This window comes from Apium graveolens, chromosome 9, assembly GCF_009905375.1.
Source record: "Apium graveolens cultivar Ventura chromosome 9, ASM990537v1, whole genome shotgun sequence".
In the NCBI taxonomy this organism is placed as follows: domain Eukaryota; kingdom Viridiplantae; phylum Streptophyta; class Magnoliopsida; order Apiales; family Apiaceae; genus Apium; species Apium graveolens.
Window position 1 is genome coordinate 282,570,808 of NC_133655.1, and position 56,751 is coordinate 282,627,558.

Sequence of the window (56,751 nt, forward strand, 5' to 3'; positions counted from 1 at the left end):
ACCTTTTGAAGAGTTAAATTAATTCGAGAGTCAAAAAGAGTCGAATTGAATCTAGCCGAGTTTACTGAGCATGCTCAACCGTTAAAAAAATATAAATTAACAGATTTCAATTAAATTCAATTTAGGTATTATAAATACAAAATTTTTAAATATTTTATATATAAATTTGAACGAGTTCGAGCCCAGTCGCACCAGTCAAGTCCAGTCCGTAACTTAGACCGGAAAATTTGGGTTAAATAAGTGAATTTACTTATTTAATTAAACGAGTTCGAAATTCTATTCAAGTCCAGCTCGTATTCAGTTCAAGCTGAGTTAAATGAGTTCGGATTTGATCTTTATGAGTCTATATGCACCCATCACAATTTACGGTACTTGACAAAATTGACGAAATTTGAGAATTTATTTATAAATAATGTTCGATTTCTCCATTTCTTCATAATTTATACCCTTTTTAGATTCATTTGGATAAAAAAAACTTCACATAGTTTATAGCACAAAATAACTGAAATTTATGGAGTATATTTCTAATACTTAAATGAAACTCGTTTGACTGCTTCTTAATAATTGTGGAACAACTTCTTAAGCACTTATTCAATTCTTTTTGGCCATATTTGTTTGGAAGGATTATAATCCAGGGATAATAATCCTTTCACTATAATCCCCTCCTTATTTTTTTAAGGATTATAATCCTTTAAAATAGTCCAATCCCGTGTTTGTTTCTAAACATATCTTAAGAATTATAGTCTTTAACTAGTCATATCCCTTGTTTGTTAGGTAAAAATTTATAGATAGGATTAATCATATTTAAAAAAATAATTTTTAAATTATATTCAGATCATAATCAATTTGGTTTTGTGTAAAAGAATAAATAAACATATTTTTGCAGAAAAATTATATAAATTTTGCATACATTTGAATAAACTAGAAATATTTCATGATCATTAAATATTAACTACAGAAACATAATTCAATAATGTTGCAATAATAAAAGGTTCCAAAATGACTCCATTAAAATAGCTTATACAAAGTTACTGTGATGTCATGTTACTGCACTGAGTTGAGAAATCTAGAAATCAGCATTTTGGAGTAGTCTCACACATGACCAGCTAACTTTAAATGCACGAATTCAGATTGCATTTCTTCTGTGAGGCTTAAAAATAAATCAACATTAGCCAGGTTATCAACTATTTTTGATGCTGCTGACAATTTTTGTTTGCTGTCCAAATTGCTAATCTTGTTAATAATTCCATACACCTCTCGTCGTGACTTACCCAAATCATGCTCATATTCAATTCTTTGACTCATGACACCAAATTGTTCTACGGTTGTTTTCAATAGGCTCTCAACATTTTCTTGCATTTTTTTCATTGATGCCAACAGAGCATCTTGTAACTTTGCTTTTTTCCTTTTTCCTTCATTTGCATGTGAATCACCGGTAGAGCATGAAAATTCAGTAGTTTCACATTACTCTTTATCCATATTTTCAATAATATCCGCAGGGGCCTCTGCATGTTCACCAGTAGCTCTGTCCTTGCCAAAAAAATTCTGCCAATCATCATACCACTCAACGGGCTTGTTACGAAGTTTAGCCAATTCTGAATCTCGCTGCAACAAAACAACATTTAAGTGTCACAATCACATACGTTTTGTTCAATTTAAAAAATAGAAAAAGATGGCATAAAGTATCTCAACTTTAAAGTTCAGATTCAAAATTACACATATGTAATAGTAATAAAATTAAACATTGAGCTATACTAGAGCAGGGCAATATTATAGTCTATAGATAATAAATCCACCACTAGTACTTGTACTAAGCAGACTAGAAATAACTAAAACCGTCGTAGCCTTGAGTTAAATAACTAAAATCAGACTACTACTAATTTATTCTTTTAAAATAAAAAAGTTAGTATTAAATTGATTTGCGGTACTTTATTTATATATATTTCAGGTAAGCCAGCAGATATGCAGCATACATATCTGCAACTTTAATACTAAAACACAAGTCATTGATTGGCTTATAGTATCCATATACTGAACTCAGAACAGAACCAAAGATATGTCAACTAAATTTACTAAAAGATTTGATAAAAACTTTAATTACCTTGCACATTTGAGTCCACACATCTTCATCATCAATACTCAACATTTTATTAGAGTCATTCCAAGCAATACCACTGGTCGCCAAAGCAATAAAAACGGAACCCCGTAATTTTTTCCACGTCTTTATTTTCGACTCTATATGTGGCTTTTCACGCAAATCAGTACATGGAATGAGTTTGATCATATATTTTTCCAACTCGATTAGATAGCCGGTTTTGTATTGCCCATTATTCAACTTGTAGCCATCCGCAATTATTAGATAATAAGAATCTATTAAAGCCCTTTCTTCTACTAATGTCCAAGTCCTCCTATTCCTTCCTTCTCTGGGATGTTTTCCAGTTGATGAGGATGCCATTAGAACTTCTGCAACAGACAACAGGATGCCATTAGATTCTAGTAAAAATCATAACATCAGGGTCAGGGTCACATTCTACTAATGTATGCTTTGATACATTTAGGCATATAGCCAAAGATACACTGGTTCGCTTTCTATCAAACTAACACATTAAGCTGTTTTAAAATGCACAAGTAATATTGGTAAAATTTTGTTTTCAATTCAGTGTTGCAAGCCAAATGCATTTTCACAACATACAAAAAAAATCAGACTCAAACCTAGCAGAATGTAGTATATAGGTTTGTTAAAAATACATTATCCTTAATTTTAATTAATCATGAACACTGTCAACCTGTCATGTTAACATAACTTGATTACTAATAGATATTGCCTACCTGATTTAGTTCAGTGACAATTGGGATATTAATCCTAATTAAATTCTATATATATTAAAATTAAGTATAGCATAAAACAAATCTCAATTCTGGAACTGAAAAGATTAGATGCAAAATTATTTAAAATGCAAAATGCAGCATCATGATTAAATTTAACAGCCTTAAGTGATGATATCTACCTGAAAGCATTTCCACCTAGGATCATTGCAGGATTCGGTAATTGGTTCAGGCTTTTGTAAAAGAACATCGTGCAACTGTAAGACACAATTAAGAACTGTATTGAAATATTTGCTCACGGTTTCACTTGATCTTCGATAAGTATGTTTAATTGACCTATTTTTTTGATGACCAGCTAGTATGTGCAAGAAAAAACAAACTTGTTCTTCAACGTTCACATTTCTTGAGTCGCTTAGACCATAATCCCGAAGCAATTCACACAAGATATCATATGTATTTCTATTCATATGAAGTTGCTCCTTAAGGGTCAAATCTCCATCGTTAATGGTATCATCCAAATAATCAGCCCCCCTTTTTCTACGAAGTAATCTTATATCCCTACTAACTCTCGAACCACTTTCAGAGGTTTGATGCAACAGACGTATTAAATGCATAATATGCACATATAAGGACATTATCATACTCAAATGACGAACTAGTTGATGTAATACCATCAAATCATCCAAGGAGGTCATAATGACATCTATAAAATAGAGTTGCTGTAAATAACTGATTCGCAGAAACAACATAAACTTTAACACATGAACTAAAACTTGAGTCAGACATTCAAACAAACAGTTTGTCTACATTAAAAATTAAAAAAAATAAACTACTAAAAAACAACAGAAACATATCACACAAAATAAAATAACATAACAGATACATAACATTGCATTATATGAAAATTGAACTTGTTTTAAATTAAAAAATTATTCTATAATCAGAATGCATCAACAAGAATTTATCTGATACACAGAAATACAAAAACTGATATCAATGTAAAAGATTCTTACCAGATAATAATAGAGATTGTAGTTATTTAGAACCATAAGGAAAGTTGTAGGTATATATTTGTTTGTACAGAAGCCATGGAGGCGACTATGGAGGCGGCTGAGTAGAAAAAAATGAATGAGAAATGCAGGGTTGTAGATTTACATTGGTATGGCCGTAATTATTGTAACAAAATAAGGGTATTTTTGTCTATAAAATTTTAATACCCTTGTTATACCTTCACCGACGAGGTATTATATTATCCGGTTGGATAGTAGAAAATGTTATCCAGCTCTTATCCTAGGATTATAGTCCATTGCTCTAATTTGTAAAACAAACAAGGGATAACTTTTTTTTAAGGATTATAATCCAATCCCCTCCTTTATCCTATTAAACAAACATGGCCTTTGGGTATTATCGTGGCATTCTTGATACTTTTACGGATGGCTACGGGATCACTTCGAGATCGAGAATTGCTATCTTTGCCCCCGATTTTCAAAGCCTAAATCGATTTCTAAACCCAGCCTGATCTTTTAACGATAATTATTTGACTCCTCAATCCCCGTCTCATATAAGGAACGAGAATTGTTGTGTAAGACATGCATGTATTATAACAAGACTAAGTCAAATTGACAACCCTAAGAATTAGTTGTGTGATAATATAAATTTACATTTTGTATTGTATTACTTGAGTATGTAAAAGTGTCAAAGATTATACTAGAGTATTTTTCTGTAAACAATCTCAAGCCTAAAAATAAATTCTGAAAGAAGATCAAGAAGATCATGCCTCAGAGAAATTGTGAAGAAACTTGGAGTTGAATAAATCTGTTTTGGGAAAAATATTCCAAGTCAAGATATCTACAAGTTACAGATCAAGTCATATAAGAAGTCATTCGAAAACTTCAGAATAACTTATCGAGAAGTCCAAATTGACCTATCGAGAAGTCCCGGAGATATCGACAAGTTAAAATGAAGACATGAAGATTGGAGATATCGACAAGTCAAATCTTGTGTAAACCTGTGTTTACAAATCTATAAAGTAAATACTGGTCCTTTACTTTTATATTGTATCAAAGAGATCTAGTTTTCTTGTAATTTTTTTAAGGAAGAAACTGAGTTCTTTACTTACAAAGAACCCAGAATTTGTAGCAAAACACTAGCTTGATTTAATACAAAATTAAGTGAGTTTTGAAATATTGTGTGCACTGTTTTAATTTCAGTTAACATAATATTACTGCATTTCTAATCTGTTTTGTTCACCAAGTAATAATTATTCAACAAGACTTAAAAATAACCAAAACACATTCACCCCAGTATTGTATTCATTACCTAACAAGGATCTTGCGGGAATCCGGGAAATTTCTTTATTTTTTTCGTTTAATAAAAATTAAATTATAAAAAATATTTTTCAATAAAAATTCACACAGTAAATTATAATATATAATTTTTTTAAAATTTAGTATTAATATTTAAACCTTAATTTTAATTAATATTTGTTTCTAGTATCAATAATAAACAAAAATAATATTATTATAATGAAATAATACCACGATAAGTAAACTTAAATCATTTAGGAGATAAGAAATTAAAAATAATAATATATTGTATTCAATATCCATTTGAGGTATTTATATATATATATATATATTTATATTATTATATTAAAAACGAAATAATGAAAGTTTAGTTGGTAGTCGGTCTCGTCACCGCAATTATTGTAATATTTAAAATAAAACACTCTTATAAATAGATAAATATTCATAAAAAAATTAAAATATGTCTAATGGTTTTCGTTGAAACAAAATAATATATAAAATTCATTCGGTCGGGCTAAATAAAATTATACTATTGATCCAATTTTAAATAAAAAAAATTAAAAATTACATATAGTTAGTTAGATTCGAAGAATCTGGCCAAAATAAAATAATAAATATTATTGATCCCTCTAAAAACATTATATTATTGGACCGGACTATAACAAAATAAAAATTTGAAAGGAAATCCGTGGAGTCGATTTAATGTCATTAAACTAAAAAAAAATACATATTATATATTCGGTCTAAAATAACACAATCATACCCTGCTAAAATAAAATTAAACAAAATAGTAAGTATAATTAGCTAAATTTGATTGATATAACGGAGCTCAAACTAACATAATTTTTTTGCCATTGACACATAAAATTTTACCAGATTCAAGTTTAAACATATTAAACTAATATAAATTCGAATATAGTTAGTTAGATTTGGTCAGTTAACAGACTAATGGCAATTCGTATACTATTGATATCAACTGAAATTTATCTTTTAATTAAATATAATAATTTTTCGTTAACACACCTATAAATATCAATAAAAAAATAAATTTCAATCATTACATATTTTTAAAAATATATTATTACTAACTTATACATCTATGTATATATTAATAAGTATATTGAATCATATAATTAAAATTTTAAATAAATAAGTTTCATAACTTAAATTTTTTACTTCAAATTAAATTAAAAAAAATATGTAATATTAAAAACAATCTCTGCATTGCACGCTTTAGGTTAGTATATATATAATATTATTTTTATTTAAAATACAATTCAGGATCGGGAATTAGGGCAGGAAGACAATAATCCACAACCCCGCCCCGATCCCCAATTTTTCACACATATATCCCCGATTCTTGTCCTGTATCCGAAAAAATACTCGATTCCCCGTTTCGGCTCGGGGTGGGGGCGGGGAAATGCACATATTTTATTTAGGGCCGGAGTATCAGATCGGATCGGATGAGGGTCGTTCGTATTACGTTCATTTTCTTGATTTCAGTCAATTTATTATTGGATCATACCGTCCATTTCAGGTAATGCGCCTATATCTTGGATAAACAGACATTATTTGTCTTGTTTGATACTCAGAAAATGGACATATTATAATTCACTTGACGTTACGTAATAGAATTCTTTACAATCTGCTCTTCTTTTATTTAGCTTGTAATATACAAAGGTTCTATTTACATTTTAGCAGCGAGGGCCGAGGGGTATATTGTAATATATTATTATAAGCAAAATATAGGATAATTTGATTTGTTGATTCACACTTTTCAAAAAGTCTCTTAACACGTTCCAAAATAAAGTTTAAATAATTATAATTTAATTAAAAAAAATAAACCATGTTTCTAATATAATTATATATTCTTATGAATTATTATCTAACTTAATTTCTAATCACACTCAATTTCTATCTTATCTCTTTTATAGGGAACCAAACACTTTCAAAATTAATTTTAGTAATTCAAATTATAATATAATAAAATAATTAATAAATCGAGAAAAAATAAAAAAATCAATATTAAGAAAAACAATACCAAATCATTCAAATACACCAGTGCTAATATTCAAGACTGTCACTTTCATATAGGCACTGCATTCGCACAGTAAAGCGGAAGCCGTAGTAGAAAGACTTATTAAAATTTTAACTATTTAAATTTTGAATCCTTCAATAATATAATACATACAAAATAATATGTAAATATTATAACTTCATTAATCTCAATAATTCATACTTATTATTTTTCTTAAATTATTTTGATATAAAATAATAAAATTACAAATGTTATAATCAGTTCGTGCATCGCACGAGTTACAGGGCTAGTAATAGGTAATATTCAAACACCCCGGACCTGGACCTTAAGTTCGACAAGAATTTATTATTTTATCGAGGGTAAAATTACATTGTCTCGATAAAATTGAAATTAGAATAAATCTATTATTTTTATTGAGATTGTAATTTTATCGGTCATTACTTAATTAAGTTTTGTAATTATCCAATACAAATTTATCCTCTATCGTTACAGATCATGATTTCAATTCTCGCTCAAGACACATACTCATCATTTGTACGGTTATAACCATAATTTTCAAAATTTGTTAACAAGAGTCGACACTCCCCCAGGACATATATTCATTTATAGGGTTATAGATCATATTTTTCAAAAAAAAGTTTTCAATTGTTAACTGAATATTTCGATAGTATTTAATTTTTATTTGAAGTCATACAAGACCAATCTCGAACAAGTTTCAAACGAGTCCATGTAACGGCCCCGTAGTTCCTCGTTGCTGTCGTTTGCGTGGCCCAAATACAGGGGGTTAAGGAAACTTAGGCAAAAACATCTTTTGGTTTAATTTTAGCCGGACTTTTTACCAAATTATTTTGGGCTCCCTCGGGTTATTTTATTGCTTATAAATAAAAAAACTGACTTTTAAATTTTAGGTGTTTTTTTCAAAAATATTTTTTAAAGAAAATAATTCTCAACATACTACTTATTTGAAACTAATTTACAAAAATATGATTTTTAACCTTCATTTTCAAAAATACGATATGCAACCCTTACAATTTCAAATACAACTCTATTATAAAAATTTTAAAAATTATTTTTTCGATCTGCAACTCTTACGACCTCAAACGAACTTTTACTTCAAAAAAAATTCAAAAATATTTTTTCCAATTTGCAACCCCAATACATGCAATGCTACAAAATTATCTAAAAAAAATTATAAGCAACTAATCAACCAAAATTCACAAAAAAAAACTAATATTTACACATAATTAATAAAGTTGCAGAATGCGCAACATGTTGCAATCTATACTAATACTCAATGAATAACTAAAAGTAATTTCACAATCAACCAAAATCAAAACTTAATTTAATTGCAGATCTGTTTGAATATATAGCTATGTATATGTGAGTAACGATTCGTGAGTACATGAATCTCGTCGTTGAAACTAAACATACTGTGTTGTTATCGTGGTCGATTTAATATATATATATAGGGGAATGATCAAATACAAACTAAAATTAAAATTAAAATAAAAACTTAGAACTAATCTAAGCCATTAGATCTACCAAATCTAATGATCCCCCTAAATCACACCACCCAACTACCGTGCACCCTCCCACACCCAATTTCAGCTTTTCCCATCCGTTTTTAATTTGATATTTTCCGTCAAACCGTAACTTTTTTTTTAAAATCCGATTTCACTGTATTTTTCTACATCTCTCAACGATCGATTTGCATACCATATGTGTTATATTTCGAATTAGTTTTTTTTTAAAAAAATATTTGGTTTCTAGTTTCCATTCTAAATTGATTTCTATTGGAATAGCCCCCTATATATATATATATATATGTATTTTACGTGTAGAAAAAAAAGATAAAAAAGAGAACTTAATTTTTTATATTATCTCCGCGGTGACAAATCATTGCGGGGCCGAGTAAAAAGAAAAAAAATAAATTTACAATATTATTCAAGTAGGCCAGACTTAATTTTTTATTGGCAGGGAACTGCTGGTTTCTTTGTCGGTGTCGCTCATCAATTGTTTGTTATTTTACTTTTAGATTATCATTTTTCTCTTATTAAGTATATGACGGGTGTCAACTCACATATTCATTGTTATTTTAAGGAATTTGATAATTGTTCGGATGGTAGTGTCGATGGAAGAAGAATTACACGCGCCTATTTTACTACTCATCTCCGTAAGTACAACTTTGATTCTAATACTCGTTGCATCTTACAAGGAGTTAATTATTAAAGATTGTGAGGCTTTTAATGCAGTAAATGATGTGTTTCGTCAAGTTGACCGGTGACTTTGCGGTGATTGTATGAGTATGTATTCGGTTCGCAAACATTGTAAGGGCATCGACAACCATGACTCTAAAGTCACTACAAGGAAAACAAGCTTCAACAACGGTTTATGTTCGTTGTCTGATACCCTATTTTTCCGTTGACTATTGAGCCGCCGTCTGTTAGTTGGATCAGACAACGGCTGAAAATGATAGACAACAAAAATGAAATTGAGCTCGTAGAACTCTTGTAATAAATTTCTACACACAACAGTATTCTATTTTAATGTATGGCATGATCTGATACATACAACTGTTTATTTGTCTAAACGTATTGCATGAATACCTTTGATACAATATCTTAATATTTTATAAACAATGGTTTACTAGTGTTGTAAGAGTTAATTTTGCACCAAAGTTTTGTGTTCAAAAGCATTGTTTTAGTATTAAAGACATGATATTTTAATAAAGCTTGGTTGTTAAAAGCGTTTTCTTACACAAAATATAACAAGTAATCAAATGAAATTAACTTTGCAACTCTAAACAAAAGTTCTAAAGTTAATCCATGATCGAAAATCACAGCAACATAGTTATACAAAAGCTAAAAGCATATTGATATCACTGCCTTCATGAGTCTAAGATTTCTACTACAAATTAAAGAAAATATAGAGTCTACAAGGATTTGATGTTGGCTACTCAGAGCTCACTTGGCCAAGCTTCTCTTCACGTCTTCCGCAAGAGCTATGTTGTCCTTGCAATATCATTACAGCATGTGATTGACAATTTCCCAATCTGGAGAAAACAATCTTCAAAATAAATCGACAACCACTCTTAAGTTAATATTCTTTTCCTTCCTGCATTATAAGAAAAACAAAGAACTGATAATGTCTAAATCTAGACAGAAGAAGAAACCCTTAATCTAAAAATAAATAAGGTTGTGTAAGCATAACAATATTTTTTAATCTAACGGCTGATACAAAATCTCCTATCAATGAACGTCTCTCATTAGACCATCTCACCAATACAAGTGACACTGGTTTTATGAGCAAAACGCTTGTGTGATGTCGTGAGATACAACGGAAAAAAACACTTGTATGTCAAATGATATTCAGACAACACAATGGAAGAACGTTGTTTGATTGCAGCTTAACTAATCCATTTGAGAAAATACTTGTCTCAATCCAACAACAGTGTTTCACAACATTGTCTCCATTACTTTCAGACAATGCAAAATTAAACTGTTGTACAAACTACCTCATTTGTACAACATCGCTTTAGAAAGGCTTGTCTGTGTCGATTACCTAAACAATAGTTTTTAAAGCATTGTAGTAATGATGAAATCTTTTGATTTAAATAAGATATTATCTCATAAAACGGTTGTATGATACGATATGCTAGACAACAGTTTTAAACCTATTGTAGTGAAGAGTTTCACACAACACCCGTTTTCTGGTTTTTAAAAAACTGTTGTGTAAAATTTCTGGGCAACACTTTTTTGGTCAAGCGTTGTCTGATGGGTGTTGTCTGATGTCATTTTTCTTGTAGTGAGTACACATTACTTTATTTTTTACTTCAAAAATGAAGTTATCTTGCTCCAACCATGTTTAACTCTATCTTCAAATATAAAGATATCCACTGTTCAACTTTAAATTCATTTAAAGTTATTGATTTTTTAATCAAGTCTCACACAACTCTACATCTACATCTATATTTCTATATCTATCTTCATATATTTTATTGTAGCATATGGTGATAAAGTGAGCTTGAAATAAAATTTGAAGGAATTATTGGAGAGTAAATAGTGATATGAAGTGAAAAAGGTGAAAATTTAAAGATAGAGTTGTTTAAAAATAGAGTAGTGATTGGAAATGGCCTAAGCATGTAAATGGTCAATTCTCTTCATCTCCTGCATATGAGTTGGACAGTTCTATTTCCTGATATTCAGGGAATTTCTTCACATGATTATGTCCTTAAAAGAGTTGTTGATTCCAAGGTCCCTGTTCCTATTTCCCAACCTTGTGTTTGGATGTTATTATACTTGACAAAGTGTTCTAATGCTGATTTGGGAAAGTAAAAGCAATTCCTCCTACATGTAGGTTTGCCTTTTCTGGTGCTCTTAAGGCTATTTTGGATATGATTGTCAGCAATTCTTCCTCCTGCGATTATTGGGTACGACCTCTCATTTTATCTGCATGTACTTTAAGGATCTTTACCCCTAGTGATCGTCGGGAAAAAAAGATCCGGTACCAAAAAGGCCATGCAACGAAAACCCATCCTTAATTTTTTGACAACTTGGGGCGAGTTAGATGAGCCTTTTAAGCTTCTTGACAAGTTTTTTGAGGAGACGTCAGTCCCACTTAATCCTAAATTAGATGATCACTCTATGAGGGACAATGTTAAGTAATGTTTGAGGAAAATTTTAGATGATCATTATTCAACTGTCAAGGTTTTGACATCATCTGGTGTTGCTCCAAGCACTCCAAATACCAGGATTTTACTCGAAGGAAAACACCTTTAGAACCTTCTTCTACAATGTCTAGTTCCTTTTATGATGAAAGTCCTCGTTTGGCAAATGTTAAAACTATTCATCGTTGTATCAAATTATTTCCGAAAGGGACTTTATGTGGGTGAGATGGGTTGAGTGATCAACATCTACTAGATTTATGTTGTGGTGATGAGTCACTAAAGAGCTTTTTGCACTCCTTACTCCAGTTGTTAATTTATGGCTGCAAGGTAGTTGCCCAACTTCTCGAGTGGAATTTGTTGCAAGTGGTACATTGACTCCACTTCTTAAGCCTGATAGTGGAGTGAGACATATTGTTGTAGGGACTATATGGAGACGTCTGGTTTCCAAAGTGGTGATGTAGAAGGTGGGTAAGGAAAAGGTTGCTTATTTAGAAGATTTTCTGTTTGGGTTTGGTGTTTCCGGAGGGGCTGAGGCTGTTTTGCATGTTGTTAGTCTATATGTTGAAGCTCACCGGTCAAAAAATAACCTGTCAATGCTTTTGATGAATTTCAAAAATACATTTCATATGATTGATAGGGGGCAGATATTACAAGAGGTTAGACTCAAATGCCCGTCAATCTCTCCTTGGATGGAATTTTTTTATGGGAAACCGTCTAGGCTAATTTTGGGAACTAGATTCATCTAGTCGACCTGTGAAATCCAACAAGGAAACTCTTTGGGTCCTCTTCTCTTTGCCCTTAATTGCAACAATTATTCTTAAGATACGCGATAATTGCGACCTCTCTATTCAGACCTGGTACTTGGATGATGGCACTGTGATTGAGGACTCAATTGAGGTCTCTAAGGTTTTGTCTATCTTTCAATCAGAAGGGCCTCAATTTAGATTGTAGCTGAACATCAGGAAGACAGAGGTTTTATGGCATGTTATTGATCCACGTATTTCTCATGATGTGATTTTTCCTTCTGTTATTGGTCGAACTCAAGATGGTGTCAGACTTCTTGGGGGAGCTATAAGTATGGATGATGGGTTTATTAACAAAATTGCTGATAAAAATGTGTCCTAGTCCGTAGATATTATGGGGGCACTAGGGCAACTTAATGACCCCCAATATGAGTTGATGCTTCTTAGAGCTTGTATAGGGTTAAATAAACTCTATTATGCTTTACACACTTGTCTGCTATAATTTTTTGTGGAGGCTTCTACTCGGTTCGATGCTTCTTTGAGAAAAGCTTTAGATAATATTGTGGCATCTGAAGGATCTGGTTTTGGTACTCTTCAATGGAGGTTAGCTACCTTATCGATTCGTATAGGTGGGTTAGGTGTGTATGATGCATGTGATGCTAGTCTATTTACATGTGTTGCCTCTTGGATCCAGTCTATCAATTTGCAGAATCATATATTGCGGAAATTGGATGAGTTTCCAATTGGGAGACGGTTTGGTTCTGCAAAAGACTCTCCGCAACTTATACTCACAGATGTAGATTTGACAAAATTAACTACTAAAGGGTCCGTCCCCCTAAATACAGTGCACTATTTCGCTGATCGTTACTTCAACGATGTTTGTAAGAATCTACGTACTGTGTTTGACTTTTTAAAGTGCCATGCAGCAGTATTTAAGAGCTTACGAGCTAAACATGCTCAGGACTTTCTACTGGTTACTCCTCTAGAAAGGACAACATATGACGCTAGTTGAGTATTAGATGATTTTGCGCTAGAAACTTATGATTCCCTTATTTCTCGAGGGTGCACATTATCCTTTATACTTATCTCGCATGGATATATTTGGAGAACATGTTGTTCACTATAAAAAACAACCAGGTTTTAAGTATCGTCATGACATGGTCAGAGATGTGTTGTATTATATTCTTTGGAGAGCTGGGATGCCAGCTAAAAAAGAGGCATCAATGAACTTTCTTACCCCTTCAAGGAAAGTTAGATCGACTCTTAGACCCGCTGATATTTTGGTATACAGCTGGAATGCGGAAAAACATACTTGTATTGATTTTACAGGAGTTTCCCCGCTCAGCGATTTTGGTAATGAGGTGTTTATAGTTGGTCAGGCGGCAACTAAGGCAGCTGAAGCAAAGGTTAAGAAGGATGATCAGGCATGTAATAAGCACAGTTTTATACCGTTTGCTTTAGATACATTTGGATTTTTGGCTTCTGATGCAGTTGAATTTCTGAGAAGAGTACGGAAAGTCATGAACAAGAATGTAATGACAGTAGGGGTCGGCTGAATATATAATACGTGTTTTGAAGATTAGGTTTTACGATTTAACGAGGTCTGGCGGCGTAACTTGTTGCCCGTTCAACTCCCACATTTGTAACTTGATTATAATAATGTTAAGTTAAAATAAAAAAACATATTAAATATTGGAAATAAAAAAGAGAGAAGAAAGCAGGACAAGAAAGATGGAAGAAGGATGGGTGGAAGAAGGATGGGTCGTAATTTTGAAAAAAGAACTTACAAAGTAAACAAAATGGAAGTAAAATATCTTGACCTAATTTTTGTAAATAATATAAGAAAAGTAGTATATATAAGGGAGAAATTCCCTATTTTTTATCAATTTAGATAAATTTACAACCCACTGTTATATACTAAAAGTAGAGAATAAGGGGTAAAAATAACCAATAAGATTGATAAATTCACTTTTATATATTAATGTTGATATTAGAGCTCACGGTGTGATAATGGAGCTATGGAGGATACTATGCATTCCTAATGGTGTTTTCCTTGTGCCAGATTTTTGGAAAAATGATGGTTGATAGAATGTTATGAAAGAGGGTGGAAGGGCGGCGCGGCTGCGATATATGTAGTCCATTTTTTAAATAAGATCAAACAAATTTTGGAAAATTGTGATTTTTATTTGTACTGTGTCATTTCCCGGAAAATCTGGTATGTAAGAAACAGTTATGTTCATGGTGGTAGTTGTCCGGAATCTGGTGCTTTGATAGATTGGTGTAATAAGTTTGTAGAAGATTCTAAAAGTGCTAATGTTTTACCTAACAAAGCTATGAATAGGTCCAACTGCAGAGGGAATCCACGCCCTGCGGGTTGTTTGAAAATCAATGCAAGTGGAGAATAGTACCACAGGTTGTGATCTGGGAATTGTTGTACGCCGCAACGATAAAGGTGAGTGTATAGAAGCTAGAAATACATGGCTTAACAGATCTGTATCTCCTTTAACCGCTATACCATTAGATATAAAGGATAAGTTGATAGCGCAACAGAATTGGACTCTTCGAACATCATTCTGCATTCTGATTGTTCTCAAGTTTTGACATTGATAGAGAAGCTTGATAGATGTTGCAGCGTTAATGATGCATATTTGCTAGATTTTAAGTATCTTAGTTCTAATTTTGATTCTTGTGATATGTCTTTCATCTACCAGAACATGTAATATTGTAGCTGATATATAAGTCAACATACAATAAATAACAAATCAAAGTAATTTTGAAATCTTAATTATCAACGAAATTATATGGATGTAGAGACTGACAAAATAATATGAAATGAATTGTTATCTCAAGAATGGAGGAACTACATATGTTCTTATACATCCTTGCCTCTCTAACAATATTATACATAACAAGATCAAATCTTGGTATTTTCAGGAGCAAATTTCATATGCAGATCCTCCGTACAATGATGTTGGTGGCAGGGCAACAAAGGACTGATCACTTCTCGCTATATCACTACAACATCTTAGTTTCCGAGGGCTTCAACCAAACCAAAAGATCAAGAAGTAGGAAATTAAATTGCATCTGAGGGTTTAAAGAATATTGTATACAGAATACAATTGTACATGCTTTCATCTTACTCTTACATGATACGTAGACATGCAAATTATTAATTTGCAATATACAAAATACATGCACACACATCATTATATCGTACATAAAATCACAAGCTATCTACCATTGGACAGGCAACAGACTGAGAGATAATTAAGAAATCAAGGATAGATCATAGATTATACACATAATTAAACAAGACACAGAATAAGGGGCGACAGCTGGGATGACAGATAGAGAGTGAGCACGCAGAGCTTCTGGCATCCATTATGCAAGAAATTACTATGTGTGCTCACTCTCTTCTGTCATCTCCCTTGCCATCGCGAGAGAGACGGGGAGAGGGAGAGGGAGAGGGGGAGGGAGAGAGAGGAGGAGGGAGAGGGGGAAGGAGAGAGAGAGAGAGAGAGAGAGAGAGAGAGAGAGATGGTGGGGATGACAGATAGAGGGTGAGCACGCATAAATTCAAGCATTAACATATGCAAAAAGTTCATGTGTGCTCACTCTCTTCTGTCATCTCCCAATATCTTACCCTCGTAAACTTGTAGTTGTTGCAGCAGACAAAACCCTAGTATGGAATGCTTCCAAGTATATGAGCAGCTAGCTATCTCCGTGTATATGTCTATATATATATATTGAGGGCGGAGAGAGTACCCTTCATCTTTCACTGTATACATAGATAGCCGATAGCTATATTATACATCTTTAGGTATGATTGTTGTGAGAAGAAATGCTAGGGATGCTGTGCTTTATATAGGGATGAAAAGAGAAAAGGAGCTAGCTAGGCTTGCGTACGTATTGAAGAGAGGGAATGGAATAAATGAATATGTATGGGCTCTGCGCCTCTGTTTCACTTTCTCCTTTATCTTAATTAATTAATTTGGTCAATCCTCATGCAATAAGGGGAGTGTATTGTTATTTGGAAAATGCTATAGGTATCAGGTAAAATAATTCACAGATGCTAATTATGTGTAATATGGGTATACACTCAGTCTAATACTTGGACTCAATTATATTTTTGATCGTTTTCGCTCTACTCGATCATAACTTGATTTTTTACTTGACTCGGGTCTCTTTCGATATGCTTAGAAACATAATTAATTATATTGTATATCATTTATAATAATAAAATACTTTAAATTACATAAATATTAAAATTAAAAATTAATATTTTTATTCGAGTTTTTAACGAAATATACGAGGAGTGCCGATTTTATGGACACTAACAAACTCACAGTGAAAATGTAACAATTTGTTAGAAGTTCTTAACTTTATTAATTACATTGCACTTATCGATGCATCTTGTAATTCTAAATTTAATAAGAAGACAATAAATTTTACTGATACATGCAGATCATCCATTACCAGCTTCCAACCACTTATCTGCAACCAAATACTAACAAAGCTCATATTTTCAAAACGCCAAATGTACCAACTTCTATAAACAAGAGGAGATTGACATAAGTCATACATAAGAGGATAAGGTATTTGACTTGAGAGTATACACTCTAGCTAGGGTTTGGAGTTCCAATGACTGGGGTCTGGGTCCTCTGGGAGATGTGAAATTGGAATGCATGGGAAACCAAAATGGAAACTTGCAATACGTATAAAAGTTGCTAGATATGGTTAACAAGGAAAAACAATATTATTATTAGTACTAATCTATACTATCTATAATATAATAATCGGAATGAGGTATAATTGAGTTTAACGGTCTAATTTCGGTTATTAAATAAAATAAATAAATAGTGTTATATATCCGCTAAACTACAAAAGTATTAAATAACTAGATATAGTCTACTTATCCTACTAAACTACGATCACAATGTATTCAATTATTATTTTATTATTAAAAAAATAAATAAATAGTGTTACATATCTGCTAAATTACTAAATTGTTAAACCACTAGATGGAGTCTACTTATTCTACTAAAGTTATCCATTATTTTTATTATAAATTTATAATTATTATATATTTACAAAAATATTTTCAAAATTAGAATATAACGGAATAAATAAAAATTTAAAATATTAACGGGAACCCGTGTATCGCACGGGATTTAAGCTAGTAGTAATAATGTTAAGTACGCGGAATTGGTTCCCAAATTTTCTCTCATATGAGTCGACAATTATTTGACATGTTTTAATTTACGGATACATATATACATCCCGAGTATTATTTTATTAATAAAAATGTTACCATTGGTTAATGTTACACACAATTATTAATTTAGAAATTATTTTTAAAAATAAATTCGGAACATCTAATATTTTTCACATTACAAATAAATGGTGTTATTGATTTGAAAATTAATGCTAGGATCCATACAAATGGGGTGTTTGTAGGAAAAATAATTTGATTCGATATGTTTTTTTAACTGCTGCATTTCTGTGGGAGCACACATGACATTGACATATCAATAATGTGAGTTACAATGATTCGGCATAAATTCACCCACATGAACTTGAGAAGTGACAATATGCGCAAATTAACATTTTTTTTGACAAAAATTTCAAACTCAATCATCTTTATGACTGATAAAGTCGGCATATGTCTGTGTATACAAGTGTTAATTCAAATGTTCCTTGGTCCAAAATACATTTTTACTAGTTGGAGACACTTAAACATTCATCTTGATGTTGACAAGATTCGACATCTTGATCATGTAAAGTAAGATATCACAATTTTTGAAATAAAAATATTTCATTTTTGTGTAATGTGTTCAAGATATTTTTTTTTAAATTGTGTTTGAAAACAAATATTTTATTTTAAATAATATTTCAAATTCTTATATTTAGATTAATAGTTCAATATATATATTGAATCCTAAATGAAATTTAAATTCAAATTTTTTAACTCATTAAAATATGTTATTTATTCAAATTCACAATTTTAAATGAGACCCATATTTTCAAACGAGTAGTTAATAATTTTTATGATGGATACAGTAGAAATCTGGAAGATTATCATAATTATTATACACACCCACCCAAAACATAATAGTTCATGAAATTATTAGTCAGAGTGGATCAACATATTTTACCAAATAACTCATATTCCCGTATTTTAGAACACCCGGGATATTGCATATATATAAAATAATAAAGTGTAAATACGGTTAATCGTGGTTCAAGTGATTTGCAGGATATTGTACGAGCCTGTACGGTTTACCCAGTGTCCACCGAAGGATAGCGGTTACGGGTTAAGTATAATAAAAAAAAATATATATAAAATAAAGTGGATGGAGCTAGTACCTAAAATAGGTTCTACTACTTTTTATCCCCCGCATCTATTTCCCTTTTTCTAGAACAAGAAGAATATATCTTAAAAAATTGCAATTCAAGAAGATGTTCGAAAGCCCTAGCCGTTGGATCAAGATCATGCCGCTTTCTCATCTTCCCACCCTAACTTCTGGAATATCTGTCTTTCTTTTATGTATATATTCGAGTGCCCCATACTTTATAATCTTGTGTATTTTCTGATGCATATTTAGTCCTGCACACTGCTAATGACACCGAGAACAGTAGAACACACACACACAATGCCCATTGCCCAGTGTGTAAAGCTGTTGTCAAGAAGAGAAGAACACAACAAGATACAGTTATGAATAATCGACGACACGAATATATTCACTTCAACCAGAGCTTGATTTTTCAAGTTCGAATAGTCTAATCAATAATTAAGTACCTCCGTTGTGAGCTAGAGCACAATTATACTTTTTTCCCCCACTTCAGTGCCACCATTCCGGGAAATAAACTAAGCTTTTAACTTTGATTGCATGAAAAACAAAAGCGAATCCATTCCCCTGGATGAAATAATGGGCTGAACTTTTCTTTTGACACCTTATGCGTGTACCCGCAAATTTGATACTCCCTTTGTTTCTTATTATTTGTCATTGACCATTAAAGAGTTTATTAATGGATGTAATAAGAAACATAGAAAGTATATATACTTGAATTAATTTTATACTTTAATTTTAAAATCTTAATCAAAATCAGTTTACGAGATTTTAAAGTATACTCCCTCCGTTATATTTTGCATGTCTTTTTAAAAAAATTACGTGTATTAAGACTAAAGTTAAATACTTTTATTTAATGTATCGGAAAATGAAAATAGGTTTAAACTTTTGAAAAGTCAAATCTTGAAAATAATAAATATAAGAATGTTTTTGGAAAATATCGCTTAAATTTATATTGAAATAAAAGAAGGACAAATATTTTCGAACAAATTCATTTTTCAAAATAACATGAACAACGGGACAAGAGAGTATACTTGTAACATACTTTATATATAGTACGCCATGATCTTACTCTAATGAGAACCCTTTTATGGTGAGATATCTTCATCACATAAATTTAAATCTACTTTTAATCTGAATCACACATTTTAAATCATCATCATCTCTAATTATCACCTCCTCCATCATCTTCTTTCTACTTACAACCAACCACTACCTCCAACCACCAACAACCACCATTTTCGGCCACCGCCGCCGCCACCACTACCGACGACCACCGACGACCACCACAAGAAAAAATCACCACCGTCAAATCAAAATTCACCGCCGAAAAACCAAAAATTATTATCAGAAATGAATAATCACCACAAGAATACAAAAAATCATCGCTGATAACCGAAGATCACCACATACAACCACTATTACTGCCCTAGATCCGACCACTATATCTACATAATCACCACGATATCATCATTAATCACCCTTTAACTACACAACCTCATATTATCACCAGTCACCTTACCACAACCACCACAAACAAAATCACTCAAGAATCAAAATCAATCATCAAAATTAGAACTGCAATCATCACTAAATTCTGAACCCAGAATTACAAATTAAGATCTATAAAACTTGTCCAACATATCAAATATATAGATCTTGATTTTTTGTGCGATTTGAAGGACACGAAGTTGTCTTACAAGACGTTGACGGTGGCGACGAGAAGACCAGTGGAAGGACATCATCGGAGAGAAAAGGGGTTTGTTTGTCACGAAAAAAATGGAAAAATGAAGAGCAAGCTGAATATTAATGGCGAGTGCGAAAAAACATAAATTTACAAATAAAAGATATGGAAAGTCTGATTGATAACTCGCCCGAAAATTAGATTTCGTTGGAAAAAATGAACTCGAATATGTATGTTATATATATGTGTATGAACAGTCGGGCAAGAAAGTTAAAAGAGGAGGGGAGGTTTTAATAAAAAATAATATATTAAAGTGTGTGGTCCAGATCGTAAGTAGTTAATAAAAAGGTGTGGCTGAGATTGGTTCTCAGTTCTCACTTTAATTTGGGTTCTCAGTTCTCACTTTAATTTGGGTTCTCATTTGAACACTTGCCTAGTACTCCTTTGTAAGAACCTTTTTTTTTATTCATTGGGTGTTGCAGTGTTAGGAACCCTAATTTAACGTATGTTTTATGTGACCTTGGAGGCAGGCATATGTCCACCCTCTACATACTCTATGGATACATATGAACACGTAAATATAGTTTGTAATTAGACCTGACAATTCGTTCGTGCCGTATATTTTTGTGTCATACATTTTCGTGTTTTGTGTACTTCAAGGTCAAACACAAAATCGACATGTTTAGGGTTCATGTACTTTCGTGTTCGTGTACTTTCATGTCATTTCGTGTCGTGTTTTTTCTGTAAAATTGAATATTAATATTAATTAAAATTGATAAATAAAAATATAATATTATTACGTAATTTTTTTACAATATATATTAAAAATATATATTTAGATCACATTTATATAGATAGGGTCTTACTCCAGTGAGAACCATTTTTTGTGAGATATGAGATCTAATATCAACCATAAAAATTTTAATCTATTTTTAATCTAACTCACTCATCTTAAGTATCATCATCATCTCCGACCATCACCTCTTCCACCATCTTCTTTCTACTTACCACCCGCCACCACCTCCAATCACCAGCAACCACCATTTCCGGTCACCACCACCACCGACGACCACCACCACCACCACCAGAGACCACCAAAAAATCATCATCGTCAAATATAAAATCACCACCGTCAAATCAAAAATCACCGCCGAAAAATCAAAAATCACCGCCCGAAAATAAAAAATCACCATCGGCAAACAAAAATCACCACACTCAGCCACTATTTCTCACCACCAAATCAAGCCACCAGCTTCATTCATCAACTCCGACAACCGACATCATAACAACATCATTAAAAACGGAAACAAATCAGTAAAAATTAAAAAAGAATCACCAGACTTTCATAAAAACTAGCAACAATATTAAGCAGCGGATCTGAAAATCGCACATACCGTAGTAGTGGTTTATGTGAGAGAGAGTGAATAAGAGGGCGGCAAAGAGGCGAGGGGGCTGAGGTGGTGACGGCGGGCCTGGTACAACAGCGGCATCAGATCTGAATGTGAAGTGTATATATGTATGTATGTATGTAAATATTTATGAGAGAGAGGGAGAGATAGATTTGGTGGAGATGGGCGGTGGCGGAATAAAGGCACTGATGGGGATAAGACGGCAACGTGGGCATGGGTCTGGTGGGGTGATAGGAGGTTAAGAGAGAGATGAACTAAATTAAAATGTGTGGTTTAGATTAAAAGTAATTATTAAAAAGATGTGGCTGAGATTAAATCTCAGTTCTCACATTAGTGGGGGTTCTCATTTGAGTAACTCCGTATATAGATATTATACAATTTAGTAATTATTTTAAAAATAATATGCATATATCTATTATAAATAAATATATATATATATATACTTTTTATAAATATTAATATTTAATTATAATATTTATTTATATTGTATACTGCGTATCGTATAGTGTACTCGAAGGTAAAACACAAACGACACTAAATCTGGGTCGTGTATTTTCCTGTTCATGTATTTTTGTGTCGTGTACTAATAAAGCAAACATAAATACTATATTTTTGGATTATTTCGTATCGTGTAAATTGTGTCATATTCAAAATTATCGAGTCTAGTTATAATAAATCCATAGAATAATAGGGCATGTAGAGAAGTTTCCCGAAGAACCTATTCGGTATTAGACGTGTGCATGTTTTTTAGATGCATTATAATAAACAACAAATTGTAATGGCATGCCCAAATTTCCTCTTTGTAAAAAGATAAAGTTAATTTTGTTGTATATCTTATTAACCTAACCAATTAAAGATGAACAAACACATATGTAATAAGCCCACGCGAGGATCTTCTACATCTTTTAAAAGCAGTTTAAAGTAAATATATGTGCTTGAAAATTTAACACCAAGAATAAAGCTGTGTGTATAGAATCATTGACATTTGTAGTTGCATTATAATGTACGTGTACGTCATGATCACCCGTTCCCCCATTCAGCGGGATAATTGATTGAACTGACTAACCAGGTGTTTACCAATATTTTAACGTTAATTAATTGACTAATCACAATCAACAAATGAATATATTAAGTTTAACTACTTTCATTATGCATTACAAATGGTGAATGTGTTGTTAGAATTTTAGAATTATATGACATATAGAGATTTCTCTAATGAGTTCAGATATACTACTCATTTAATATGTTCTTTATAAATATTTGCAGATGATGTCAAGTGGTAGGTATATGTTTGATAAATATTAACCTAGCTATATACATTTTCCTTTATGAAAGTGGGAAATTTTTGTCATGGGTTTGGGGCCTTCCCTTTCTGGAGTGGGAGATGAGGGAGCTGCTTACATATACACACATGATTCCAGCTGCCTCCCTTATGGTTGTTGAGAGGGAATGCTTATATTCCAAGGAAGCACCGCTAGGGTTTAAGAAGGTTACTCTAGAATCTAAGGGGTTAGAGAAATACCCATCTTATATTAATACTTTAAAATTAGGTACTTCAATTTTATTTTTTTTACAAATCTATACAATATTGATATGTTTTTTTTATTGGTTTGGTTATCCTCATTTATGTCCGTTGGATCTTTTTAATCTGATCATGTCTGTTAGATTCAAATACTAAAAAATATATACTACTCAAATTCAAACCGATAACAAATATTTATGTTATTATTTAAACACTACTAATCTCCCAGGTTCGAACCCCACCAATACACCAAATATTTATATATTATTATTTATACACTATCCCAGAGATTCAGGTTCGAATCCCGCCAACATTAACAAATATTTATATTATTATTTATAAATATACTAATAAGGTAATGATCTAAAAAAAATTATTATAATTTTAACTAATATAAAATTATTAATGAAGACCCGTGTATCGCATGGATTGTAAAGTTAGTTAGTTATAATATGTATGACATGATAAATACCAAAATTTAATTTGTATACAAATATTTATATGTATGCGGTCTAATACTATTATTAGAAAATTATTAATTATATCACTGTTTAATATATATATATATATAATAATTTTTGGAATTTATTGCATTTTCCTGCTATAGACAGGGAGTATATACAGTAGGTCACTGAGGAACTACTAACTACAGAAGAGAACAAGTTAGGTTGAAGACCGGATGACCTAGTAATATAAATTAAATAAAAAAAGTCAGTCCTAAATTTTCTTAAATTTATTTAATTTTATTCCTATATTTTAATTCCTAAGGCGGAAAAAATGCTTTTGGTTAACGGACGAAATAAGCGTTCAAACGAGCGGACGAAGGCTTTCGATTTACGGTTAAAGAGTAATAGGATTGGTACCGTGAAAAAATATTACTTTAACGAGTTTAGTAAAAATACACTTTGTCCATTATGTTGGAATCCGAGAAATATATTATTTTAACGAGATTATTATTTTATCAATTATTATTTTATCAAGGTTCAATAATAATTGCTTCCCCCTTTTCCTTCGTATGTTAAGATCTTAATTTCGTTACTGTGGAATATAATTACATAATTATCTGGAAGTTACATAATGTGCCTGTTACAAGTAAAGAGGGTTTGAGTTGGGCTCGACTCTAAATTATTCTCAAAAGATATTATATTTGATTTATTTATTATCAATCGAGCATGAATATCATTACAACAAATATTTAAATCATTTATGATGTTTTTTTTTGAACTAAATCGTCGTTGGTTTTGCTCAAGTAATAAGTTTAATTTTTGTCGCAAAATTTAATTTTGTTGTAAGTTAGTGAACATGCGCCCGTTTTATCAATTAAATAATAAATAAACCTATGACGGAAAATAGCGTAATATGCTGGTTACTTAGGACAGAAAACTGGTTATAACATTTCACATTTGACTACAGAGATAAGATCAGCGGCTTGATTAATTAACTGGTTTCGAAATACTGGAGTTTAGTTCACCTCATGCAAAAAAAAACCCAATTTTACTTTGTTCCAGTTAATGGTGAAGGGAAAAAAGATAGGGCAACAGCATCTTCATCTCTGGCAAACAAGGGAAAGCCACTTCCTTTTTATATAGTGGTAGCCCTAATGAGATTGATGGGAGGAAGATAAAAGTCCATTTGATTGCAGTAGGCATTTATTTGCATGTTCTCCTGGCCCTCTGATCATAATTCATCACACACAGACTCATCTTGTATCCAGAAACACACACATATTTTAAGTTATCCGATCCATTTTTATGCTTTCGGCCACTACGAGACATGGGGACGACAGGGGACCTCCCTATCTTCCACATGGCTCCTTGGGGTAAAGCCTTTGGCTTTGAGGTGGTGTCTATAGCCCTTCCACATGTTTCTTATTCTTCCTTCCTCTCTTTGCTTTCTCATTTTTGTGCACTCGATAGTCAAGTTCCTTTTTCATGTTCAGTTTGTTTAGTAGGAGAGAATAGAATGGTCTCGAGTAGATCGTGTCGTGTACATTCGTATACGTGTCTTTTTTACTTGGGTGATACTAATGTGAAAGGAATATTTGCATGTATACATCAAAGTACATGAAAAAACGTTAAAATAAAATTTCATAGAAAATAGAATAGCTAATAAAATATCTTTGTGTATGATAATAATTCCTACTTGTTACTCTTGAATCTAAAAAACTTGTTTTGTTTGTTTTGTTTATTGGAGTTGCTGTGCTGTTATTGAGCGGAAGCCCTTTACCTTTATCCAGTAAATCCAGCCCACAGAGAGCCCAGTGGATGACTTAGCTAGAGAACTTACAAGTTACAGCCAGAGTCCAGACTGTATAGCTGTAGCAGCAACACATTACTAGCAACCAGTACTTCCAAAAAAATCCAGACATGCCCATAAATCATAATTATACTTCCTCCTGAAAAATTGGGCCAGACCCACATGCATATTACAATTTTACATTTATTTCACAACACAACTATGCATCAGACCATCACTATGGCATGTTTGGCGCACAATATAAGTGGCTTATTTATTTATAAGTCCGTAAGAACTTATTGACGAGTGTTTGTCGACCCCGCTTATAACTCAAATTTAGAACTTATAAGCTGATAAGTTGAATGTTAGGAGTGACGTACTTTTTCTCAACTTATTTTTCTTTTTGATTTTTTATTAATTTTTATTTTAAAATTTATGTCTTTACATATATTTCTAATTTAAAATTTACAAATTAAGATAATTGTATTTCAAATTTATTAATTTAATTTATTTAAGTAAAAAAATTTCTGACGTTTAACCAAACACTTGTTTAACTTATAAGTATCTATCGACTTATCACTTATAAGTCCCTCGTTCATTTTAAGTCATAAGTAACTTGGGAACTGTTTGGCTTATTGGCTTATAAGTCCGTAATAACTTATTTACGAGTGTTTGTCGGCCCAACTTATAAGTTGAATTTACAACTTATAAGCTGATAAGTTGAATGTTAGTAACGACGTATTTTTTCTCAACTTATTTTTGATTTTTTGTTTTTTAACAATTTTAGTTTTAAAATATATTTTTTAAATATTAATTTAACTTAAAATATAAGAATTAAGATAAGTATATTTAAAAAAAATTATTTTAGTTCATTTAAATAAACAATTATGACTTATAAGTTAAATTATCCAAACACTTGTATAACTTATAAGCATTTATTAACTTTTCAATTTAAATCATAAATTACTTATTTTAAAATTTCTCAAACAGACACTTAATTTAAGATTTCCCAAACGGCTATGATTAGGGGTAAAAGACAAAAATAACCACATCTGAACAATCATCGGCCGAAATACCCACGGGCGGGATGGGGCTCCCTAAATGCCCACGGGATGCGCCTATGCGTAAAACGCATCTACTGGATACGCCAGAGAACTGATGAAATACAGACATATTGGGCTTTTGAAGGAACACGAAGAAAACAATTAGGGCTTACACTATATATGCCTTCACTATCTCCGTATGAGATTTACACGCCTTGGGCAGTTAGGAAGAATTAACCGCATACGCCTTCCGCCACTCCGTGTAAGTGTCATACGCCTGCGCAAGAGTCAAAACGAAGAGATACGCCAGCTCCTTGTCATATTCCAAGAAAGTGTTCAGAATGGTTTCGTTAAGCCTACAAGACAGTGTATCCCCTTGACACGCCTGTCCGTAACTAGCATCTAGTAGATACGCCTTCCTTTTCCTTAGAGATTAAAAAAGTTTAAAATCGTTACACTGATGTTTATTCTGTATGTAGTGTTCGGTGGATACGCCTCCTGGATCGTGAATTTCTCCTGGATACACTGCAGTGCTAGAAGTATCGAGTGATGCGCCTCCAAAATTGAGAAAATGGAGCTGATAAGCAAACTGATGTAACGCCTATAGGTAATACGTATTACTTTGATACGCCAAAGGTCATGTTGGTTTCACTGGATACGCAGATTTTTCTGTACAACGTAGTATAGATTCGCCTAGATACGCTTCAGTGCTTAGATACGCCGCAATCCATACGCCTTTGGCCACTCCGTATAAGTGTCATACGCCTGTGCAAGAGTGAAAACAAAGAGATAAACCTTGTTTAAATTACGGTCTAAGTGTAAATTAGAGTTTGGTTCTTAGGGTTTAGGCCCTAAACCCTAAACCGTTTACAATATATTATAGTCTTGTAGAAGTTTCTAAAACCCAATTTTGTAATTAGTGAACCCTAAATTATTAAAAACTATTAAATTAGGGTTGAAGTTTAAATTATAGTTTGGTTCCTAGGGTTTAGGGCCTAAAGGCCCTAAACCCTAGATTTAATTAGGGTTTAGGCTCTAGGGTTTAGGGCCTAAAGGCCCTAAACCCTAAATCCTAAACCCTAAACCGTTTACAATATATTATAGTCTTGTAGAAGTTTCTAAAACCCAATTTTGGAATTAGTGAACCCTAAATTATTAAAAACTATTAAATTAGGGTTGAAGTTTAAATTATAGTTTGGTTCCTAGGGTTTAGGGCCACCCTAGATTAAATTAGGGTTTAGGCTCTAGGGTTTAGGGCCTAAAGGCCCTAAACCCTAAATCCTAAACCCTAAACCGTTTACAATATATTATAGTCTTGTAGAAGTTTCTAAAACCCAATTTTGGAATTAGTGAACCCTAAATTATTAAAAACTATTAAATTAGGGTTGAAGTTTAAATTAGAATACTATTATATATTATATTGTTTCTGACATTACATCTGCAAAGTGGGGTCAAAATGAATTCATTTTCTCTTCAATACTTCATCATATTCTGCAACATGTTAAGCCTATAATTTTTCCTGGAAAAATAAAAAGAGGAAACAAAATATTTAGAAACTAAATGTCATAAAACAACAACATAACTAATCACTAATATGCTTATATAAGATAAATCAGCAACAAAACTAATCACTAATATGCTTATAGAATGGTACTGTTACAATTGGGGATTAACACCTTTGCTTGCACAACTTATAGCTTTGGTTTGCTTTTTACGGATGAAGATATTAGACTTATATTGCGCGAATCAGAGTCTGAGGATATTTTGAATCCTATATCTAGAACAAGGACTATGCAGGTAGGCTTCTCTAAATTGTAATTAAATGTCTTTTTGTTTGTAGGTCTCATACATATTTATGTTATACTAATATGCTTCCCCTACTAAATTAGTATTAACTTGCCACTTTCATATTTTCTCAATTTTTTTGAAGAGAATAAATCATTAGGAATGAAGGTTATTTATTTTCCCACATACCATTCTACTAAATTTGTTAGGGTTTATTTTTAGAAGCATAAAATATATCTATTAGTAAAATACGGCTTACAAAACATATATCTAGAGGTGCATCTCTACAATTGTAAAAATATACTTAATTTTATAAAGCCATGCAATGCATAAAGAACTCACCTATCCAACTTTCCAATGTCAAGTGCCAAAAACCAAGAGTTGTTAATCCTTGTTCCTATAAAAATAAGACAAAAACAACATAACTAAAAAAGTTGAAATTCATATACAAATGAATACACATATAAGTAGTATAAGTATGACAACCAAAAGGACTCACCGTCGTTTGTAAGTATCTAACTCTTTTTTACCAGCGGTCCCACATCCTGGAGGTGCATGCTTGCGAGCTCGCAACTTCATATGCAGCTGCTCACGAGGTGCTTCCTGCGGTGCTTGCAACTCTTGTGCTGGTTGTTGCTGCACTTGCACATGTTCTGGTGGTTGCTGATATGTTGCCAGCTGCTTTGCTTGTTGTTTCTGAGGTGGAACCTTTTGTGCTGGAAGTTTTGGCAGTCGCAACTTTTGCATGGGCAGTTTTAGTGCTGGTTGTTGCAACACCGACTGTTGTGTTGGCTGCTGATGGGCTGGTTGTTGTAGCTCTAACTGTTGTTGCACCTCCTGCTGCTGAACTGGTGTCTGTACTGGTAGTTGATGCTGGTGCTCAGGTGTCTGCATAGGTTGTTGTTGATCTTGCAATGAAGCTTGATGTGTTGAGGCCTGTAGTTGATTCACTCCCAAATGAGACTGTGTTGCTAATGGATCTTGGGACTGCGTGAATAAAAAGAATGTAGGATGTGACAATGGAGGACTTTGGTTGCCACCGGCTTGTTCAGTCTGCTCACATGGAGGTGACATATATATGGAGTCATTTGATGGCAACAAATTCCATCTAGGACAGTAAGATAGATCCCTGGCCTCTCTTGCCGCTGCCTCTGCCGCTCTTGTTGCTTTCTCTGCCGCTGCTTCATCCATAACTTCAGCCTCATTATCATCATCCAAATGCACACCGCCTTCATGATCCCCTATATCTTCCTCTATATGAATATCTCTATGAACATTAGGCAGCAATCCTCGCATCCGCGGAGGATTGACCCTTGCACGGTTTCCTTTTGGAATTCGTTTAGGCTTCCCTTTTAGCTCAACTTCCTTAGCACGTCTGTCTTCAATTGGAAAATCTTGATAGTATCCTGAATAGAATGTATCCGATAGAATCTGTTTAGCATTATCAATTATAGTTGGTATATCTCCGACTATATCACCCTTGTACACAGACTCGATGTGATCCAATAAATCCATCTGTGCAAAGAAGCATAAAAAAGTCACTGATCGGTAAAACAAAGCACCAGGTAGCATGAAAAATATTGAATTATAAATACCGTATAACAATGACCACCACCAATACGGGTGATATATCGTAGAGTGATGGATGAATACCAATGGTAATAATCATGCGACACACCATCACCTACATCTGCTACAAATACATGTTGAACTCTACTATCCCAATGTCCTAAATGAACATGATGTATCGTAGCCCAATCAATGTCTATCTTCCCCTTCAAATCAATTTTGTGAAGATCATTTGAGTAAGTACAAGGAGATGGTATAGCCTGAATCATGCCAAACTGACGTAGACATCTCTCAGGAAGATGTGGCTCCACAATATAGAAACAGATCAAAGGACCCTGGTAATGCCATATGGAACTACCTTCTCTACAAGAATCAGGTAGTGCCGCAAGAATCTCATCAGAATACGGCTTCCATGTAAAATGAGAATCTACAAGAACATCCAACGACAAACGGAAATGTGCTAATGCATGTGAACCACTATCAATGAACGATAGACTAGCACACCACCTACGTAACACATGAAAATGTATAAAGCACATTAAAATGATTCTATGAAATTACTAGAAGTGCTCTAATTTAAGCATTAAAAGTACAAAATTACCTTAAACCATATGGTCCAGGAATATCACCCCAAATTTCAGGATTGCTTAAATTTGGGGCACGAGGAACAGGAGACAAGGTGTGCAATCTACTCCATGCCCACAACTGCAATAATATAAGACATCCAGCATTCTCATCTTTCTCTTTCCTACACGACTTGCATAAATCTCTATACAAGAAAGCAAGAACAGCAGAGCCCCAAGATAATTTTGCACATGAATCAAGATCCGCAATCAGTGGAATGTACATGCAATGCACTTGTCCACCAGAATGATCAGTAAACAGGACCCCACCAATCAGCTGTAATATATAGGACTGTGTGTAACGCCTAAGCTGTAAATCGGAAGCATCATCTGGAAGAGAAGGAAATATCAAATTCAACCAACTAAACTTCAACCTACCACCGACAAGAGGTCCACCTGATTTCCCTACTCCCTGTCCCCCTAATTCATCTTCTTTGAAAGGAAATACTCCAAAAACATGTTCAACAAATTTCCCCCATCCACCTTCAACTGCAGTAAAACTTGTAACAGCTGCACCATCAATCCTTAAGCCGAGAAGACAACTAACATCCTGTAATGATATCATACACTCTCCGATAGGAAAATGAAAAGTATGTGTCTCTGGTCGCCATCTCTCTATCAAAGCAGTAATCAAACTCCAATCAATTTGGATGCCCGTCAACCTAGAAACACCATCAAAACTTAAATCACGTAGAATCGGTACCATTCTTTTATGTAAAGGAGGGAACTTGACATTATTAGGATTGCGATGTCGTGACCGCTGACTATCACCACCTCCAACCTCCCTCACAATGGATGACCTATGATCCTTTTGTAAATGCAAGACAAAATTATCTCTAGGCTCGGGATGCATAAAAGGCTTGGTAGGTTCCATAATCTGTTAATTACACAACATATCATAAGAAAAATATGTAACAAAAATCTACAAGCAACATAATAAGTAAAAATTATATATGAAGAAATGTAGTTGTCTTAGCGTATACGTGTGAATTTTCTGCCCATCAACGTTAATTAAAAAAAAGGATAAACAATGATGCTATTTCTTTGGAGATGCATAAAATATTTGCCTAGTAGAACAAATGCAGTTCTAACTTCGAAAGTATTATCTCTCTGGCTAGAAATATATTGAGAGCCCAGGAACCTAAATTAGCTGATTTCTTTGAAGGTATGCAAATTTGGATACTGAAGAGAATGTGGCAATCAGTGGAACACATACTCATGTTGGTCCAGGGGGTTATTTGCAATATGCTGTTTACATATTAACTTCTCTTGGCTTTGTGCCACAATCATTTGAAGCTATTGTAAAAGCAACTGAGTTAAGTATTGTTCAAGCACATGAAAACCTTAAGCCTGGTTCCATTTTCATCAACCAAGGTAACAACTATACATTACCTTATGTTCCTTGAGTAAGCTCAATAGATAAATTTTCAAGCACTTTACTTTAAAAATCTCGATGGTTCTTAAATTGGAACCATGAATTGAGCAGGAGAATTGGATAATGGAGGAGTAAATAGGAGCCCCAGTGCATATTTATTCAACCCGCCAGAGGAGAGAGCAAGGTATACGCATAATTTAGATACACAAATGACGCTTATTCAAGTACTGTATTACATAGAATAATAAAACTTATTCTCTTACGGTCATATCATCAAACACTTGTTGGTCACAATATATGCCCAACTGAAAGAACACTTAATTTATTAATACAAATAACCACTACTTATCTATAACATTAACAATAAATCGGCATCCAATTTTTGAATAAACATTCAACTTAACAAATGACTATACTCTAAACTAGATAGAGATAAGCAAACAAAACCCTAATTTATAAATTTATCAAAGAATAAGGATAAACAAGGATCAAAATTCATCAACTTACATCGAAGAATTAGACAAAGTATGGCAGAATGAACGCTAATGACAGCAGTAATCGCACTAAACAAATTGCAGCTTGAAGAGGATACTTCTGTACTTGGTCGTTATATTTGTAATCCTATATTTTCAAGTAAAAAAGGAGATACGCCGCTGAATGAAGCGTCTGTAGTGGGTATTTAAGTCGGTACTTTTGAGAATGGTTAAATTGGGCAGCTCACCCCTTAAAAATGGGTATTTTAGGCAATTTTTCTATGATTAGCTCACTATATTTAAATAAGTTCTCACACTCGAATAATAACATCAAAAGAAAGAGGAGCGTATATAGCAAGTCATGTGAAAGTCCAGGCATTTGTGTCTGCGTATTCAACTATTAGTAATGATCAAATCTACACTTATTCTCATTCATTTCTATACATTTTTCTTTTTGGTAAATCTCATTCAATTCTATATATTTCAAAATTTATCAAAAATAGTAAAATTTTTATAATATAAAAATTAACTACAGCCACTTACATCCACTACTTTCTTCTACTACACTAACTTTATACATTAAATATTGATTGGTCCCACAACTTTACCCACTTTCTTACCTTTTTTTACAACATTATACTTTTTTCTTAACCTCCATGCTCAAACTAAAAATATACATCACAATGGGAGGGAGGGAGTACTATTCATGAGATTGTAGAATCCGCTCTCATATACATAATGTTGCCCGAACACCTAAACCAAACCAAACATACCCAGTATAACACGCTTTCGCAGGGACTGGGGAGGGTAAGATGTACGCAGCATTCCCCTCATTCATAAGAATGAGGCGGCTGTTTCCAGAAAGACCCCCGGCTTGTGTGTGTATGTGCACAATATATAAAAAGTGTAGAGATTTTAAGTGAAAAATAAAATTTGATGACATAATTTAAAAAAATTGGTACGAGACAAACCTCGCTTATGCCATTATTCACATTGGACTTACCTAATTTTAAATACATTTAACATTTCTCATACGTAGGAAGAAGATAACCCGTTACTGGAGTCACGCTCTTACTATACATCCATGTTTAGTATCCCTTTTCTTCAAACAAACACCGCCCGCAATCTATGGGATCGAGCGCTTTCTATTGCAGGCAATGAGAAGAAGCAGTTCTAAAAACCAAAAACAACTTTAACCAAAGCAGCAGTATGTGTTAGAGAAGAAAACCAATCGAAAGAAACTGATATCTATCTTATTCCTAATAACTTCCTTGTTTTCTTCCGACCATCACCACATTATATATAACTCGAGTAATTGATAATACTTCTTACAAAAATACGAGATTAGACGTGTGCAGGAAAAACTTCAAGAACCAGTTTAGAATACATACAGTTTCCTTTATCCAGATGTATAGGAGTATAATTGCCCGAACACCTATTTATAAAAAAAAATTGTAATCACGGACTAGACGTAACATATACAAGTCATTCTACTACTTTGTGAAGATAAACAATTCTAAGCTGAAGAATGAAATTCCCATATTTTATTGCTAATTTTAGTACATTGAATATATCGACAATTTTTAAAAGGATACACGTGATAATTTTTAAAATATACCGACAAGTCATACAAATTGCTCGAAAATAGGCATAAATAGTTCGATCAGCACATCCCCGGTTAGTATGTGGTCATGATCTGTTGCAGATGGATCATTTTTCAGTTTTCAAACAATGTATGTGAGTCTCTGACTAGTTTAGCTCAACCGACGCAACCATGCTAGTTAAACCCTCAACTGATCATGCCCTATATAAACACCCCTCATAACCCCTTTCAGGGGCGGACGCAGACCGAAGACGTGAGGGGGGACAATTTTTTTTACAAAAAAGAGTTAAAAAAATATATTATCATTAGTATTACTTCAAAATAGAGATCTTTGCTATTTTAAGTCACAAAAATCTTCTATAATTTAATCTACGACAATAGTACAAACAATTTCTTTTCAAGATACAATATTAGAAAATAATTCCAGAAAAAGTTGAGAACTTGGCTTTAGTACTCGGAGTTGGAGACTAGAAGCAAAGAAAAAGAGTTCAATTTTGATATATCATATATACAACTGAGAGACAGAAAGAGGATAATTGTTTTAATGGTATTTTTTTGCTTTTCGATTTCTTTTTTTTTTGGCTTTTACGAGTTAAATTGGATTTATATTGAGGGGGGGGGGCATTCTCATGTTTTACAAGCCATTTCTAAATATAATATATATATTACTCCTTCAAAGCTGCTATAAAAATGGGGGGACCGTGACCAACCATGGCCTTACACTAAGTCCGCCCCAGACCCCTTTCAGTTGCACCACCTCTCCTTAGCATCCCCTAAGCTAATATACATTTTATCTCTTTCAAGTAAGCCATTCTTATAATTTTCTTTATCATTTTCTAATCTTTATTCTTTTTGTACTTGTATGTATAGGTTGATCATGGGTTTGTTGGGAACCACGGACTTAGGGTGTTACTACGTTTTACGATAAAGATTACGAAAAGAGGATTACCTTGTTAATGGTTGATTCCACACTCTTCTATTGTATTCCCAAATTCCCTTGAGCGAAGTGTGGCCTCCGTCTTCTCAAGTTATCATCTCTTCTTGCTCCTTGGTGGCTACAATATATTTTCACACAATCCCAAGCAAGAAGAGAATAAGAATATATATAGGCTACAATAGGGACCATGGATAATTAGGTTGGGCCTTCTAATTACATCTTGAGCCTAGCCCAATGTAATTAAATATTAATTCAATCCACTAAAGAATTAATATTTGCACTACCTTTCCTAATACCGTAATTTAATTAATTCAGTTCAAATATTATTTGCTTATTAAATTCCCCATGTTTAAAATATCATATGTCCATTAATTAAATAAATTACTGATAATTTATTTAATTAATATCTTTTATCCTTGATCATCCACTCAACCTTTATTTAATTATGCCAGAATAAATTCCACCTGCAGGGTTTCACATAATTAAATCTTTTTGAGCTTTCAAGGGGACATCATTAACCCGAATATTATCAGGACATGAATTCCTTCAATAAATAATATCCACCATGTATATAATTCCATCACCCAAAATATAATGATATAATTCAAAAGAATTATTTCATATATAAATCAAAGCATGTAAATAATATACACGTGTCAAAAACTATTTCCGGATTAAGAACCTAAGCATTAATAATAACATAGAATCTTAGTTCTCCTTCTTAATCAGTATTAAGGGAACAATTCTAAATTTGATCATGTTCAATATACACAAAGTATACTAGTATTATTTATTAGTCAATATAAACTAATCTAAATAATACTACAGCCATACCAGTGGATTGTCCAACACCACCTGTGTTGTGAACCTTATTATATTATATAACCGTATTTAACAATCTAATATTCTTTATCCCATTTGATACTAGATTGTTCACAATATATAATATTAGACAACATGTAAACATTCAAATGATTCTCAAATAAACTGGCCAGAAATAAATGTACATACTTCAAATAAATATTTTCAGTATACACTAACAATCTCCCACTTATACTCAAAATATTCTATGTGTACATCAGTGTTTATTTAATCCACTATTACATAAAAATCTATGTGTCCATCCATCTGACTCCTATCGCTTCCACATGCTTGTCAAAAACCTTGATTGGCAAGCTCTTTGTGAAAGGATCTGCTCGGTTGTCGTCTGATGATATGTGAGCCACAACTATATCCCCTCGCTTTACGATTCCTCGTATGAGATGATACTTACGTTCAATATGTTTAGCTGCTTTGTGGTCTCGCGGTTCCTTTGAATTTGCCACAGCACCAGTGTTATCACAATACACCATCAAGCTCCTAGGCAAATTAGGTACCACATCTAAGTCCAAAAGGAAGTTCCTGAACCATACAGCCTCCTTGGCATCCTCAGAGGCCGCCACGTACTCGGCCTCCATGGTGGAATCTGCAATGCATTTCTGCTTTACACTCCTCCATATAACGGCTCCACCTCCCAAAGTAAAAACATATCCCGAGGTTGATTTCCTCTTATCCCTATCTGATTGGAAATCTGAATCAGTATATCCCAAAGGAAATAAATCTGAGGCCTTGTAAATTAACATATACTCCTTAGTCCTTCTCAGATGCTTGAGTATAGTTTTTACTGCACTCCAATATTCCTGACCCGGGTTCGACTGATATCTACTAACCATGCCTACAGCAAAGCAGATGTCAGGCCTCGTACATAACATAGCATACATTAAGCTTCCACATGCTGAAGCATAAGGAACTGCTTTCATGCTCTCTATATCCTTAGGTGTCGAAGGACACTGCTTCTTAGATAAAGCAACTCCATGCTTAAAAGGTAAAAAACCTTTCTTGGAGTTCTGCATGTTAAAACGAGCTAATACTTCATCAATGTAGGGCTCTTGAGATAAAGCCAACATCCTTTTCTTGCGATCCCTTATAACTTTGATCCCAAGGATGTATGCCGCTTCACCTAAGTCCTTCATGTCAAATTGTTTGAACAACCATGCCTTTACTGATGACAACATCTCAACATTGTTTCCAATGAGTAAAATATCATCTACATATAGTACTAGAAAAACCACTGTATTACCTTCACTTCTCTTATACACGCACGATTCGCTTGGACTTTGATCAAATCCATATGACTGGACTGCCTGATCAAAATGAATATTCCAGTCTCTAGAAGCTTGTTTAAGTCCATAAATAGACCTCTTAAGCTTACATACCAGATGCTCTTGGCCTTTCTTAATGAATCCTTTTGGTTGCTGCATATAGATGGTTTCTTCAAGACTTCCATTAAGAAAAACTGTCTTGACATCCATTTGCCAAATCTCATAATCGAGATGAGCTGCTATAGATAAAAGAATACGGATTGACTTAAGCATGACTACCGGTGAAAAGGTTTCCTCATAATCGATACCTTCTTTCTGAGTATACCCTTTCGCAACAAGTCTTGGTTTCCAGGCTTTCACCTTTTTATCTAATCCCCTCTTTTTCTTGTAGATCCACTTACATCCAATAGGTTTTATACCTTTGGGTGGTTCCACGAGCTCCCAGACCTGATTAGAATACATTGATTCTATCTCAGATTCCATCGCCTTTTGCCAAAGATCTGCATCTTTGTCTTGTGTTGCCTCTTCATATGTACGGGGATCATCATCATGTTCACCAGAGACCAAGTCTGAAGACTCTCCCAAAAACATGAATCTATCAGGCTGTTGAACAACCCTCCCACTACGACGAGCCACTGGTGCAGTATTAGTGACAGGTTGTACATTATGTTGTGGTTGTTCTACTTGTACTACAGCTTCATTGGTATTATTTGTCCCTCCCACTAGTTCCTCTAAAATGACACTACTCATGGGTTTGTGATTCATTATATATTCCTCCTCTAAGAATCTTGCATTGGTGCTAACAATGACATCCCGATTCTTCGGACTATAAAATAAATATCCTTTCGTTCCCATGGGGTAGCCTACAAACAACCTTACTTCTGTACGAGATTCTAACTTAGTCGCGTTCTTGTTCAGCACATGTGCTGGACAACCCCATATTCGAATATGTCTTAGACTCGGTTTATCCCCGGTCCACAATTCTAAGGGGGTTTTAGGAACCGACTTAGAAGGTACTAAGTTCAGAAGATAAGCTGCTGTCTCTAAGGCATGTCCCCAAAATGACTTGGGTAAATCCGAATAACTCATCATCGATCTAACACTCTCTAAAAGAGTCCGGTTCCTTCTCTCTGCTACATCGTCCTACTGGGGTGTGCCTGGTGCAGTTAACTTGGATTATATCCCAATTTCTGATAAATATTCCCTAAATTCTCCAAGCAAGTATTCGCCACCACGATCTGATCGTAGTGACTTGATACTTTTATTAAGTCGCTTCTCCATTTTAGCTTTGTACTCTTTGAACTTATCAAAGCACTCAGACATACGGTGCAACAAATAAACGTACCCATATCTAGAATAATCATCAATGAAAGTGACGAAATATTCATAACCAGCTCTTGCTTGGATATTCATGGATCCACATAAATCAGAGTGAACCAAGTCTAACAGTTGTTTGGCTCTATTCCCTTTTGCCTTGAAAGGCCTATTAGTCATTTTACCTTCCAAGCAGGATTCACAAACTGGAAATGGCTCCACTGCCAATGAGCTTAAAGGCCCGTCTACTACCAGTCTTTGAATCCTCCTCAAGTTAATATGACCTAATCTCAAGTGCCAAAGATATGTTTGGTTCAAACTAGAAGGTTCCTTTCTTTTAGTAGAGTTAGAAGATATGTTGTTCAATTCCCTAAATTGCAGTTGCAGTGCAGGTTGACTAGGATTAATTATATACCAATTGTCTTGCAATGTACCAGAACATATAATTCGTTTATTCATCATAATAGAAACATTACGATCCAAACAAACATTATAACCATCCAAAGCAAGTTTAGAAACCGAAATTAAATTCCTTCTAAAAGAAGGTACATAAAGACAATTGTTCAAAACCAAAATCCTATCAGAACCAAAAGATAAATGAATAACTCCTACTGCAACTACTGCTACTTTCGTAGCATCTCCCATGAACACGTATATCTCACCATCTCTAAGCATTCTGGATAGTTGGAACCCCTGCATAGAATTACAAACATGATCAGTGGCTCCTGTATCTACACACCAAGTGCTCGTAGATATAGCCGCTATAAATATTTCTGTAACTAGAGAAAGAGACATACCAATATTGTTTGTCTTCTTAGGAAGAGGACAATCCTGTTTCCAGTGACCTGACTGTTTGCATCTGAAGCACTTTCCCTTAGGTTTTTTCACACCACCCTGAACTCCCACTGCCTTCACAGCTTTCTGTGTCTGAGCCTTTTTCTTCTTCTTAATACCTTTCGGCTTAGAGGAAGAACCTTTCTCAGCCACATTCACTTGAACACTCTGCCGAAATAATCCTTCAGCTGCCTGAAGTTCTGTCAGCAGTTCCGCGAGACTATACTGCCTCTTGTTCATGTTGTAATTCAAGCGGAACTGCTCAAAACTCTTGGACAATCTCATAAGGATAATGTCAATCTGGGTTTCCCCGTCAAGTTCAGCACCAAGGATCTCTATCTCATTCAGATGCGACATCATCTTGAGAACATGATCCCTTACAGGTGTGCCTTCAGCCATCTGAGTGTTCATTAAAGCCTTCATGGCTACTTGCAATCCTCTAGATAAGAAAGAATTTCTTGAAAGTACGGGCTTTCCCCCGCTTCTTCCCCTTCTCTTTCTTTCACTATTCCCACACGCCCCTTTCTTTTTTTGCGGACCGAATAGACGTGAAAATGTCGGCTTTGCCACTTCACAGCTCCGCAATCCCGCCTAGCAGCCCTATTCTGATCTCCAAAAAGTTCCTTGAGATTAAAGAGCATATCCGAAGCAGTGGCCATAGACTGATGCTGATGTTGCAAAACACCCGACATTGCTGCCAGAATGTAACATCGCGACATCTCATCAGCCTTAATCCACCGTTTATAATACTCTTTCTCATCTTCAGGAGCATCAGCAGCAGGCTGTTCAGGCTTGGGTTCATAAGTGCAAAACTTGTACTCCTCAGCAGTCAACACAATGTCCAAATTTCGTTTCCATTCAATATAGTTAGGTCCGGTAAGTTTGTTATCCTTAAGTATGGTGAATAGTGGATTAAAGCCCATTTTATCCTGAGAATCATGCATAAAAACATCACATAAATAAGGGTGCATTAATTATTAAGATCTAAACTATTAAAATTTAATGCACTAACATCTAAACACCATAAGCTTCTGGTACGCCACGATGTGTGACATGTCTACCACCTAATTTTGTTTAAATGTTACTTCGGTCCTATTACTAAACAATATGCCACGTTGGGGTGGACTATATTATTTTTCATAGCTAAGTGTATACCATCATCAAATCTTAAATTATTCGAAATCTATGGAACTTGGTACGCCACGATGGGTGGCGTGTATACCTTCCAATATTCGTAATTTTGCCTTGAATAGAATACTTCAATTCAATATTCATCAATGGTTTGATTTCCAGGTAGTGGAGGAGTCACATCAGTCTCGCTTAAAACCCACAGCCTTACAAGTTCAATGAACCCGTTTTTGACAAAATCGCCCCAAATCAGAAATAAAGAAAATCCGTATTTATTCCTTTCAAAATTTATTAATTTAAGAAGTTTGTTCTAGAAATTTCTATAACATTCTAGACACCATAAATTACATGCCACGATGGGTGACGTATATATAATTTATATTCATCTTTATGTTAAATTACCTACAACCAATAATGGAGACCATGAGATTTAATTTCATATTAATTCCCTCTCCCACTTAGAATTTTTTTTATTAAAATTGAGGAATTTTAAAATTAAATGGGGCCCTATGTTGTTATAATTATGTCTAATCATGTATTCAAAATACACACATAATTTTAGCAACATATAACATTTAATTAAAGCAATAAATAAATTTTATGTCCATGTCGTCCTAATTAAGTTAAACATGCAATTTTAAAAGAATTACACACATAATTAACGACACACATAATCAATAAATTAAAGCAATAATTAAAATTTAATGGAAAAAATTAAAATAAATTTTCCACTATTATGGCCCTTGAAAAAAATTCCAGCTCTAAAAAAAAATCTGCCCCAAGCGCGTCCCGACGCCCCCAGTAGCCCCAGCAGCGCCAGCAGCCCCAGCTGCCGCAGCGGCCGCAGCGCGCGCGCCTGTTGCTTTTCTGTGAGTTTTGTTTTGATTTTGTTCGATCCAAACATCAACAGCAGCCCCTTGTAATCGCACAGCGGAACAAAAAACTACCGGAATTGATTTCCGATCGCACATAACTATTACAAAATTCCCGGAACAATTACAAAAAAATAGATCTAATACAAAACTAATTTTGTAAAATCTATTCTAACACGATCAACCCTCGTGTAAATTACAACCACGATTAAACCACGTGGAAACCAAAACAAAAATTAACCACGATTAAACCACGTGGGATCCAAACACATAATTAAAATATACATGGCCATAATAGTGGATTAACAACCTGCATCAAAACCAATACAAGCAAAACACTATATACACGCATATATAATTACGACATGGACATTATATCATAAAACGTAGAACCCATTACCAGGCTCTGATACCAATTGTTGGGAACCACGGACTTAGGGTGTTACTACGTTTTACGATAAAGATTACGAAAAGAGGATTACCTTGTTAATGGTTGATTCCACGCTCTTCTATTGTATTCCCAAATTCCCTTGAGCGAAGTGTGGCCTCCGTCTTCTCAAGTTATCCTCTCTTCTTGCTCCTTGGTGGCTACAATATGTTTTCACACAATCCCAAGCAAGAAGAGAATAAGAATATATATAGGCTACAATAGGGACCATGGATAATTAGGTTGGGCCTTCTAATTACATCTTGAGCCTAGCCCAATGTAATTAAATATTAATTCAATCCACTAAAGAATTAATATTTGCATTACCTTTCCTAATACCGTAATTTAATTAATTCAGTTCAAATATTATTTGCTTATTAAATTCCCCATGTTTAAAATATCATATGTCCAATAATTAAATAAATTACTGATAATTTATTTAATTAATATCTTTTATCCTTGATCATCCACTCAACCTTTATTTAATTATGCCAGAATAAATTCCACCTGCAGGGTTTCACATAATTAAATCTTTTTGAGCTTTCAAGGGGACATCATTAACCCGAATATTATCAGGACATGGATTCCTTCAATAAATTATATCCATCATGTATATAATTCCATCACCCAAAATATAATGATATAATTCAAAAGAATTATTTCATATATAAATCAAAGCATGTAAATAATATACACGTGTCAAAAACTATTTCCGGATTAAGAACCTAAGCATTAATAATAACATAGAATCTTATTTCTCCTTCTTAATCAGTATTAAGGGAACAATTCTAAATTTGATCCTGTTCAATATGCACAAAGTATACTAGTATTATTTATTAGTCAATATAAACTAATCTAAATAATACTACAGCCATACCAGTGGATTGTCCAACACCACCTGTGCTGTGAACCTTATTATATTATATAACCGTATTTAACAATCTAATATTCTGTATCCCATTTGATACTAGATTGTTCACAATATATAATATTAGACAACATGTAAACATTCAAATGATTCTCAAATAAACTGGCCAGAAATAAATGTACATACTTCAAATAAATATTTTCAGTATACACTAACAGGGTTTGCTTTAAATAGTTTCTTTTTGCTAATTGATGACACGCGCACACGCAGAAATTGAACTCCTGACCTCCCGCAAGGTATATAAGAGCTCAATCACTACCAACACCTTTGTGTATATGTGTGTATAAAAATATATATGGTTTCATAGTTATGTGTTAAATTTATCTTTGTTTAATTTTGCTTATGTTGCCTGTTTGCTTACAACTTGTAAGTCAACTTATAATTTATAAATCCGCAACAGCTTATCGACGAGTGTTTGTCGACCCAACTTATAAGTCGAATTTATAACTTATAAGCTTATAAATTGAATGTAAGTAACGACGTACTTTTTCTCAACTTATTTTATTATTTTTATTAACTTAAGTTTTAAATATATGGTTTTAAATGTGAATCTAATTTAAAATTCACGAATTGAAATAATTAAATTTGAAAAAAAAATATTTTAAATTATTTTAATAAAAAAATAACTTATAAGTAAAATTATCCGAACATTTATATAACTTATAAGTATTCATCAACTTATTACTTACAAGTCACTTATTCATTTTAATTTATAACTTACTTATTTTAATATTTCTCAAACGGACACTTAGAGCAGAGAATGCACTTTGTCAAGTAGCATATGGTACTTGTTAATTTTTAAACAAATATTTGCATATGTATATTTTGCAAAGAAGAGCCACTACGCCATAAATGAACCTCTAGAACTTTTGAAAAATGTTGCAATAGCGAAAAAATAGTTGTTGTAGATGAAAAATGGAAACAATTGTTAGTCCCTTAACAATATAACAAGAATTACAGAAGGGGGGTTGAATGGAATTCTTGAAACTTTTTCTTGATTAAAAATGTTCTAACTTGAATATGTATATAAGTGTGAATTGATTAGCACAATGCGGAATAGTTACTTAAATGTATTAAAACACAAGTAATTAAAAACAAGAGTCTTTAAAAACTTTCTGGTGGATTTGAATGATTCCACCAGAGATATATAATATATATCAAGAGAACTCTGTGTGCAAAAAGCTCACAGCTGCTTACAAATATTGAACAACTAAGAATGCTAAGAAATGCTAAGAATTCTGCTTACAAATGTTTCTCTGCTTGTATCTCAGATAGTTCCTTAGTTGCTACTTCTTGGTTTATATATATCACCAAGATTACAAAGTAATGAGACAGGATAATAAAACAAAAACTATCTAGTCTATTATAATGCTACTTTATTACTCTATTCCAGCATCTTTGAATATCTTCATAATAGCATGGAAATGGCAATGCTTCTTTGTTCTCAAAAACCCAGTTGAATAGGCTACCACATTCCATTTGCATCCACACGACGCATGTGACTGTGTTGTCACTGTCAACAGATATTTGAATTCTTTATCCGTCGGGTTCATGATCATCCGTCGAGTTATTGATCATCCGTCGGGTTGTTGATCATCCGTCGAATTCAATATTGTTTATCCATCGGGTAGCAATCAGGCACTTGACTTCATTTCACTTATGCAGAATTACAAGACATCATATATGTACAATTAATCAACCTATTCTGCATATCTAGCTAAAGTCAACATGACTTAAGTACTACTACAGATTCCAAACAATGTGTATGCAGAAATGTGCTACAGACTTATTGGTACATAAGCTACTCACTCGATGGATAATAAGTCATTATCCGTCGGGACTATATTGAGTCATCCGTCAGGACTATAAACCTTATATGTCGAGTGCTACATTATTTCACTAAGTAAAATCTACCAAGGAGTTTTGTTCATGAAATCATCAAGTACACAACATATACACAACAATCTCTCCCAATTTATGTCTACTGGAATTGTAGCCATAAATTAAGAGATACTTGATGATAACAAAACACCCTAAAAATACAACTCTTAAAAGACTGTTGATAATACTGAAAAGTGCTTCAATTAACAAAATATACAAAGTTTTGGTCACAGTCATTTTCAAGATGCTCCTCTAGCCTGAGCATATTTATCTAATTCCTTGAAGGACTGGATCTCTTTCCAAGCTTTCTGTTGTTTTCCTCAATCTGATTTTGGAGCTGCCTGTGGAATTCCAGTTCATCAGATTCTGAGAGATTTAGCTTTCCTTGCATTTCCAAAAGAGTCTCATTGCTAGAGATACTCAATTGGTCTTCTAATCTGAAAAATCTTCTCATTCCTTTGTCATCCATGAACTCCATCTGCCAGTAGGGCCTTAGATGCACTCTTCTCCCTGTGTAAAGGATGATTAGAGTCTTTGGAAGTGCATCTTTAGCTCTAACACTCCTTAGCTCTTCAATCTTCTTCAGTACCAATCTTCTTGCAGTAATATTGAACCCAAAGTTCTTCTTGAAGGATGAATAAACCTTAATCAGTACAGCTTGGCTTTCTTGAAGGATCCTGTGAAGTGGCCACTGAATTTCCTTTCCTCCTTTGTACTTGAACACTAACCTTTCAGGTAGGTTTCTGTATGCATCAATTCCTCTCACTTCATCTAGTTCATCTAGATAGAGGTTTAGATCAGAAAATTCTTTGATATCACACAAATACATGTAATCTCCCTTATTGTCTTTAGATTGAGCTTTGACTAGAGATTTGGATTTGAGAGGTGACAACTTCACTTTCTTGACTGGTCTTGACTTTGTTCTCTTTGGGTTATTAAGGATTGGCAAATAGAAGTCAGGAATAGGAATGTTCTCCCATTCTACTGGTTCATCCTTAGGCAAAATAGGTTCACCATGGATGTTCCTGTAAGGATCCACCACCTTGATATCTTCAAATACCATAGAGGACTTTGATGCTTGAGTTCTAGTTGGAGTAGATTCCTTGGGAAACTGATTTTCCAATTCCTTATCAACAATGTCCAGTTTCCTTTTAGTTCTTTTATCCAATTCCTTGATTCTTGGAGATTTCTTCTGTTGTTCAACTTGCTTCTTTGATTCAATAACTTCAGATTGCTGAGAAGGAATTTGTTGTGATGAATTTACGGCATGTAGCTTGGCCAATATAGCAATTTGCTCTTTCTTTGGTTAGTCTTTTTAGCATCTAGAGCAGCTTGCTTCTTTTACTGCTTCAATCTAGCCTTTTCTTCTCTCTTTGCTTGGGAAAATTGAGGATGTCCAGCCACCACACAAATTTATTTCCCATTTCTGAAAATTTTAGCAATCCTCCTTTTAGAAGCTGAATCAGCTGGATCTTTATAGAAAGCAATTGATCTTGACAGAAGCTTATTTTCATCAGGCTTAGGTCTCTCATACACAGTATCCAAAGGGTTCTTCAATGATAATTTTGAATAGTTTACCCTTGGTTTCAGAATTTTTTCAGCCTTTGAAGATTTGATGCAGGATGGCTATCCCCTTTCCAGATAGTTCACGCTCATCTCATTTACAGAAATCTTCCTGACTTGAGAGTGATGGATGGCTGACTTTACTGGTTCCTTGACTAGCTCAAACTTCTTTTGTATTTTCTCATCAATCTTCTCCCAGTTTACTAAACTCAACTTCTCCTTATCAGCTGCTCTTACGTTGGTTGCTGCTGCTGTATTGATCAGATCTATACTGTCTGTAACTGGTGGCTTTGAGATAGTAATTGAAGGCACAATTACTTTACTGATTTGAATTTGAAGCTTCTCCCCCTCACTTGGTCATTTCTCCCCCTTTTTGTTATCATCAAGTTGAGTAGAGGAGGAGGTTTGAGCAACCGCCAATTTTTGAAGTAAATTTGTCTGTTGGGCTTGATGAAGATGAATGTTGTTAAAGATGCTTCCACGGCTGACATTCTTGTGTCCAAGGCATCTATCTTGGTTGCAAGATCAGAATTTTTCCTTAATTACCTCTTGATGTCAAGCATTGTAGCTTCTGGATGTTTAGAATCCATCTTGTCTGAAATGGCCTGCTTCATCTCCTCAATATCACCTTTGATGGTGTTTACATCCCTTGCATGTTGGAAGCCTTGAATTTGTTGAAGTTGCAGAGAGGCTAGATGTGCCTGAAGGAGCTTCTTGGTGGTGGCATTTGAAGTGGTTTGAAGAGCAGTATTTGTCTGACTGATTAGTTAGATCAGGGTTGTCTTGAAGTAGTGCTCATCACAGTACTTTGAAAATGCCCATGATGGCATACCTGATCTTGAACTTGAACCTACTTCTCCCCCTATGTCCATTGCTTCATCTTCACTATCCCCACTTTCATCACCAAAGAAATCAGTTGAGCCACCATTCTCATAATCCACATCACCAGCTGTAGAGGGAAAAGCTGTGATGGCATCCTTAGCTCTTATCATAGACTGTGTGGTATGCACCAGATTGAGCATCCTTTCTGCATTGTCATTGCCCTGTTCAGCTAGAAGTTGATATGCTGGAACAGGATGAGTAAATGGCTCAGTATCAAGGGAGGTGGAATCTATAACAGCTTTAGGTTGCTGAGATAGTCCCTCCCTGTCTCCATCCTGGACATTCATTAACTCACTAGTAATGACATCCATCCTTATAGCTCCAGTACCTGCATTTCTCTCGATTTCTCTCTTTTGTTGCATCAGGGTCTCACCCTGGATCCCCACCCTCACCTTCACCTACTAAGGTGGGACTCCTCTCACTTTTTTTTGCCAATCTTGAAGAAATGGATTACATAGTTTCACTCATTTCCTCTCCTTTTTCCTGGGAGCAACCCAGACTCTCACTCAAAACACTCTTCTCTCTCAATCCTAATAGTGACTATACAACCACTAGATCTTCTACACTTGAAATAAATGAAGTTTGAGGCTGTGCAGAGATACTCGACGGATGAGTGATATCCATCGGGTGAGTGGTTTTGCTATCCGACGGATAACTGCTGTTAAGCTTATCCGTCGGGATACAATCACTACTCGACGGATGAGCAATATCCGTCGAGAGAGTAGAAATAAATGAACTAGGAAAAGAAACTATTGTGGACTCTGTGCTGATTGAAGATATTTTGGGCACAGATGATTCAACATTTCCTGAAAGAATTGACAAGTGAGCTAACAAATCATCTAAAAGATGATGCTCACTTGCACTAGATTTTGGCTTCCCCAACAGAGTTAAAGAAGAGGAATCAGGAATTGATTTATTTATCATATCCACATCCAGAGAATTTGTTGGTGAGTTTGGTGTTTGAGGTGCTTCTATTACTAGAGATTTTGGCTGTGACAGACTCCACATTTATTGGAGCCACATCAAACTGAATTTGTGAAGGTGCAGTGACTGTGTCTTTAGCACCAGTTTACACAGTGTGTGTACCCTGTGCATCCCCAAGGGTTATAGACTTCTTCTTTCTGGCATAAGTTTGGGGGTGAGGTTGTGTCCCTAACCCTTTTGGCCTGTGCTCTTGGTTGAGAGTTTTGTTCAATAACTACATCCTTTTGGGAGGATGCAACTAGAAATGAGCTTTTATCCTCTTTAAGCACTGCAGTTTATTGGGAAACTACAGTGTGTCTAGGCTGGGATCCACTCAACTCTCCATCCTTATCCTTAGGGTTTCTTTTATGTTCACCCCTTCCCTCACCTATCTTGCCCTCCTTCACACTCCCCTATTTGGTTTTAGTGGATTTTACAACTGGCATCTTTTGAGAGATACCAGAGGGGGCTTTCTTTGATTTGGATTTTGATATATTTGCAGGTTTGGTAGCTTGGGTAGACAACTGTTTGGTCATTGGCACAGTTGCCATAGCTACACTGGAACTCAAATAAATTAGTGACGTTGGAATAGTGGTAGGAATAGATGAACTTACCTCACTTACATGAGGTGCTTCCATTACAGGGAAATAGAACAATGGCACATCCTTGTGATGATTGGCCTGTTCAAATCTGCAATGAGCCTTCTCTCTTGAACCCAACAATCTAATTTGTTGTTTGGGTTCTCAAGTACAATTTCTTCACAGAGGTGGTTAGCTAACATCATAAAGAATCTAGCATAATACATATTTTTACCTCTTTTATATAACTCTCCTAATTTAAAGCCTATCTCAAACAAGATCAGTTCACTGGAATTATAGAATTTATTTGTAACTAGCATGTAGAGCATGGATATATTGACTGAATCAAAATTACTGATTTTTTCTGAAAAGACCTTTGTCACTACATCACATATAAAACTCCATTATTTCATAAGGCCCATTCTCCTAATGTCACTTAACTTAAAAGTAGAAAGAGCATAGTTCATGGAATTAAGCATATTGATTATATCAGTGTCAGTGTGTGGAGAGGTCACAGTGTTATCAGGAATCTTGAAACATGCTTTTATAACATCTCTATTAATACAGAATTCTTTACCTTTAATGGTGAGTGTGATTATCTTACATGTTGAGTTGTATGTAGCAGTGGTCCACATCTCTTCAACAACTTCACAAAAGATTGTGGGTGATTCTAACATGGCATAGCTGAGCTTGCAATTCTTCACAAAGTCCATCATCTTGTGATAGTCACCAGATTGCTGAATACCCTTGTTCACTAGTGCAGTGAAATTGTTCTTCTCATAAATGAACCCAGTTTAAGATAATCTTTACAACAGGTGCCATTGTTAGAGAATAAGAGCTTGAAGAGAAAGAGAGTAAGTGCTTTGAGAGAGAATGAAATTTGAGCAGTTGATTTGAGAATGATAAAAGAAAAGCAATTGAAATGAAATAAGCTTTATACTATCTCAAAAAAAATAACTGTTAAAAATAATAAAGTAAAATAAAGTAACCAATAGAAATTGCCTAAAATAGCCGTTTAAAAATAAACTGTAAAAATTCCACCCATTATCCGTCGTGTTATGCTTACAAACTGTAAGTATACTCGATGGATAATGTTTAGGAAATTAACGGCTAAGATTAAGACAATTCGACGGATGAGGATTGTTATCCGTCGAGTCATAAAATATTCCAGAAAAAAAAATAATTTTTATTAGCAAATAGTATACCGACGGATGATCAAACTCGATGGATAAAGATCATCCGTCGAGATGTAAATTTTGACTTAGCCAAAATTTCATCAAAGACTGAAAAATCAATTAAATTTCTGGTTGCATTCTAACTTGCAAATAATCTCATAAAGATTTAGGAATAATTGAGCGTACCTAACTCACTTACCAACCTAGAGAAGGTGGATTCATCTAGTGGTTTGGTAAAGATATCTGCAAGCTGCTTCCCACTAGGAACAAAATGTAGTTCCACAATACCATTCATTACATGTTCCCTTATGAAGTAATACTTGATGTTTATATGCTTTGTCCTTGAATGTTGTACTGGATTTTCAGTGATGACAATTGCACTTGTGTTATCACAGAAAATAGGAATCCTTTCAACTTGCAAACCATAGTGTAGCAATTAATTTTTCATCCATAAAATCTGTGCACAGCAACTGCCAGCAGCAATATATTCAGCTTCAGCTGTAGAAGTAGAAACTGAATTTTGCTTTTTACTGAACCAGGACACAAGCTTGTTTCCTAGAAATTGACAGGTTCATGTTATACTTTTTCTATCAATTCTACAACCTGCATAATCTGCATCTGAATAACCAGTTAGATCACAACCAGAATCTCTAGGGTACCAAATGCCAAGTTTTGGTGTTCCCTTGAAATATCTGAAAATCCTCTTAATAGCTATTAAGTGAGATTCTCTAGGATCAGCCTGAAATCTGGCACATAAACATGTAGCAAACATTATATCTGGCCTATTAGCTGTTAAGTACAGAAGTGAGTCAACCATGCCCCTATAACTTGAAACATCCACAGACTTTTCAGTAGTGTTTAATTCAAGCTTAGTTGTAGTAGACATGGGAGTTTTTGCAGATGTGCAATCCACTAGATCAAACTTCTTTAAAAGATAAAAAATATATTTAGTTTGACTAATGAATATTCCATCACTAACTTGCTTAACTTGCAAACCAAGAAAATAAGTTAGTTCTCCCATCATACTCATTTCATACTTACTTTGCATCAATTTGGCAAACTTTTTGCAAAGTTTCTCATCTGTAGAGCCAAAAATAATATCATCTACATAAATTTGAACAAGTATACTAGAGCCATTAATATTTCTAAAGAATAAAGTTTTATCCACAGTACCTCTTGTGAAATGATTTTCCAAAAGGAACTTTGATAAAGTGTCATACCAGGCTCTAGGTGCTTGCTTCAGTCCATAAAATGCTTTCAAAAGATAATAGACATGTTCTGGAAAATTTGGATCTTCAAAATTAGGGGGCTGGCTGACATAGACTTCCTCCTCCAAATCTCCATTCAGAAAGGCACTTTTGACATGCATTTGATAGACTTTGAAATTGGCATGGGCTGCATAGGCTAAGAAGATCCTGATGGCTTCAAGTCTTGCAACATGAGCAAATGTTTCATCAAAATATATTCCTTCTTGTTGACAATAGCCCTTAGCAACCAATCTAGCTTTGTTCCTGACTACTATGTCATTTTCATCCATCTTATTTCTGAATACCCATTTGGTGTTTATTGGATTCTTTCCTTTAAGCTTGGGCACCAGCTTCCATACATTATTCCTTTCAAATTGGTTTAGCTCCTCCTGCATAGCTAAAATCCAATCAGAATCCACTAAAGCTTCTTCTACCTTCTTTGGTTCTTCTTTGGAAAGAAAGCTGATGTATAGACATTCTTCTTGAGTTGCTCTCCTGGTTTGAACTCTAGAAGAAACATCACCAATAATAAGCTCAAAGGGGTGATCTTTTGTCCATTTTCTTTGTTGAGGTAGATTAGCTCTAGACGAAGAGGCCTCATCGTTGTCTTGATGTGTGATTGAGTTTTGATTGTTAGAAACTCCCCCTGAGTTTGTGGATCTTTAATTTGAGAAAGGGGAACTTTCTATAGGTGATCTATCTTGATTTCCAGCTTTTCTTGATGACCCGACGAATGATGTATTTTGAGTACCGACGGATGAAGCTGGTTGTCTCCCGATGGATAACATAGATTGCCTCCCGACGGATGAAGCATTATGCAACTCGACAAATGTTAAGTTTTGTGCTTCATTGGTAGTAGATTTTTCTGCATTATCCTTAGATACTGTTTCTTGATCACTTTTATCATCACTATCATCACTAACCAACTCCATATTGTCGAATTTGAGGTTCTCATGGTAATCTCCATCTTGCAGTCCTTCAATCTTTTTATCATCAAACACAACATGTATTGATTCCACAACAATGTTAGTTCTTAGATTGTAGACTCCATATGTTTTACCAACACCATATCCAACAAAAATTCCTTCATCTGCTTTAGCATCAAACTTCCCATTTTGATCAGTTTGATTTCTCAGAATATAGCATTTGCAGCCAAAGACATGAAGAAAATTTAGAGTTGGCTTCTTGTTCTTGAACAATTGATAGGGAGTCATGCATCTTGCTTGATTAACCAGAGAAATATTCTGAGTGTAGCATGCAGTATTTACAGCTTCAACCCAGAAATATGTCGGCAGTTTAGATTCTTCAAGCATTGTCCTTGCAGCTTCAATAAGTGATATGTTCTTCCTTTCTACTACTCCATTCTGTTGTGGAGTTCTTGCTGCTGAAAACTCATGCAGAATCCCATTTTCCTCATAAAATGCTCTCATGACAGAATTCTTGGACTCAGTTCCATTGTCACTCCTGATTCTTCTAACCTTGAAATCAGGATGATTATTGACTTGCCTTATGTGATTGATGATGATTTCACTAGCCTCATCTTTAGACTTTAGGAAATATGTCCAAGAGAACTTTAAGAAATCATCTACAATTACTAGGCAAAATCTTTTTCTTGAGATGGACAACACATTGACTGGTCCAAACAAATCCATGTGTAGCAGTTGTAAAGGTTCTTCAATTGTTAAATTAAGTTTCTTCCTGAACGATGCTTTAATCTGCTTCCCTTTTTGGCAGGCATCACACAATCCATCCTTAGAAAACTCCACTAGAGGTATGCCTCTAACTAGTTCTTTCTTTACTAGCTCATTCATGGTCTTGAAGTTTAAATGAGATAGTTTCTTGTGCCATAGCCAACTATCATCCTGACTTGCTTTACTGAGAAGACAAGTAACAGATTCTGCATTAGATGAGTTGAGATCAGCTAGGTACACATTTCCTTTTCTCACACCAGTGAGAACCACTTTGTTGCTTCTTTTATTAGTCACAACACAGGCTTCTGAATTGAAGGTTACTAAGTTGCCTTTATCACAAAGATGGCTGATACTCAACAGATTGTGTTTGAGACCATCCACTAAGGCAACCTCCTCAATGATGACATTGTTCTTTGAAATCAAGCCATATCCCACAGTATAACCCTTATTGTCATCTCCAAAAGTTATACTTGGGCCAGCTCCCTCCTTAAACTTTGTGAGCAGGGTAGAATCATCAGTCATGTGTCTTGAACAACCATTATCCAAGTACCAAAGATTCTTTCTATTTCCCTGCACACATCAAAATCAAATCAAGTTGATTTTGGTACCCAAGTTTCCTTGGGTCCTGCCTTGTTAGCTTTCTTTTTCTGTTTCTTAGGCTTTATCTCATTTGACTTGGGGATATCAGATTCATCCTTGGTCATTTGAGTTGGGCCTTTGAAACCATTCATTACACAAGAATTATCATGCATATTATAATCAACAGGGAATGACATGCTATTAGTAAACATGTTATTCCAGTAAGGCATGCTAAATGGCATTTGTGGCATACTAAATGCAGCATAATAAGGATTAGGTGTAAATGGCATATTAGCAAACTGTGCATTCATATTATGTGTAGACATAACATTCAAAGGCATGGGAGGCATGGCATTCATGTTAGGAAAGTGAGGTAGCACAAACATGGAAGTAGGCATGGCAGATTTGCAATTAATAGACAGATGATTTACACTACCACACTTGACACAGATTTTTCTAGGAGCATATATATCAGGTGTGTAGTTATTGTATTTGTTAATCCCTACTTTACCATTTCTATTGTTTTTCTTTTTAGCCTCTGTTTTTACCTCAATCTTTTCAAGTCTGTCACTTAACTGTTTGACAGTCATGTGACCAACATTACCCTTTTTCCCTTTCATAACTTGACTCAATTCTCCTGAAACAAAGTTCTTGGAAACATATCCATATTTCTCATTCAGCTTAACAAGTTTGGCTTTACTGATAGGCTTGCTCACAACCGACTGATAAGGATTTTTATCATTCGACGGATAACCCTTTTTGTTATCCGATGGATGATCCTCATCATCCGTCGAGTCTACATCTGTTAGCACTCCATCCACCAAATTTGGTTCTAGTTTCTATTTGTTCTTTTTCCAGGCTTCATCACAGAAAGACTCAATTCCTTGAACTTTGGTGATTTGAGCATGGACATCCCTAGATGTTTTCCATGCCTTAATCACCTCATGTTCACGCTCAAGCTGCTTCTTCAAAGATTCAGTTAATTTCTCCTTGGAAATCTTACATTCAATTCTTAATTTTTCAAAATCAATGAACTGAGACTCTATCACATTATTTCTCTCACTCAAAAACAAATTGTTTTCGTTGATTTTAGCATTTTCTTTAGTAAGAGACTTAAGTGTAACACGCAAATGATATAACTCTATAGACATGTCATTTATAGCATCATTACACTCAGCTTTAGATAAATGTGCAAGGTTTGTAGTAATTACCTGATTACTTGAAGAACTTGTTTCTGTTTCATCAGACTTGGCCATTAGGGCTAGATTGACATAGCTGACATCTTCATCTTCATCCAGACCATCTGCTGCCCAGTCATTTTCTTGTGTAATGAAAGCCCTTTCCTTTTGTTTGAGCAGCTCAAAGTATTTTTGCTTATAATCCACAAGCTCAAACTTTTTCTTATTGGAATCTGACTTCCTACATTCACTAGCAAAGTGCCCTGCCAAGCCACATTTGAAACATTTGAATTTTGATTTATCCACCATGTTTCTATTTGGCTTGGCTGCTCCAAAGTTCTTTTTGAACTTGAGCTTGGCAAATCTTTTGGAAAGAAATGCTAAATGTTCATCTATGTCTTCCATGTCATCTTGGCTCAAAGAATCTTCACTTTCTACTGCAAGCCCCTTGCCCTTGCTTTCACAGACCCTTAAAGTTAACTCAACAGCTTCCATCTTCATCTACTTCTCTTTCTCTAATTTAGCAACTAGTGCAATGGACCCTCCTTTCTTCTTTCCTCTCTCCATCCTCTCATCTTGCTCTATTTCAAGCTCATATGTTTTCAGGATGCCATACAGTCTCTCCAAAGTAAACTCCTTATAATCTTGTCAGTTTCTCAATGAGACTGTCATTGGTTTCCATTCCTTTGGAAGAGATCTAAGGAATTTCAGATTGGAGTCTTTTGTCTGATAGACCCTTCTATGCACCTTTAGAACATTTAGCAGTTTTTGAAACCTACTAAAGATGTCAGTGAGAGACTCACTTTCTTCATTATGAACAATGACTTGTTCAATATCAGGATCAGACAATTCATGCCTTGTCTTGGGGACAGATGGCTCATTTCCAGTTGCAGCTCTCATTGGAACATGAGGGCCTCTTTTTATGTAGTCAACATAGGCCTCATCTTGAGAAAGCAAATGAAGATGCATCTTTACCTTCCAGTGATGGTAATTTTCTTTATTCAGAAAAGGAATCTTGACTCCAACATCCTTCTTGTTCATCTTGCTGTATTGTTTTGATCTTTAAACTCTTTGCTTGTTAAGAGCTTGCTCTGATACCAATTGTTAGTCCCTTAATAATATAAAAAGAATTACAGAAGGGGGTTGAATGGAATTCTTGAAACTTATTCTTGATTAAAAATATTCTAACACGAATATGTATATAATTGTGAATTGATTAGCACAATGCGGAATAGTTACTTAAATGAATCAAAACACAAGTAATTAAAAACAAGAGTCTTTAAAAACTTTCTAGTGGATTTGAATGATTCCACCAGAGATATATAACATATATCGAGAGAACTTTGTGTGCAAAAAGCTCACAGCTGCTTACATATATTGAACAACTAATAGAAATGCTAAGAATTCTGCTTACAAATGTTTCTCTGCTTGTATCTCAAATAGTTCCTTAGTTGCTACTTCTTGGTTTATATATATCACCAAGATTACAAAGTAATGAGACAGGATAATAAAACAAAAACTATCTAGTCTATAACAATACTACTTCATTACTCTATTCCGGCATCTTTGAATATCTTCATAATAGCATGGAAATGGAAATGCTTCTTTGTTCTCAAAAACCCAGTTGAATAGGCTACCACATTTCATTTGCATCCACTCGACGCATGTGACTGTGTTGTCACTGTCAACAGATATTTGAATTCTTTATCCATCGGGTTCATGATCATCCGTCGAGTTATTGATCATCCGTCGGGTTGTTGACAGAAATGACTTGTCGATATCTCAGAGTTCTCTAGTGATATTTTGACTTATCGATATCTTTGAGATCTCTAGTGATAATTTGACTTGTCGATATCTCCAATCTTCATATCCTCATTTGGCTTGTCGATATCTCTGAGATCTCTAGTGGCTTTTCTTAACTTCTCGATAAGTCATTCTGTAGTTCTCGAATGACTTCTCTATAACACTTAATCTGTGACTTGTAGATTTCTTGACTTAAAATGTTTTTCTCAAAAACAGATTTATTCAACTCCAAACTTCTTCACACTGTCTTTGAGGCATGATCTTCATGATCTTCTTCCAGAGTTTATTCTTAGGCTTGAGACTATTTACAAAAAATACTCCAGTCCAATCTATTTACATTTTTATAGACTTAAGTGATACAATACAAAATACACTTAGAT

The 56,751-nt window shown here is 34.1% G+C and overlaps 2 protein-coding genes across 2 annotated transcripts; both read right to left on the bottom strand.

Annotated features, from left to right (window-relative positions):
* Positions 1–999: 999 nt before the first annotated feature.
* LOC141682573 (uncharacterized) lies at positions 1,000–3,928 on the bottom strand. The gene is made up of 3 exons (XM_074487266.1): positions 3,840–3,928; positions 2,102–2,463; positions 1,000–1,605 (listed from the first exon to the last, which is right to left on the bottom strand). Exons 2-3 carry the CDS (start codon positions 2,453–2,455, stop codon positions 1,465–1,467), a joined length of 495 nt encoding a protein of 164 aa, XP_074343367.1. The 5' UTR covers positions 2,456–2,463; positions 3,840–3,928; the 3' UTR covers positions 1,000–1,464.
* A 25,020-nt stretch (positions 3,929–28,948) lies between these two features.
* Positions 28,949–31,673, bottom strand: LOC141683577 (serine/threonine-protein phosphatase 7 long form homolog). The gene is made up of 4 exons (XM_074488322.1): positions 30,778–31,673; positions 30,203–30,683; positions 29,107–30,122; positions 28,949–29,004 (listed from the first exon to the last, which is right to left on the bottom strand). The coding sequence occupies exons 1-4, from the start codon at positions 31,671–31,673 to the stop codon at positions 28,992–28,994; spliced, it is 2,406 nt and encodes an 801-aa protein (XP_074344423.1). The 3' UTR covers positions 28,949–28,991.
* Between the last annotated feature and the right edge of the window lie 25,078 nt (positions 31,674–56,751).

What these genes read in the sequence shown, in the direction of transcription:
- LOC141682573 (XM_074487266.1), bottom strand. Translation starts at nt 2,455, where the DNA reads ATGGCATCCTCATCAACTGGAAAACATCCCAGAGAAGGAAGGAATAGG. An exon ending in TGTGGACTCAAATGTGCAAG is followed by an intron (nt 1,606 to 2,101) that starts GTAATTAAAGTT and finishes GTTTTGTTGCAG; the next exon opens with CGAGATTCAGAATTGGCTAA.
- LOC141683577 (XM_074488322.1), bottom strand. Translation starts at nt 31,673, where the DNA reads ATGGAACCTACCAAGCCTTTTATGCATCCCGAGCCTAGAGATAATTTT. An exon ending in CCTGGACCATATGGTTTAAG is followed by an intron (nt 30,684 to 30,777) that starts GTAATTTTGTAC and finishes TGTGTTACGTAG; the next exon opens with GTGGTGTGCTAGTCTATCGT. An exon ending in GTGGTGGTCATTGTTATACG is followed by an intron (nt 30,123 to 30,202) that starts GTATTTATAATT and finishes TTCTTTGCACAG; the next exon opens with ATGGATTTATTGGATCACAT.